General features: G+C 35.9%; 3 protein-coding genes across 3 annotated transcripts; all 3 read right to left on the bottom strand.

Annotated features, from left to right (window-relative positions):
- Positions 1-8,613: 8,613 nt before the first annotated feature.
- LOC140145225 (uncharacterized) lies at positions 8,614-23,873 on the bottom strand (the record flags this gene model as incomplete). The annotated part of the gene is made up of 8 exons (XM_072167000.1): positions 23,763-23,873; positions 21,109-21,555; positions 19,546-19,977; positions 17,894-18,322; positions 14,945-15,415; positions 11,179-11,583; positions 9,487-9,900; positions 8,614-8,997 (listed from the first exon to the last, which is right to left on the bottom strand). Coding segments are annotated over exons 1-8 (3,093 nt in total), but the record flags the coding sequence as incomplete, so codon positions are not given.
- A 51-nt stretch (positions 23,874-23,924) lies between these two features.
- Positions 23,925-39,011, bottom strand: LOC140145222 (uncharacterized). Its single transcript, XM_072166997.1, has 5 exons — positions 38,733-39,011; positions 37,026-37,576; positions 26,614-26,883; positions 25,618-25,693; positions 23,925-24,337 (listed from the first exon to the last, which is right to left on the bottom strand). Exons 1-5 carry the CDS (start codon positions 38,971-38,973, stop codon positions 23,925-23,927), a joined length of 1,551 nt encoding a protein of 516 aa, XP_072023098.1. The 5' UTR covers positions 38,974-39,011.
- A 23,003-nt stretch (positions 39,012-62,014) lies between these two features.
- Positions 62,015-66,207, bottom strand: LOC140145227 (kelch-like protein 15). The gene is made up of 3 exons (XM_072167001.1): positions 65,774-66,207; positions 63,921-64,187; positions 62,015-63,703 (listed from the first exon to the last, which is right to left on the bottom strand). Exons 1-3 carry the CDS (start codon positions 66,059-66,061, stop codon positions 62,741-62,743), a joined length of 1,518 nt encoding a protein of 505 aa, XP_072023102.1. The 5' UTR covers positions 66,062-66,207; the 3' UTR covers positions 62,015-62,740.
- Between the last annotated feature and the right edge of the window lie 3,065 nt (positions 66,208-69,272).

Here is a 69,272-nt window from a genome sequence, read left to right as displayed (position 1 = left end):
TTNTTTCCAATAATTTTTCATGAGGATGACTTTTTGTAATCTTTGTTTATCATAATGATTGAAATAGAACACATTTTGTGAAGCGCATCTCTTATTTTCTTGTGAAGAATGTAAAAGGAGCAGCGTTCATAACGACGGCCGTTACAAGGGGGCGCAGCACTAATTCAGCGTCCCATAGGATAACGTGTGAATTCGGCCTACTTCAAGCGCCATTTCTGGCGTCCCTGCAATACTTGGCAAAATAAATTTGGTATCAAATTAAAGCTCTGTTTCTCTAGATTCCAAAACTTTTGTCGGCATATATCGATGACCATTGACTTTTTTTCGCTATTTTGCGGTGCAAAAAAAATAGCTAAAAATATACTAAACTCACCACTCACATTTCAAAATCGGGTTTTCTCTTAATCCATACAGAGAATTGCTTTTGAGATCAATTGTCCAGTTTTTTTCTGCATGTTATCATTAAAGACACTTGTCGAATTCATATGAGCCAATATTGAGTGATTTAAAGTGAACATGTCGGTAGATATGGTCGCTACAATCTCATATTCACTATGGACTATATTAGCCGAATTTCGTTGTTACATAAAATGCGGAGTGATTTAGTGTTGCGCCCTCTTATAAGGTGTTAAAAGTTTTTAAAATCCACATTTATTACTCATTATGTAAACTAGAGCAAATTTGAAGCTCAGCACCGAAGATTTCATGTCTCTGCGACATTCCGTTCAAGAGAAATGATGTTTTAAAAATCAGGGCCGAAATGCCGAAAATCGAATATTTCGACTTTTCCTCCAATATGCGAAAGTTTTTACAAAACTCACTCAATTAGTGACAGGCGACAATTTGAGCACGTCTTTGAACCAAGTTTAATTTCTTTTCTAGATTATCAGTGTTGCTATTTTGTTTTGTAAATCATTTATTACTGAGTCTGAAGTATAAATACCCCCCGTTCCAGTGGTAACAATTACGATCTTTTTGCGTAGGCCTACTGAATATTCAGCAAAACGGCTTCATGCAGATTTACAATGTCTATTAACCTTAAAATCCATTTTTGAGCCTTTTTGATGATTTTTGGACGCATATCTAGACTTTGCAGGCGCCTACTCGGCCAATAAAGTGTTTTTTACAATAATTTTTCATGAGGATGACTTTTTGTAATCTTTGTTTATCATAATGATTGAAATAGAACACATTTTGTGAAGCGCATCTCTTATTTTGCGCGAAGGAGGTAAGAGGCCCGCGTTCATAACGACGGCCGTTACAAGGGGGCGCAGCACTAATTCAGCGTCCCATAGGATAACGTGTGAATTGCCTACTTCAAGCGCCATTTCTGGCGTCCCTGCAATACTTGGTAAAATAAATTTGGTATCAAATTAAAGCTCTGTTTCTCTAGATTCCAAAACTTTTGTCGGCATATATCGATGACCATTGACTTTTTTCGCTATTTTGCGGTGCAAAAAAAATAGCTAAAAATATACTAAACTCACCACTCACATTTCAAAATCGGGTTTTCTCTTAATCCGCCACAGAGAATTGCTTTTGAGATCAATTGTCCAGTTTTTTTCTGCATGTTATCATTAAAGACACTTGTCAATTCATATGAGCCAATATTGAGTGATTTAAAGTGAACATGTCGGTAGATATGGTCGCTACAATCTCATATTCACTATGGACTATATTAGCGAATTTCGTTGTTACATAAAATGCGGAGTGATTTAGTGTTGCGCCCTCTTATAAGGTGTTAAAAGTTTTTAAAATCCACATTTATTACTCATTATGTAAACTAGAGCAAATTTGAAGCTCAGCACCGAAGATTTCATGTCTCTGCGACATTCCGTTCAAGAGAAATGATGTTTTAAAGATCAGTGGCGAAATGCCGAAAATCGAATATTTCGACTTTTCCTCCAATATCTGAAAGTTTTTACAAAACTCACTCAATTAGTGACAGGCGACAATTTGAGCACGTCTTTGAACCAAGTTTAATTTCTTTTCTAGATTATCAGTGTTGCTATTTTGTTTTGTAAATCATTTATTACTGAGTCTGAAGTATAAATACCCCCCGTTCCAGTGGTAACAATTACGATCTTTTGCGTAGGCCTACTGAATATTCAGCAAAACGGCTTCATGCAGATTTACAATGTCTATTAACCTTAAAATCCATTTTTGAGCCTTTTTGATGATTTTTGGACGCATATCTAGACTTTGCAGGCGCCTACTCGGCCAATAAAGTGTTTTTTCCAATAATTTTTCATGAGGATGACTTTTTGTAATCTTTGTTTATCATAATGATTGAAATAGAACACATTTCATGACGCGCATCTCTTATTTTGCGCGAAGAATGTAAAAGGCACGCGTTCATAACGACGGCCGTTACAAGGGGGCGCAGCACTAATTCAGCGTCCCATAGGATAACGTGTGAATTCGGCCTACTTCAAGCGCCATTTCTGGCGTCCCTGCAATACTTGGCAAAATAAATTTGGTATCAAATTAAAGCTGTTTCTCTAGATTCCAAAACTTTTGTCGGCATATATCGATGACCATTGACTTTTTTCGCTATTTTGCGGTGCAAAAAAAATAGCTAAAAATAAACTAAACTCACCACTCACATTTCAAAATCGGGTTTTCTCTTAATCCGCCACAGAGAATTGCTTTTGAGATCAATTGTCCAGTTTTTTTCTGCATGTTATCATTAAAGACACACTTGTCGAATTCATATGAGCCAATATTGAGTGATTTAAAGTGAACATGTCGGTAGATATGGTCGCTACAATCTCATATTCACTATGGACTATATTAGCCGAATTTCGTTGTTACATAAAATGCGGAGTGATTTAGTGTTGCGCCCTCTTATAAGGTGTTAAAAGTTTTCAAAATCCACATGTGTTACTCATTATGTAAACTAGAGCAAATTTGAAGCTCAGCACCGAAGATTTCATGTCTCTGCGACATTCCGTTCAAGAGAAATGATGTTTTAAAGATCAGTGCCGAAACGCCGAAAATCGAATATTTCGACTTTTCCACCAATACGCGACAACACACAAAACTCACTCAATTAGTGACAGGCGACAATTTGAGCACGTCTTTGAACCAAGTTTAATTTCTTTTCTAGATTATCAGTGTTGCTATTTTGTTTTGTAAATCATTTATTACTGAGTCTGAAGTATAAATACCCCCCCCCCCCGTTCCAGTGGTAACAATTACGATCTTTTTGCGTAGGCCTACTGAATATTCAGCAAAACGGCTTCATGCAGATTTACAATGTCTATTAACCTTAAAATCCATTTTGAGCCTTTTGATGATTTTTGGGACGCATATCTAGACTTTGCAGGCGCCTACTCGGCCAATAAAGTGTTTTTTCAATAATTTTTCATGAGGATGACTTTTTGTAATCTTTGTTTATCATAATGATTGAAATAGAACACATTTTGTGAAGCGCATCTCTTATTTTTTTGCGCGAAGAATGTAAAAGGAACGCGTTCATAACGACGGCCGTTACAAAGGGGCGCAGCACTAATTCAGCGTCCCATAGGATAACGTGTGAATTGCCTACTTCAAGCGCCATTTCTGGCGTCCCTGCAATACTTGGCAAAATAAATTTGGTATCAAATTAAAGCTGTTTCTCTAGATTCCAAAACTTTTGTCGGCATATATCGATGACCATTGACTTTTTTCGCTATTTTATGTGCAAAAAAAATAGCTAAAATATACTAAACTCACCACTCACATTTCAAAATCGGGTTTTCTCTTAATCCGCCACAGAGAATTGCTTTTGAGATCAATTGTCCAGTTTTTTTCTGCATGTTATCATTAAAGACACTTGTCGAATTCATATGAGCCAATATTGAGTGATTTAAAGTGAACATGTCGGTAGATATGGTCGCTACAATCTCATATTCACTATGGACTATATTAGCCGAATTTCGTTGTTACATAAAATGCGGAGTGATTTAGTGTTGCGCCCTCTTATAAGGTGTTAAAAGGTTTTAAAATCCACATTTATTACTCATTATGTAAACTAGAGCAAATTTGAAGCTCAGCACCGAAGATTTCATGTCTCTGCGACATTCCGTTCAAGAGAAATGATGTTTTAAAAATCAGGGCCGAAATGCCGAAAATCGAATATTTCGACTTTTCCTCCAGTATGCGAAAGTTTTTCCCAAACTCGCTGAATTAGTGACAGGCGACAATTTGAGCACGTCTTTGAACCAAGTTTAATTTCTTTTCTAGATTATCAGTGTTGCTATTTTGTTTTGTAAATCATTTATTACTGAGTCTGAAGTATAAATCCCCCCCCCCCCCGTTCCAGTGGTAACAATTACGATCTTTTTGCGTAGGCCTACTGAATATTCAGCAAAACGGCTGCATGCAGATTTACAATGTCTATTAACCTTAAAATCCATTTTTGAGCCTTTTTGATGATTTTTGGACGCATATCTAGACTTTGCAGGCGCCTACTCGGCCAATAAAGTGTTTTTTCCAATAATTTTTCATGAGGATGACTTTTTGTAATCTTTGTTTATCATAATGATTGAAATAGAACACATTTTGTGAAGCGCATCTCTTATGTTGCGCGAAGAATGTAAAAGGAACGCGTTCATAACGACGGCCGTTACAGGGGGCGCAGCACTAATTCAGCGTCCCATAGGATAACGTGTGAATTCGGCCTACTTCAAGCGCCATTTCTGGCGTCCCTGCAATACTTGGCAAAATAAATTTGGTATCAAATTAAAGCTGTTTCTCTAGATTCCAAAACTTTTGTCGGCATATATCGATGACCATTGACTTTTTTCGCTATTTTGCGGTGCAAAAAAAAATAGCTAAAAATAAACTAAACTCACCACTCACATTTCAAAATCGGGTTTTCTCTTAATCCGCCACAGAGAATTGCTTTTGAGATCAATTGTCCAGTTTTTTTCTGCATGTTATCATTAAAGACACTTGTCGAATTCATATGAGCCAATATTGAGTGATTTAAAGTGAACATGTCGGTAGATATGGTCGCTACAATCTCATATTCACTATGGACTATATTAGCCGAATTTCGTTGTTACATAAAATGCGGAGTGATTTAGTGTTGCGCCCTCTTATAAGGTGTTAAAAGTTTTTAAAATCCACATTTATTACTCATTATGTAAACTAGAGCAAATTTGAAGCTCAGCACCGAAGATTTCATGTCTCTGCGACATTCCGTTCAAGAGAAATGATGTTTTAAAAATCAGGCCGAAATGCCGAAAATCGAATATTTCGACTTTTCCTCCAATATCTGAAAGTTTTACAAAACTCACTCAATTAGTGACAGGCGACAATTTGAGCACGTCTTTGAACCAAGTTTAATTTCTTTTCTAGATTATCAGTGTTGCTATTTTGTTTTGTAAATCATTTATTACTGAGTCTGAAGTATAAATACCCCCCCCCCCCGTTCCAGTGGTAACAATTACGATCTTTTTGCGTAGGCCTACTGAATATTCAGCAAAACGGCTTCATGCAGATTTACAATGTCTATTAACCTTAAAATCCATTTTTGAGCCTTTTTGATGATTTTTGGACGCATATCTAGACTTTGCAGGCGCCTACTCGGCCAATAAAGTGTTTTTTCCAATAATTTTTCATGAGGATGACTTTTTGTAATCTTTGTTTATCATAATGATTGAAATAGAACACATTTTGTGAAGCGCATCTCTTATTTTGGCTGCGAAGAATGTAAAAGGAGCGCGTTCATAACGACGGCCGTTACAATGGGGGGGCGTAGCACTAATTCAGCGTCCCATAGGATAACGTGTGAATTGCCTACTTCAAGCGCCATTTCTGGCGTCCCTGCAATACTTGGCAAAATAAATTTGGTATCAAATTAAAGCTCTGTTTCTCTAGATTCCAAAACTTTTGTCGGCATATATCGATGACCATTGACTTTTTTCGCTATTTTGCGGTGCAAAAAAAATAGCTAAAAATATACTAAACTCACCACTCACATTTCAAAATCGGGTTTTCTCTTAATCCGCCACAGAGAATTGCTTTTGAGATCAATTGTCCAGTTTTTTCTGCATGTTATCATTAAAGACACTTGTCGAATTCATATGAGCCAATATTGAGTGATTTAAAGTGAACATGTCGGTAGATATGGTCGCTACAATCTCATATTCACTATGGACTATATTAGCCGAATTTCGTTGTTACATAAAATGCGGAGTGATTTAGTGTTGCGCCCTCTCAATGGGAAAAAACCTCACGTACATCGACAAAATGTATTGTTCCAATTTTAATAAAAAAATTCTACTATGTTTACTTGTTGAGATAAAAATTCTTGAAGTTATTTAGCTAAAAACAGGAAGTGACCCCTTAATGACCTTTGACCCCCAAAATAAAAATACCATGCATACATCAGGTAACACTAATGCATGTATGATGGTTATATTATTCTGGTCTGTTTACATTTTGAGATAAAAATTTTTTGAGCATTTTTGATAATTTTGGTTTTTGACCGGAAGTAACTCCTTAATGACCTTTGACCCCAAAACTGTAGGCATCCTAAAGACCCTGGCTAGTAGCAATGCATGTGTGCTAATGGCGACTCTCTGCTATGTAATTTGTAAAGACAGTGATTTTTTGAATATTTTTAGACTTTGACCGGAAATGACCCCTTAATGACCTTTGACCCCTTATCTGAGCACACCCTATAGACACCGACTAAAGTCGAGTCACATGATATAACCATATTCTCATCGCATGAAATTTGTGGAAGGAGTAGCATTTTTTGTGAAATCACATTTTTGACCATTATAGCTAGGTCAAAGGTCACAGCAAGGTCAAAGTCAAATGGGAGGTTCGGCCTAGCCCAGTGGTCTTATGGGTCAAGTTTGGTTGAAATCTGTCAATCCCTTGCGGAGCTAGATGCAGTTGATTGGTTGCCAGAAGAAAGAAAGAAGAAGAACTAGATCCGCGATACCTTGTGCTCACAGAGCACGACCCTTAGCCAGTGATGTTTAGCCACCATGCGGTTTTGTTGATAACCGGAAGTGATCCCTTAATTACCTTTGACCCCACAAAATATTACATAGTGCTTAGGATGTCATAAGGAATATTCCTGGTGAATTCCAGCTTAATCGGAACTTATACATGGATTTTAATTTTTTTAAATTTATGATTGACCTTTTGACCCCTTAATGACCTTTGACCTCAATGAAAAAAAAAACCTTGTGTACAACGATAAAATGCATTGTTCCAATTTTAATTAAAAAATTCTACTATGATTAGTTGTTGAGATAAAAATTCTTGAAGTTATTTAGTTAAAAACAGGAAGTGACCCTTTAATGACCTTTGACCCCCAAAATAAAAATACCATGCATACATCAGGTAATACTGATTCATGTATGATGGTTATATTACTCTGGTCTGTTTACATTTTGAGATAAATTTTAAATTTTTTGATAATTTTGGTTTTTGACCGGAAGTAACCCCTTAATGACCTTTGACCCCAAAACTGTAGGCATCCTAAAGATCCTGGGCTCTGCTATGTAATTTGTAAAGACAGTGATTTTTTGAATATTTTTTACAAATTTTTCAGACTTTTACCGGAAGTGACCCCTTAATGACCTTTGATCCCAATTCTGTGTATAACTTTTAGACACTGGATATAGATGATGCATGTTTGTAAGTGACGTCACGATGCTATGTAATACGTGGAAGGAGAAGCATTTTTAGTGAAAATCACGTTTTTAGCCATTGACCGGAAGTGGATGACCTTTGACCGAAAATATTCATCTGACATTTGTGGCACCACCCAATGGTCCTACTGACGAACAATATGATCAACATGGCTTAAAGCATGTGGCTACGATGGCTGATTATGATGTTGACAGATGATGTTGACAGAAGAAGAAAGAAGAAAGAACGCGGTAAAAAGAAAGCCTTAGCCGTGAAACTGGCTAAGGCAAGAATTGGGAAGAGACAGAACAAGCCGACGTTCGTCGTCGGCTTGTAATCACAATTAACAATAGTTAATCAATTAATTTTATAAATAAGGATCAACCAAGTATTGATGGTCGATCGAAGGATCAAACTAATCTGGTTCTATTGCCTAAGTATACGATTCGTCTTTTGGTCAAATTCATTAATCGCACTTATAGGCGCGATCCGTCCATATCACAATTTCAATACCTATGTCGGAAAGTATGATTTATCATTAATTTTTGGTGGAAATGAAATATCGCCTGAAACATAATCACAAGCATACATGTATAATAACTCAATTTGCTCAAAATGCTTGATTCGTCACTCTGGCGTATTCATAACGATATGGAACAATTAAAAAAAAAATACTTGTTGCAACATTTGTACGCACATATGTCTTTTGTCACTGTGATTCCTTACCTTTAGTTATTTTTTCTTTGCTGTAATTTGAACATGTGTAGCTAAGTGAAGCCTAAAAGTTTGTTTCTATTCATGTATCATTATTCATTCCAATATTTGAAGTGCCCAGCATTAAGCCCAGGGTGCTATGAGTAACTCGTTATTATATTTGGTGGGTGCTTATTTTTTTCCATTGTTTGCAAAGATAAAAGTATTCTCTGCTTCTGCAAACTGGACCAGCTGGTGCAATGAATTTATAATACTTACATAATTCTCTTTATAGTATTGAAGATAAGTTTGTAGAAACTTTTCCATGCATTCTGATGTTGTTTGATCCAAGAAATCTGGATGTTTTGACAAGCAGGTGAAGTTTTCTTTCATGTACTTCTTTGCAGTATCAGAAACTTCTCGGTCAGGTCGCTGTGAAATCTCAAATGCCTTTTGTAGAGACATAGTCTTGGTTTGCAAAGCTATCACTTCCTCTAGTATAGTCTTACACTCAGGAATGTCTATCATTCCACCATCCAGGGCTTTCTGCAGTATGTCAGAAGGAATCGTATGTAACTTGAACTTCTCAAGGTAATCTATAGCAAGTTGCTTTCGATGATCTAAGTCATGATTGATCCATCTGGTAACAACTTCAAAAACCTCCTGCAAATACATCATTAACAATATTTGTATGATTTTATCAATAAGATTATGCTACGGCTTTCTGCAGTATGTAAGCTTCTGCAGATTGAAGCTGATGTGGCTTTAAATTCTCAAGGTAGTCTATAGCTAATTGCTATTGATGATCTAAGTCATGGTTGATCCACCTGGTAACAGCCTCAAAAATCTCCTGTAATTTCAATATCATATATGTATAATTATATCAAGAGTGGTTTCATGGTAGTCAGTACGAGGTAATATGGTCTCAGAAATATGTCTCAGAAATACATTAAATGAAGTGCCGTAACTTATGGATTATTCATGCACAACATACAAAAGTATTTTTTGAAAGGTAGATTAATCTAATGTGAAACACAAAGTTAACATGCAGTAACTCATTTTTGGTAGATGCATTGTTCATTGTTTGCAAAAAGAAAAGTATTCTCTCGACTTCTGAAGACTGGGCTGGTACAATAAATTTACAATACTCACATCTTTCTCTTTATGATATCCATATCTGTAGTCAAGGTAAGTTTTTAGAAACTTTTCCATGCATTCTGCCGTTGTTTGATCCAAAAAATCTGGCTGTTTTGACAAAAAGGTGAAGTTTTCTTCCATGTACTTCTTGGCATGCTTTGCAATATCAGAAACCTGTGGGTCATCAGGTCGCTGTGAAATCTCAAATGCCTTTTGTAGAGACATAGTCTTGGTTTGCATGGCTATTGCTTCCTCTAGTATTGTTTTGCACTCAGGAATATCTCTCATTCCACCATCCAGGGCTTTCTGCAGTATGTCAGAAGGAATTGTATAGCTTTGAAGCTTGAACTTCTGAAGGTAGTCTATAGCAAGTTGCTTTCGATGATCTAAGTCATGGTTGACCCATCTAGTAACAGCCTCAAAAATCTCCTGCAAATACATCATTAACAATATTCATATGATTTTATCAAGAGTGGTTTCGGGATAGCCAATAAGAGTACACTAATTGATGTTGCATAACATCACATTGAAATATTGTATACCTAATTTTTTTTACCAAACCACAAAGTCTATTCCTGTAGGGGATGTCATAGGTCAATTATAGCTAGTGTTGAGCAGATCAACCCTAGATTGGCAACTGTATTTGAAAACTTACCAAAGAGCTTAGTGCAGTTCTATTTCTCTATAATTTATACTGACCACTGAAAATGTGATTTTGTGAAAATCTATAGGTAGGGATCTGGTCCCAAAGATATATTATTTGTCCATGTTTTTAATAAGTTCTTCCGACATCTAATTATCGGGGTGGCAAAGATTTGTTGGCAGGTTAAAAGGGGCAAAGATTTATAAAGTTAATAAAGAGTAGGCACCCTTAATCACTAAAGTAACGAAAAGTTTACATAAGAAGAAGTATTGATAATGATGAAAAGAGGAGTGTCAAGTTAAATTTGCCCTAATTAAACTGTAGTGTGCTCAAACAGTATTTTGTGTGCGCTAGGTATGTATGTAGAAATGCAATGAATAAGTTTGGAAAGGTTATGAAATATTCACATTATGCAATATTTTCTGCTCACTGTGCTCACAATCACATGATTAGACAATTTCAGGTTTTAAATTGGGGTTCCCCAAAATCTGGCATGTGTAAGGGGGGGCAAAGATTTTTTAGCATTTTGAAAGGGGCAAGAAGTTTTTGGCAGATCATTTTCGAGAATTCACCACCCTGGGGTGCACATAATTATTGCACAGCATCTAGTTGGTAGGCCTACAAAATACTACATGAAACAAAAGACAAAAATACTACATGAAACAAAAGACAAAAAACATTATAATACCCATTCTATCATGTCTGTTGTCTTCTATGAAAATCACAATTGTCTTTTAGGCCTAATATATTTCATTGTATGAAAATGTATGTATAAGTATCTGAAAGTCATTCTTGTGCATAGCCCTATGCACTTGGCCTTTTTTACAGGCTTGTTTTTAGTTTCAGAAAGAAAAAAAAATTCTTTGCTGTAATTAGAACATGTGTAGTTTTAAAGTGTAGCAAGTGTGTTTCTATTCATGTATCATTATTTATTCCAAGCACTCGTGTGCTTTGAGTAACTCATTTTTTGGTAGGTGCTTATATTTGTTCATTGTGTGCTGAGAGAAAAGTAGGCTCTCTACTTCTGGGCAATAAGCTTGGTGAAATACATTAACTATACTCACATGTCTCTCTTTATGATATCTGTAACTGTAGTCAAGGTAAATTTGTAGAAACTTTTCCATACATTCTGTTGTTGTTTGATCCAAAAAGTCTGACTGTTTTGACAAATAGGTGAAGTTTTCTTCCATGTACTTCTTGGCATGCTTTGCAGTATCAGAAACCTGTGGGTCAGGTTGCTGTGAAATCTCAAATGCCTTTTGTAGAGACATAGTTTTAGTTTGTATGCCTATCACTTCTTCCAGTGCTCTTTTACACTCTGGAATATCTCGCATTCCTCCGTCAAGGGCTTTCTGCAGTATGTCAGATTGAAGCGTATGTAGCTCAAACTCTGATAGGTAATCTATAGCCAGTTGCTTTCGATGATCTAAGTCATGGTTGATCCACCTGGTAACAGCCTCAAAAATGATCTGTAAATGCAATGTTTACCATATTTGTATGCTTTTAACAAGAGTAGTTCATTAGACAAGAGCCAAGAGGTACTCCTTAATATAGTGTAATGCTACATTCAAATATTGTACACCCATTTTTGAACCAAACCATGCAAGCTATTCTTATTGGTGATATCATATAGGTCATTTATGGCCCTGCAGAGTTCATGGGGATAAAGTGAAATGTTCAACTTGAATGCAAACTTCTTGTTTGTAACAGAACATATGCATCTTATGTTGACAAAGCCTTTTCTAACTCAGTGCCTATATAGTGGAACAAAATAATTGCCCCAAAACACTTAATTCAAGTTCATGCTTAAAAGGCCTGATTTGCTCATTCAGAAAATCATAAAAATTCAGTTTTTTGCACCTTGTTTGTAGCAAAGATGTGCTTACATAGGCTGGTTGAGCCGAAAGCTGTGTATTAAAGACAAAATAGGATATTTTACATGAAAATTTATTTTTTTACTTAAGTAGAGAAATTGGCTCCACATATTTGAATGGGGCTTCAACTTTGCCAATATTGCTGGTTTCCTCCAATTTTTTTTGCCAAATTTGAAAGATACTCAATGACAATTTTAATAAAGATTTTGAATGTGATCAATCATGAAGAATCAAAATTTGCCCCTGCAGAGAAATGGGTGCTCCCAGGCCCGCTTGCAGGGACGTGCACGAAAGGACATGTTAGAATGACCGCGGGTCATCACATGTTTAGTTTGCATAAAGCATCCATTGTGTTCTTGTCGGGGTTTGGCCAATCAGGGCAGGCTTGGTTGTTTATTCGGTTGCGTTGGTATAGCCAAATCACAACACAATCAGCCATCATTGAGGACGGTCATAAATTTTTTTATTTACCCACCCACCATCCCCAAAAAATCTGGTCGTTTTTTGCTCTTCCTTACTTTGCAGGGTGCGCATAAGTTGCAAAGTATTCCAGATTGGATGTGGTTTTGTTGGTGGGAGTGCAATTTGATATTAATTATATAAAATAATGGCTTTATATGTACAATGTTAAAGAAAAATGTAATAATTCTTTTGATTTGAAATTTTTGAAGGAACTTTTCCTCAAGGAAGCTCGGGAATCTTTCGCGAGCTCCAATCACCAGCAGTAAAATATTAAATATGATAATTAAAATATGCTAAAGGCTTCAGCTATAATTTTCTCATTTGCTTCCAAAGTACCTCTCTTTCAGCTATATGGTGTAACTCACATCCAGCTTTTCAGCTTTTGCTTAAAGTATCCCGCTTTCTGATATCTTGGAGTAATTCACATTCCAGCTTTTCAGCTTTTGCTTAAAGTATCTCGCTTTCAGATATAGGGGGTATTTCACTTTCAGCTTTAGCTTAAAGTATCACGCTTTCCGATATCTTGGAGTAATTCGCATCCAGCCTTTTTTGCTTTTGCATAAATGTCAAATAATTTAATGATTACTTTTGCTGAATTGAAGCCTTTAGCCTTTGCTATTTATATTCATTAAATTGTGAATTGTGTATGTATGTTTTTGATGAATATACAAAATAAATCTTGACCGTTTTCAATGGCTGAGTAGTGTGGCAAGGAATATAACACTTTGGATGTGTTTCATTTGGTGTCTTTGTCTTGGGGTAATGACTTATCCTTCACTTTTAAGTAACTTGTACGGAACTCAAGTTTAATTTTGCAAGGCACTGAATGGGCCTTTAAACTTGTTTTCCTCTATGATTTCTTGTCTTTAGCAGGGGTAGCGTTTGTACACACCTGCATGCCATAGACATAATACTTCGGCATTGGGACACCTCAAAATGAACATCCTGCTGCCCCAATGCATCTGACAAAAATAATCTTGGATGCAGAGGATTGTGGAGCACCCGTTAGTCATGAGGGTCACTAATCATCAGGATCATTAGTCATAAGGGTCAGTCATAAGGCTCATAAGTCAAAAGGGTCAATTGTCATAAAAAATTCATCAGTCATAAGGGGGAAATAAAAAAAAGCTCGCTTGTTCATAATACAGATAAAGGTTTGCCAGTCGTAAAGAAGAAAGGTTCGTTGGTCATAATGGAAAAAAGGTTCATAATAAAGAAAAAGGTTCACTAGTCATAGAGGAAAAGGTTCACTAGTCATAATATATAGAGAAAAATGTTTGCTAGTCTTCAAGCCATATTGTAACATTTCCATACAAAATAGATTAGGATTTCTTTTCCATAAGTTTAAAGGGCAGGTCTATTGCAAAAACAAGTTTAGCTCTATTCGAAGAGAATAATTATTACATTACAAGTTGACACTTGTTGCAATTTTTTTATGTGTATTTCTCTGAAAAAAGAGAAATTGTGTGGGTAAAGTTCGAGCTTGTACATGTTCTTCCCCCGTTTGAAGCGAAATTAATTTTCAAGGCAGCAGCTGATGACATAAGTAAATAAAGCAGACACTGTATCATGCTCCCATTTACTTGTGTGATCACTTTGACAGGTTTGACATTAGCAACAATGAGTTGTATTATTATTTACCATAACAATGCTGCATAACAATATGCAGACTATTGTTCTCATTTGGGAAACAGCATCACACAGTATTGTTACTATGCGTTTGTTTTGTAATATTTCATCCAACTGAAACTATAATAACTATAGCATTGCAATATCACACTAGGGAAATCAGATACGTGAGTTTGTGGACTTAACACGGTTTATATGCTAGTCTCAGATTGAAGATGCTGAGATTCTTAAGCTCAAATTATTTTTTTATTTTTTAGCCCAAATATTTCTCATGATATTGATATACATATGAATTGTTATATCACAATTTACTAATATATAAAAAAAGAATCGGCTGATTTTATCCATATGTTTAAAAAAACATTAAATTTGTAATACTTAATTCAGAGGTTTTTTTTCTGTGAACAACAACAGTATACGTTCTGTGCATTGAGAATGTTTATAGTCCTTACTCGCAAAGCTGGCACAGTCATTTTTCTAGGTCAAATCGGTCTTGTTTGAAGGAACTCATCGCTTAAGTTGGTTTTTCGGAATATCAATTTTAAACAAAAAAGAGTCATTTTCATTGTCCTCATAATATTAGCTTGCCAATGATATGATGTTGTCCTAGCAATATATATGACCTTTAAGACAATTAATCCATATCCTAAACCATGGGGATCTAACCTACTCTGCACTGACTTGACCATATTAATATATATATATATATGTGATATGCATCATATGTTGCCATAAATTCTGAGCTGATTTAAAATAAGAGGTTAATTGAATTTTAAAAATTAAAACGTTTTGGTTTTCAGGCCACCTACAACTTATTTAACCTTAACTTGAAACTCAGATGGTTGATGAAAGGTACAGTACTCACAACTTTCTCTTTATGATATCTGTATGATTGGTGGTCATCAAAGAAATTCTTTAGGAATAGATCCATGCATTCTGTTGTGGTTTGATCCAAGAAATCTGGCTGTTTTGACAAGTAAGTGAAGTTTTCTTCCATGTACTCCTTGGCATACTTTGCCATACCAGAATCCTCTGAGTCAGAATCCTCTGAGTCAGAATCCTCTGAGTCAGAATCCTCTGAGTCAGAATCCTCTGAGTCAGGTTGCTGTGTAATCTCAAATGCCCTTTGTAGAGATGTAGTCTTGTTTTGTATGCCTAGCACGTCTTCCAGTGCTGTTTTACATTCAGGGATTTCTTTCATTCCATCATCCAGGGCTTTCTGTAGTATGTCAGATTGAAACTTATGTGGCTTAAACTTCTCAAGGTAGTCTATAGCCAGTTCCTTTCGATTTTCTAAGTCATGGTTGACCCACCTGATAACCGCTACAAAAGTCTCCTGCAAATAAAATATTAACCATATTCAATATTCATATGATTATATCAAGAGTGGTTAAAGCAATATATTTATTATATATATTTATTTACACATATTGCACATCCAATTTTGAACCAAACCATGCAATATATTCTTATTGACAATATTATATGTGAATTACGGGTCCTGCAGAGGTGAAATTAAATAAAGTTGCAGTCCACTGAACAACTTATTATGCAGTATTTTTGATTGAAACAGGACATGCACATATTAGTTAAGTTGACAAATTATTTTCTAACAAAGTTACACAAAAAATACCCACGTAAGGTTATACAATGGATTTTTCAAGGCTTGATTCCAGAGGGGCGTAAGTTAATAGTAGAAACAGCCATGCAGAAAAAAATGAACTCAATCATACTTGGTGTATCAATCTACATGCACAATGACCACGAACCTATGAAACCGTGGCATGTGAGTCATCCTATGTTGCAGGGATAATATTTTAAATTTTTTAAATATTATCCTTAGATGATATCTGTCGTGAAATAAATCAATGCTGCTATAGGCTATAATAGGCAGGCCTTGTCGTTTTGAGGCGTGCGATTGCTCTCGCTCCCCACCGCTCGCCCAAACTCGATTTCTAGTGAGCGATTTTCCACTCGCCATAGGCACTAAATATCACTCGCTGCGAATCTCCCAAAATCAGCCATCGAACCAGCCAATTCAGCATTTAATCGATTATGTGCCCTTTCCAAGCGGGGAAAGTCATAGGTTCTTGTGCGCTTAGCGCGCATTTCAACATAAATTCACAAGTGCCGTGTTAAGACCGGAACTCTACTTGATTATATCCAAATAAGTGGTATTCGTGAAAATTCGACCACTCGCATCATGCTAGCGAGTGATTAACCACTCGCCTTTAAAATCTAGACGGCAAGGCCTGAATAGGCCTAGTAGGCCTACCCTGATTATGCAATATATACAACAATAACTACAACAACAATAACAAAACCAACAACCAATATCTAATTTGTAAAAAATATTCATAGGCCTATATAGGCTGCGCCTATTGAGACTAGTACTAGTAGGCCTATTCCTGAATTATATAATATTAAAAAAAACGCAAAAACAATCAATCACTGCAGTCAGAAAGAAAGAAACGAACAAGAAAGAAGACAGAAAAAGAGAAAATTAAGAAAAGAAAATAATAGAATTGGAACACACAGGGACTCGAACCCGTACTACTTGTCCAGCTGAAAACTATTTCATAGACTAGAAGAGTACGAGTCAAGCGCGCTAATCAATTGCACCACAGAGGGGCTTACGAAAATTTATGGTCTCAAACTGACTATAATATGCAATAGTGCATATGATAAACAAGCGCATTGCCCCCGTAAAGTCGGACGCATCGATGATGAAAAACTTGCTTTTTTGCAAAAGTAGCTTCAATTTGGAATGAAAATCAAATGGTAGAGTAATCGACAGACAGTTGAGAAATGATGTAGGTAGTTAGATGTCAAAATTAACGTTCCACAATCAAGATATCAATAATGTAACAAAACAGTTTTTTCTCATGCAAGATTCTCGAAAATGTTCCCCCAAAACGGGCTTTTAAAATTTAATCGGTACTGTATTTTGTTCTGTTAAATGGCAACATTATTTCTTTTTGATCTTTGCCTGTTTTCACACCCTAAACAAGGATTTTATTCCTTGCATCAAATTTCATATCCTAAATTTCATTTCCGCGTATAATTAGTAATTGCAATTTTGCTACCCTTTTTTCCAATTTTTCATGTTTTTGACAACCTAAACACGATACACATGTATCGTGCTACCCACGAAAAACTACCCTTTTTACACATTTTTATTATCGTGGATGGTGTGCAGGCCACAATGGGAGTGACCCCCTGGGCCTGAAAATAGAATGACCAAGGTATTATTGCCATGGATAGTGCACTATCACTCCCCCTTTGAGCAATCAAGTATCCCGCTCTCTAGTACGTCTTCCATGATAAATAATAGCCTACCCTTTCATGGGCCCAACTTCACTACCACAGCTGAAAAGCTGACATTCTTCAACATGTGTCTCATACTAACATATACAAGGTATGCCATAAAAAGGTTACATGTAGAAAATGAAACACATTTTATGATGGTACAACAAATCAATGTCATTTTTTTTAGATATTATTTACTTATAATTCTTGTAATTGTTTGCTAAGTTTCAACTCAGTATCTTAAAACCAAATACACTGATTAAATTCTGATGTCATTGTAAACAAGGGGGTTCCAAGTCTCATGGGGATTTCCCCCTTTCATCATTGAGTGGTTTTCCAAATTAGATTATTCAGGGGTACATTATACTCTCTTGCAGCCTTTTTGTTCCCGAAAAAATGATTAAATATATAATTTTGATTTTGATTCATATAGCTAGGTCTAAATAAAGCAAAGAAATCAAATGCTGTTTCAGCTGGCAAAACACAATAAATTAACCATACTCACATGATAGTGGGATCTGTTGTTGGTAGAGTCCACAAAGAAAGTAGCTAGTATCGTTTCCATGCATTCTGTTGTTGTTTGATCCAAGAAATCTGGCTGCTTTGACAAGTAGATGAAGTTATCTGTCATGTACTTGTGGGCTTTGCCCATGTACAGGTGGAACCCAATGTTTGCCCTATCAGAAACTTCTGGATCAGGTTGCTGCCAAATCTCAAATGCTTTTTGTAGAGACATAGTTTTAGTTTGTATGCCTATCACTTCTTCCAGTACTCTTTTACACTCTGGAATATCTCTCATTCCTCCATCAAGGGCTTTCTGTAGTATGTCAGAATGAAGTGTATGTAGCTCAAACTCTGTAAGGTAGTTCATAGCCAGTTGCTTTCGTTGATCTAAGTCATATATGACCCATCTGGTAACAGCCTCAAAAATCTCCTGCAAATACAATGTTTACAGTATTCATTATGGTTATATCAAGACTGCAATCCTCGCAAAATCTTGCTACACCAAAACATTTTAACATCCTTCCCTGCTCCCCCATTGCAATGTTGATTTGTACAACATCATCATCATTTCTACATTATAGTCTCCCAACATTGAAAGATGGGGGATGGGGAAGAGGAGAGTGTAAGCTGAATGCACATTTTCAACTATTATACAAAGATACAACATACTTAGCTCTGGCGAGTGCATGCTTCTAACACCAATGCTAGAGAATGTGACTTTCCGCCAGGATTGTCTAAATCAGATGAATTCATCTGAGATTACATTTTCATCTATATCTTTAGAAAGAAATGTCGTATTCACATGAAATTTTCACATATTGTTACCTAAGGGACTGTACACAAACACTTGTTAAGGGGGCCTGATGCAAAAAAAAATCATCACGAAAATTTTTCGGGGCCCCCCTTTTCAGATCTCAAAAATTTCAGGGCCCCCTTTGACATAAAAATTATGGGTCAACCCCATAGAGAAGCATCTAAACTCAATTTTCCCGGGTAAATTTGTGGTAAATTTTATCAGGCCCCCCCCCCCACTTAGGAGGGTCAAAACTTTTAAGGGCCCCTTTTTGCATCAGGCCCCCCTAACAAGTGTTTGTGAATGGTCCCTTATGTACTCTATACTGAATGGAACTTGTTTCACATGGATCGGCCTATGTGTACTATTAATGTTTCAACATTATTTTAATAATGAGGAAAATTATCATAACATTACTGTATAAGTGGTAATTTTCATGAGGGTTTTATTTTTGCGGATTTCGTGAATGGAGTGCCATCTGCAAAAGACTAGGCAATCGTGAAAATAACGATTTCAAAAAAGTCTCTCTCACTCCAATTCACAAAAATAACTGTACGCAAAAATTACCAATTATTACAGTAAGTGCCAGGCATAAAACACCATGGTACTAAAGTAACTCTTTTTTGGTGGGCTTTATTTTGTTCATTGTTTGCAAACAGAAATGCCTCTCTTTAAAAAAACAGTATTTTCTGAAAACTGGGCTGGTGCAACAATACTCATGTCTTTCTCCATATGATAGCTGTAATTTTCTAGGAAGGTTTCCATGCATTCCGTTTTATCATCAGTCACACAAAATGATATATTAATGAAAAATATGTAATTTTTTTAATTTGAGGTAATGCAATAAATTCAATACTCACACAATGATCTTGTTTCTCATGACATCTGGGTTTGTCAAAGTAGGTTATTCTGTGTTTGTCAAAGTAGGTTTTTAGAAATGTATCCATGCATTCTGTTGTTGTTTGATCCAAGAAATCTTGTTGTTTTGACAAGTAGACTACATTTCCTTCCATGTATTTCTTGACAGACTTCGCAAATTTAGACAACCTTTTTTCTGGGTGTTGTAAAATCTCAAATGCTTGTTGCAGAGACATTGTTTTGTTGATCAAGGCTATCACTTCCTCCAGTACTGTTTTACACTCAGGAATGTCTTTCATTCCATCATCCAGGGCTTTCTGCAGTGCATCAGTAGAAATGATGTGTAGCTCAAACTTCTTGAAGTAAACTGTGGCTACTTGTTTACGTTGATCTAAGTCATGGTTGACCCAACTGGTAACAATCTTAAACGTCTCCTGCAAATATTGATATCATAATGGTAGTTGAGCTCGATGGCACCATTTATATTCAGGGGGGAGCATTGCTAGCAGAGATGTTCACATCAATAAGTATTTTTCTGAATGTTTATGAGTACAATGGTAATAATATTTTCATGAGGTGAACAATGAGGCAGCACCAATGGGAGAGTTCATATTTTCAGAGAATGAACAAATTTTGTCCACTAAAAATATTCAATATTTTATATAATCATCAAAGTCAATTCTTTTTCATCAACTTAATTTCATAATTCTCCAGGACAACAAATGAAATAAATAGAAAAAAATATATCTACAATGCGTTTATTTTAGAAACACACCTCCATACAGTAATGGTCAAGTCCAGGTAGTCAACCATGCGTGAAAGTCGCCACACACGTTTATTCTCCAATTAGGGACTACCCCTTAAAATGGAAAGTTTCATCAATGGTTTGAACATTGAATAGAACCTTTGAGGAACTGAGGTACAAAACCTGAAGTCATTTGACCTAATGTCTAAGTGATTCAACTAATCAAATGATAAGAATATAAACCAAAACGCTTTATGGCAATTCACAGCAGTATCCGCCAAAATGAAATTGTTTCTAAAAGTGTTTTTAGAATAAAGTTCATTTTAATGCTAATGCATTGCACAAGCCTGATTACCTTTTAGAAATAGCCAATTTGGAAGGTTTTCAATGAAATAATTTCTGTATAAAAACTGAAGCATCCTACTTATAAAAGAATATATGAATTTTAACTGTACATCATATAACAATTTAAAATTTATCAAAGCGCTGAACAAGGAGAAAAAGGATGGTTTTAAAAAAGAAACATAGAAGGAACAAGAAAGAAGCTAACAAAAAAGGCGAGATTTCAGTTTCTTTCTGGAAACTGGAATTGATGGAGACTCCCTGATGGCTTTAGGGAGTTTGTTCCATTCCCTCAGGCCAGAGACAGAGAAGGTATTTAAACCAGCTGCTCTATATGTGCCCTATAGGCTGACTAAGCAGAGTCTTATCGGAAGAAGATTTTAATCCTTCTCTTTCAGGAGCATTTCGAACTGCGTAATTCTAGCTCTTAAATAGAATTTTAGGTATATTTTGTATTGTAATAAATAAAAATACTCACATGTTGGCTCACATGATAACGTTTCTCCTTATGATGTTTGTATCTGGTGGAGGTACGGGTGGGGGTTGTATTGATTAAGTGGATTTTTAGAAATGTTTCCATGCATTCTGTTGTTGTGTGATCCAAGAAATCGGGATGTTTTGACAAGTAGATGAAGTTCTTATACATATATATCTTGGCAAACTTTGCAAAGTCAGATGACTTATTTTCTGGCCGCTGTGATATCTCAAATGCTTGTTGCAGAGACATTGTTTTGTTGGTCAAGGCTATCACTTCCTCCAGTACTGTTTTACACTCAGGAATGTCTTTCATTCCATCATCCAGGGCTTTCTGTAGTGCATCAGAAGAAAGGCAATGTAACTCAAACTTCTTGAGGCAGTCTTTAGCCACTTGTTTACGTTTATCCAAGTCATAGTTGACCCACCTGGTAACGACCTCAAAAGTCTCCTGCAAATAAAATATGTATTGCATGTTAATGGAAATAGAAAACAGGCATTTCAACTTTCAGTTTTTTAGACACTTCAGTTTTCATCATCATTGCAGGTGCATACATTAATCATGCTAATCATAAAATGAGCCCTGTGATCATTCTGTCACATGAAATAATGTATAGCTGTTCATCACAAATTGGATATGTTTTGAGAAGTGTTAAATGGAAAATAAAATGCATAAAGCTCTTTCTCAAATTGCCATCAAAACATGTGTGCATTAGACATGATACATTTGCTCATTTCAAATGTTTGGTAACTCAGCTCACTGGGCAAAAAAAGTAATCTCAGAGGAAAATGGAAAGGAAAGTTGTTCTTGACCAATGTGTGTCCAGATCCCTGCAGTTGAGAATGAATCTCACCATTATATGTGACATGTCATGTCAAAAGGAGACCCTTTTGGGCAGGTTATCAATTTTGAGGTTTTTACATATCTTAAATATAGAGATATTTTGCTCCACAATGCCGTTTTTCCCAATGAAATAGGACATTCCTAAGTAAAGATATTGAATTTGTAAGTTATGGTATTATGAAATTGGAAATTGTCATGAGATATCGGCCTTTAAAAATATTATTGACAATGACTAGAGTAGGAATTACCTTGAAAAATGTCTCAAAAAATATAAGATGCCAGTTATATTCTGGTCTGAAACTATCAGACAATATTTTTAACATTAATAACATCACAAATTCGCAACAAACCCAAATTGTGAAAAAATCACCTGGGCAGCTTTTTTGCTATTTCTCCATTTACGATTCCTGCCCAAAAGTGGATCATTTTGACATGACACGTCACATATTTTGAGTAGTTTGCAATCTCTGTTTTGATTTCTGTGTCACACACAATTACCATTTGAGCTTCGTTAGAAAGTAAACAATCCCTATGAGTGCATTTAAGGGCTCATATTGAAATACCCTACCACGCTTTCACACAGAAAGAAAGCAGGATTCCCCTCGCTAAGCGCGCGCCTCAGGAAAGCTCGGTCATAAAACGGATTATAAAGATGGATTATATTTATCAGTGATACACCCTGCCTTTTGAAGTGGTCCGTGACGAATGGGAAGAAAACAAACTGACTATGGCTCATCGCACAACCCAGGAAAGCGCGCTCCTAATTTAAGTGGCTAATTGCAGTGTTATAATCACACAGGATTTTAACAAAAGAAGGCTAGCATAGGAAAGCTGCAGGATGGCGCACACCTTCCTGTGTAAGGGAATTTCAATATGAGCCCTAAACTAACACAGACATATTAGATGCCCAAGTTCCAACAAAGCTCAAAACTCTGCTGTGACTTACAACCACTGCAACAAGAATACTGAACACTTCTTTAATCCTGAAGAAGCAGTTATCCTTGATAAAGAGGAGAGGTGGTTTGAAAGAGGAGTCAGAGAATCCATATGGGAGAGAGTGGAGGAGCCCGCCATTAACAAGAAACTCCTTTTCCAGTTGTCACCCACATGGGACCCGGCATTGCGAGACGTTCCTCACCGTTTGACATCACAACATCTGACGTCACAACATCTTCAATCAGATGCCTGATGAAGTCTGATGTTTTGGATGCAACATAACAAAATGAGTTTGCAAATTTTAGTTCCAGTATAAGACTTCATTAATTTACAAAATAATGTTTTGAACTAGATGAATAATCTACACCAAGATAAAAAAAAAAAAAAGCATAGGGTATATTACATGTATATGAAAGATGCCAATTTTCCATTAAAACGTGATGGCTGGTGTTGAAAGATACACTCACATCTTATGTCACAGTAACAATAGAAGTGAATGTTTGTGTCAGTAGTAAAGGGAGTTGATGACGTAAATTGCATTTATAAAAGTAAAAAGAATTTAATCTGATAGTAATTTGTGGTGTGATCAAGCAAAATCAGTCTGAAGTTGGGCACATTCAATTTTCAGTTTTTTACCTGATTTATAAAGCATTTGCAAAGCTACACGTTGGAGAAAATCCCATTGAAATTGAACATTTAGTTCCAAAGAAATGAACTGTTGAAGTGTTTCCAAAACAATATGCAAGTAAAGAAATTATTGTCTTTGTTAGGCTATATCTGAAAATCAATATTTGTTCCGACTGATTTCAACTTCCGACTGATTTTGCTTGATCACATCACATTTGTGTTGCTATTTTAGTTTTTATGGTACAACTCACTTCTTGTTTAGATCTATCACTGTAAGATTCTAAAGAGGCTTCCATGCATTCTGTGGTTGTTTGATCGGCGAATCCTGGCTCCAGTGACAAATAAGTGAAGTTTTTTGCCATGTAATCTTTGGCCAGTTTTGCCAATTCAGGTTCAGGCCGTTGTGATATCTCTTATGCTTGTTGCAAAGAAATGTTCTTGGAACCAGGAGCACAAAGTTGATTTCTTAATCCACTACGATATACAGTATGTTTGCCCAAATGTTTGCCCAGCTCATTATGAAGGAAATGGCTGCAACATGTTACTACTGAATCAGCTTTCAAGTGAATGGCCATATTCAGCACTTCAATGATATTGTCGCTAGTCCAATCACTTGTGTCACCGGCATAGATGCAATCAAGAATCATCTTAAATATCTCTCCATCACCATCTAGTGATATCTCAGCTTCCTGGAATCCAGATGTAAACATGGTCTTGAAGTAGCCACTGCTGGCAGCCAGGATGTTCTTATGAGCAGGGAATGACTTGGAGCCAACTTTGATGGTTACATCACAGAAGGTGTTCTCTGATCGAAATGTTTTCAGACCTTTAGAGATTTTAAATGAAAAGTATCATAAATATTGTATTTGTTTATTGTTTAATGTTTTAGAGTTGACATGAATAGATGCTGCACTGAAAGTTATTTTTTAAATGTAGATATTAGTAGACCAATAAGTTATTTAAGATAAGTTGGACTATGGTAATTTCTAGGTGAATCAGCCAGACAGGCTACTGAATTAACATGGCTGTGTACTCTAGACGTTGTTTCTTTCACGAAATTGAGCTTTTTGATATGTGTGTACTTTATTACGTTTTTTACAAATACAAGGAAAGAAAATCCAGATTTGTAAACTCAAACTGCACTATTTTATGATTTTATTTCACTATTTCACTTGTGTTCGCAATTTAAAAGGAAAGAAAATCTTTGTTGTACCTGCGGGATACACACGCATTGCGTAGTCGCCCAATTTGTTAACGCACAGATATGCAATGCATAGGCAACGCGTATCTGCATGCACAGCGCATCCTATGGAAGCACCACAGAAGCACTGATTTCACAAAAACCTAGTGGTCAAATGGCTCCGTTTTGGCTGGTAAAATGTGAGTTTTTTTCAAGTTCTTTCCCTCGTTATGTAAGGACGAAAAGCGAAACCTGTCGCATTCTCCTGTGAGATTTGATGAAAGTGCAAAATGTGACCACTTTAAAAACTTCAACAGCCATTATTTCAATGTTCATTTTCTTGGTGAAATGACGATTTAGGTACACAATAACTCAATAAATACAGCATCTATAGGTCAGCAATTATGCTTATCATAAAAAGCATGATCGACTCAAGAAATCATTTTCTCATTTATATGTTTGTTTGTTTATTTCCGATTTTGTGCAAATAGGCATTTGTGAATTTAAAAAATTCATTTTGATGCCTTATATGGTCAATATCTCAAAAAAATAAGGCCAATATCAAAAAAAATAAAAAAGTGGTTTTTGGAATGGAGCCTCAAGATTAAGAAAAAAAACCATATTTTTTTGAGGAAGTTTTTTTTGTTATGATGTACCAAAAAAATTGCCAAAAATTCACTTTTTTGAGATTTTCTTCATAATTATTGTTTTTACACCAAATCTGTATTTATATTTAGATTCATTGATGTTTTGCCTTTATAAACATGTATACTTTTATATGCCTTGCATGGCACTTTTACTATATGCATGTCTGAGAGTATACAGCTGCCTTTAAAAAATATGCAACCTTATCGACTGGATACTATCTGGGAGCTTTAACTGATGATTGATTACACATTCAAATATAAATTTATTTATTTACTGACCTGAACCGCTGTGTTGTTGGAAAGCAGTTTTGGTTGATGACAGTGCCCTTAATTTTGATATCAGCTGTGAATAATTCTGAAAGAAGGACATCAATATCAGTAAGCAATTTTCTGAATCAGGGATTTCCAAAATGTGGTTGAAACATTCCGATACAGACTTCATGTTTAATACATAAATACAATCAGTGTTGCATAGTTGCAGAATTAAGGTTGGTCTTAACCCTGGAATTATGAAAACTTTCGGGCCTCATAACTGCTAAATTGTTGGTCTAAAGTATATAAAAGTATAGGCCTACATATTTAGAATGGCAAAGACTTAATAAATTCATATGTGAGGTCAAATTTGGACCAAAATGCTAATTTGTGGCCCAAAATGCCCAAAAATGTTTTATTGGCCCACTTCTTTTTCGTTTGTGGGCCAAAAAATGTTTTTTATTACTTTTTAAAAACTAGATAAAAATATCTAGGAGCTGTTTTTTTATTTTTTGAATTTTGACCAACTTTGAGAAATTTGCACCAAAAATGGTCAAAAATGCTTAATTTTCAAAAAAATCATAAAAAGCCTGATTTTTGCCCAAATTTCAAATATTTTTGGCGAAGTTGGACAAAATGAAAAAACTATAAAAAAAAAAAACTGGCTCCTAGAGCTAACATTTTGGCCCAAATTTGACCTCACAGATGAATTTATCAATTCTTTGCCATTCTAAATATACTTTTATATACTTTAGACCAACAATTTAGCAGTTATGAGGCCTGAAAGTTTCCATAGAAATAGATATAGTGACATCAACCCATCAGAGGTATTTTAATTGTATCCAAAAGTTGTAAAAACATCAGGAATGAAGTAAAACAGTCAATTTAAGAAAGAAATTAACTTAAATTGGTCAAAAATGGTTTCTTGTGCTTGAACAATGGAACTTGGAATCATATTGAATTCAGAGGAAAAAGTGTTTGAACATGGATAACACTATATATATAAGTACCCCCGGGGAGTACCTCGCTCTTTGTCATCTTCTTTCTGCGCTTTCTTTTGACAACAACCGTATTTTCATCAAATTCAGTATCAGAATCCTTGGAGGCTAGGTTCTTGATTGCTTCCTCCAGTAATTCCTTGCACTCTGTGACATCTGACATATCCTCTTCCAAAAGACACTCCATGTCATCAGTAGACACTTCATTCAGGTGTAATTTCTTTAGCATGTCACATGCATGTTGCTTGCGAGCACCCCAGTCATACATCAACCACTCTGTAATAGCATGGAAGATCTAATGAGAGAAAAATAACAGTCCCATTTTAGCACAATGATGACAAGCTGTTAGACATTAAATAGAACACAGATCATGGAAATAAACCCAAGATCTGTGAATAGAATCAGGTAAATGTAGGGTTTTGAAGCAATCGTAATAATTTACATCAGTAATTTGCAAGCAACACTATATTTCCTGTATTTTCAAGATTTTTCTATATTTCCCTATTAAGTTGCAAAAAGCCCTAAAATCCCAACAATTTTTTTAATCAGATACAAAATATTTTTTGCTGGTCTTTTTATTGAGCATAAAAACCTTTTGGCACCATTTTGTGCTCCCTTTGTACTCCTAATTCACAAACCCCAAGAGCTTCCCCATCAGGCTTATTATTTTGTATTCATTTCTTTTAATTTCAGGTTGCATGTTTGCCCTTCAATTTCAGTAAATTCCCAGAATATCACAGGGCTTTGCCATATGAACCTACATTAGACCTTGATTTTTTATGCCTCCACCGGAGGTATTATATTTCCTGGTTGTCCATCTGTCCTTCTATCTATCTGTCTGTCTGTTTGTCTTTCGTCTGAGTTTGCGAGTGCAATTTCTCGGAACTGGTAAGGCGTATAGTGATGCAATTTGGCGAAGGGGTGGCAATTGGTGGTCTCCAAATTTTAGCAGGTTTTCGTCACAAAATATGGTAATTAATTACCTAATTTGCATAATTTATGCATATCAAGCAAAATAACCTTGTGCACAGATTATCTGGAGATCTGTAGGAGTTAGTGATGAAACTTGGTAGAGAGTAGCACAGCCTGAGGTTCTTGACCTGATTTGATTTTCAGCGCAAAATATGCGCAATTGCAAGTTCATTGTGAGGTCATTTGGGGTCATCCGGGGTCAAATCGCCATATTATTGTTGCAGGTTCATCATATTTGGTGGGAACGACCACTGTAGGGAAGACAAAAATGTCACGGTCATTTTGGGGTCATCCGAGGTCAAATCGCCATAGATTGTTGCAGGCTCATGAAATTTGGTGGGAACGACCACCCTAGCGAGACAAAAATGTCAAGGTCATTCAGTGTTATCCGGGATCAAATTGCCATAGATTGTTGCAGGTTCATGAAATTTTGTAGGGACGACCACTGAAACAAAGCAAAAATCAAGGTCATTTTGGGGTCATTAGGGGTCATCTGGTGTCAAATTGCCATAGACTGCTGCAGGTTCATGAAATTTGGTGGGAATAGTGAGGCAAGTAATGTGAAGGTCATTTTGGGGCCAAGTGAAATTGCACCGGTTAAAATGATGGGCGTCAAGGTGGAGGCATTGCGGCCGACGGTTTGCGTCGACAACCGCACAGGTTGAGAACGGCAAAATTCTAGTTGCATGTAAAATTAATCCCAATCATCCTGATACCCACACTATAACGGATTTCAGGAAAACCATCTTTTGAAAAGAAATATATATTATCCTGTTTTTCCAAATGAAATAGAGCTAAATCCTAATCCTTTATTTTAATTTAATTATTTTGCCACATTTTGGGAATAATGGCCAAAAAGATGCATTTTTAGGATGTTTTTCTTATGATGTGACAATCAAGCACAAAGACTTGTACTAAAACTAATTTCAGATTATGCATTCTAATTTTTGGAAACACAATTTTATAATATCTTTAGAATTAATGATCAAAATTAACATAAAATATAAAATTGATGAGCAAACTCGTAGCCTATACTCAAAATTGTGAATTTCCAAGTTTTTGAATGTTGTTACTGCAATTGTTTTTGGTTCATTTTCCCTCAAATTGTCAAACTATTGAAATTTGACTTTTATTGCCAGCTGGACCTAACTAAAAGAATTAGGATAATTTAGCTATGTTTCATTTGGCAAAACAGGAATTTTTTTAAATATTTTTAATATTAATGCTGTATTTTTCTGGAATTGGGTGTAGGCCCGTTTATAGATTCTATTATTATATTCATGTTACAATTCAGGTCAAATTTTGATGTTATTTTTGCCCCACAAATTCTGCAAATTTACAGAGTTTCTGGGGGCTTGCCCTTAAGCAGCCAACTGGACCCCATGCATGTTGGCTTGTGTTGGGTTGCAGTACTAACATAAAATTAAATGTGTCCTTTATATGGCATATGAGCAAAATAGTACATCTGCTAGGCTGAATCATTGTGTACTTTGTGATAAAAGCATGAGAATGTCCACACATGAAGTACATGGCCCAAAGTTTATTTTAAAGGCCCATTCAGTGATTTGCTCATCCGGACGATCGTAAAAATCATCAAAATTCAGATTTTGGTACCTTTGTAATTGGCATAGATGTGCTAACATAGCCTGCTAGTGGTTCGGTCGAAAGCCGTGTATTTTAGACAAAATAAAGCATTTGCATGATTCTGGACTTTTGATACTGACAGTACAAAAAGTCCGACTCGAGATCGAAAGAAGCTCACTCTCCACGTACCAACACGCGTTATGTATTGTTTCTACTACTTATTACATCAGTAGCTACTATTTTAAACAAAATACACAATTTTAACTGTTTTTCATATTTGAATTGACCGTTAGTTTGCCTCGGTGACCTTTAATTGCTTATTTTGTTTTCTACTACAAAAATTAAGCGTCTGTTTTAAATCAATTTAGACTCTACTTCCCCGTGTTAGAAACACTGGACTAGGAAGTTTTCCAGTCGATTGGTGGCGCACTGTATGAAAATCTCGATTTTCTCGAGTCGATCTGAGTTGAAGTAGAAAACCTTTCTAAAACTTCTTGTTTTTGACTAATTTGTCGATGTATTCAGGGAAAAGTGGTTTAATGAAATTCTGTAGACTTATTCTTTATTTCTAAGCAACTCTGACAAATTTCCATTTTTTAAATGTTCCTGTGAAATCACTGAAAGGGCCTTTAAGATGTGAAGCCATTTCAGATTTGACCCCTAGTGACCTCTAGAAGTCACGAAATGTCACACAGTGGGTAAAAATGTGAAAATGCTCCAATCTTGTCAACAGATACACCACACCAAATCAATTGTCTGATCACAGGGATTTCAAAAATGTATAGTTTGTGCTATTTACGACCTATCATTACAGAGTTGTTCTACAAAAACCCCATTTTTGGGTTAAAATGGCACATTTTGGTTGTACAGGTGGCAAATTGTCCGTTTAGCTGACACAAATCATATGAAGAATAGAAAGGACATCAAAGGTCGAGAGCATTCAACTCCCTCAGTTCATCTTTGGAGTCCTCCTGATGAGGATGTGCGTTGTACACATCAAAATATTGAGGTAACTATCTCAATTATGTTTGTGTTGAAAGACAGTTTAAATCTACTTTGCATAAAAAGAACAGTTTTGCATATCTACTGTGTTAACCTACTGAGATAGAGGTTAAAAATGTCAAATGCCATTGGCTGGCCATGGGGCCATGTTGATCGTTGACTTCCATTGCAAATAACAAGTAAAGAGTACATTTTAGATGGTAAGTACTATATTGTTTCTTGATTCTGACAAAGAATTTGCCACCAATTTTGGCAAAATCAGAGAAAGTTGAAATTTTTACCCCTGTACAACAAAAAATAGTGCTGTTTTTACCCAAAAATGAGGTTTTTGTAGAATAACAATAGATCATAGATAGCATAAACTATACATTTTTGAAATCCTAATGATCAGACAAATAATTTGGTGTATCTGTTGACAAGATTGGACCATTTTCCCATTTTTACTCTTGTGTGACCTTTCGTGACTTATAGAGGCCACTATACTAAAATGCAGCAAACCTTTTACAAGCGCGACTACCGTGATGTTGCAAATTTGGCGCCAGCAACGCGTACGGCGCACAGTTCATTCATAAATTTCCACTCAGCAACAACATGTCGTCTTAGCAGCCAATCAGAGACAAGTGCGTGCAACGCAGTATATACGCGATGTATCCTTAAAATACGCGCTCGTCTAAGGTTTTCTGCATTTTAGTATAGGGGTCAAATCTGAAATGGCTCCACATCTTAAAATAAACTTTGGGTCATGTACTTCATGTGTGGACAATCTCATACTTTTATCACAAAGGGCACAATTCGTCGGCTGTATTCCATAGTGGCGTATAGTGGCGTATAGTGATTTTTGGTCATTTTTTGAAAATTGGCACATATGTTTTTAATGATGTTCTCTTTCATTTTTCTAAGTCTCATCAGTCATAATTAGCTAATTAATTAGTAATTAATTAATTAAATGTGGCGTATAGTAAATTTTTTGTATTCCATAGTGGCGTATCGACCATACGCCACTTTTTATACACATTTTATAATTATGAAATATCGGCAAAAATGAAAAACATCGTATGTCATAGTGGCGTACACGTATCGGACCTATACGCCACTATGGAATACGAATGACGAAAAGTAACGCCATAGGGATTACACGGCAACCGAGGTGGCGTACGGTTAACGTTAGGTTAGGGTATTGCGTTTTGTTTGTTTTCCATAGTGACGTATAGTTTTATTTTCAGTTTGCCAGCAAAAGTATGTATTTATTTCTTTTGTAAAATATATAACAATAAAATCTATTTAGTTTACTTTCATTTTTCTAAGTCTCATCAGTCATAATTAGCTAATTAATTAGTAATTAATTAATTAAATGTGGCGATATAGTTACAAAGTGACATTTTTGTATTCCATAGTGGCGATCGACCATACGCCACTTTTTTATACACATTTTATAATTATGAAATATCGGCAAAAATGAAAAACATCGTATGTCATAGTGGCGTACACGTATCGGACCTATACGCCACTATGGAATACGAATGACGAATGACCGAGGTGGCGTACGGTTAACGTTAGGTTAGGGTATTGCGTTTTGTTTGTTTTCCATAGTGAAGTATAGTTTTATTTTCAGTTTGCCAGCTATATTATGTATTTATTTCTTTTGTAAATATATAACAATAAAATCTATTTAGTTTACTACAGAAATTTCACATCATTTACAAAATATAATGAATGTCTGATTTACACAACTCGATTTTAAATTGGCATTTCTTCAAACCCGATTTTCTCGAAAAGTTGTTTATTCATGGCGCCCACTATATGCCACTATGGGATACGGACGACGAATTGTCCCAAATTTGGGAGCTTAGCAACTAAACTAAAACTGTTACACACAATGAGTATTCTTTGATTTACATTGTGTTACATCTGTTGCAAATGTTTAAAACAGAGATGCCAATCCTCCGATTTTAATCGGAATTCCGATTTTTTTGTATTTTTCCCAAAAAATCAGATTTTCTAAAAAAAAAAAAAAAATTCAAAAAATATCTTTGGCCAAAAAAGCAAGTTATAGGCCCTAAATTACTTGTTATTCAAGGTTGGAAACCATAGAAATACTGCTACTTAAAAAAAGAAATTGCCAATTTTATTTTACAAAGTTGGATAAAGTTGTACATTTTGATTACTTTTGCTTCTATTGAACAGTCAGGAACACATTGAATTAGTATACATTGCTAGCTGTTCAGTAGAAGTAAAAGTAATTAAAATGTACAACTTTATCCAACTTTGTAAACATAAATTGGCAATTTTTAAGTAGCAGTATTTCTATGGTTTCAACGATAAATAACAAGTAATTTAAAGTATATAATTTGATTTTTTAAAAAAAAATATTAGATAAAAAAAAAAAAAAAAAATAGGGGGGGGGGTCAAAAATTTGATGAATCATCGTTTTTATATTACGCATTATATATATCCATTTCAGCCATGTAGGCCATGTTATTAGGCCAAAAAAATACTTTGGAGAATGTCTCTCATGTACAAAAGTATAGGAAACTGAACATTTAAAACCACTTTTTTGGGATGAAGGAAGCATTATTTCAAAAAAGTCTAAAACAGTTTTTTATGTTAGAAATGGCCTTTTGGGGTGCTAATTCTGCTAAAATTGCCTGGGCCTAGGTACCTAATTTGCATATTTTATGGTATAATTTTGAGAAAACAAGCCTTGAAGAATATTACATGTATAATAGATAGTCTTCAAGGCTTGTTATCTAGGCTTGTTTTCTCAAAATAACCTTATTTTTTAATCCATTTGAATGTAATTTTACCCTCAGAAATGGTGTCTCCTGCAGTGTAAAATGTGTACAAACCCTCTGGCTCGACCCCCTCGACCCCCACCGGGGCTTTGCCCCTGGACCCCACCAGGGGCCCTTAAGCGGGCCCCTGGAACCCCGGCTGTGGGGGCGAGAACTCGGGCGCTTCGCTCCCTTCGTTCGCAACTTTCAGATTTTTTTTCATAACCCATTGGCATCTCTGTTAAAAGGCCTATAATGCCCATAAATTTGAACCTTCCCCCCTATATTGGCCCTATATTTTTGCAAGGGGCCACTTGCAGCTTTGATATATCATCACCCTCATAACCAAAGTGCCTTTAAGTCATTATTACATGTTTCTCATTTGCAATGTTGATTTTACGAGTAATAAACCCATAATTAATCAAATTTCAGCCGCATTCTTCATTAACTTGTCGAATTCATCTCTTTTGATGTATTCCGCAAGTTAATGAAGAATGCGGCTGGAAATCTTATTAATTATTACTCAGAAAATAAAAATTGCAAATGAGAAACATGTAATTATGACTTAGGCACTTTTGTTATGAGGGTGACGATATTTAATGTGATAATTGATGTGAACATGTGGGTCTTGCAGTCTGAACTTACTTATTTACTATAATTAAATAGACAGTGATAAATCATAAGGCCACCTAAAACAAATCCTGTGTCTCAAAGCATTCACTATCTATGCTCAACGCTGCCGCGCACGCTAGTAAAATATTTTTTTTCCATGTCTTTAAAAAAAAATTAAGACTCAAAATTTGTATTTAATTTCAAGTTTCTGATTTTTTTGCAAATTATGGATATGGAAATAATAAATCCCGCATCACAGTCTCTGGCCCAAAGGACGGGTTGTCACTTTATGTATACACATACTTGACATACCACCCAACCCGTTGGCATTTGCGCAAGCGACAGAAATGCATAAATAGACTAAATCTGCGGCTGTTAATGCAACCGGTATAGTGAGACATAGAGTTGAAAGGCACTAGATTTGAGGCAAAAATGGCCAGCATGTAAGTGTATTACTGAAGTCAAAAATTTTTGGTGATGTCCTGTTTTTGCAGGAACCATCCTGCACAAACAGGACATCAAAAATCATTGCAGGACATCGTAATTGAAATTCTATTTGGACAGAACCTCTGCGTAAACAAAATAAAGATAGAAGAGCTGACGGGATTGGAGTTAAACGACAAACGCTGTTGCTTGGGGGCAGAATTCGACACCAACTTTACAGCAATTAATATTTAATAAAAGAGGACAACACAGAGAAGAAAAATAGGTTGTAGCAGGCACATTCTCCACCAAATTGTGCAAAATGCCAAATCTGTGTCGCCCATAGTCAAATTGTATTCAGACTAAAAAAAAAAAAAAAAATAACTTCTATTAATATAACTAAAGCATATGTCAGACGATTCGACTTTCAGAGCCAACCTGAGCTTTTAACCCATTGAGAGTTAGAATGATAAATGATAGCCCCTTGCAAAAACTCAAGTTGGAAGCAAAATGGTGCGTGTGACTGGTATTTTTTCTTCGACTTTTATTCCCATCTGGGAATCTAAAAGTTGTGCCAGAATAGAGCACTGTCCTATTCTGAGCCAAAAGTTGTTTGACCTTTCTATTAACTGCCCAATCAGATGCCAGAATACCACAGCCTGTGGGGAAATATTGAATGTTTGCAAGGGACTGCATGGTAATGCAAATTTCCTTTATTTGTAAACTAGTCTTCAACTAACATAAACACTTTTTATCACAGGCATAATGCTCCAAAATGATGAAGAGGAGATAATATGGAGTGGATATAAAGTAGCATAAAGACAAAGGGGTATTTTAGGTCTAGAGAGACCAAATTAATACTCAATATTACATTTCTCAACACACTCATACAGATGATGAAATGGAATTATATCCTATGATTTTCTAAACAATTACATAAGTTTGTGTTTTCAATATCACATGTAATATGACTAGTTTAATCTTGGAATTTTATAATTTCCCAATTTGTTTGCAATTTTGAAAAGAGAAAAGGAAAGAGTGTCCCTTAACAGAGTCCCACAGTCAAGTATGTCAACTATAGGTCAAAAGAGTTGTGCATAAAAGTTGTGTGTGTGTGACTTGAAAAGCTTCAGTTTATTCAAGTTCATCTGATTTCTGTCAAAATGAAAGTCAAATGCAAAGTCAAATGCAAAGTCGAATGGTGTGACAACAGCATTATACTTGCAGTTTCGCACAAGTGTAAGTGCTAGGGCAAAAAGTGGCTCAATTTATTTGAAAGAAACAATGGTAGCTACCAGATTGCACAACAAGTAGAACAAGTGGCTAATTTATTTAAAGTTTTCAGTGTCGAATGAATTGGTGCATCGTTGTTGGTGCATCGTGGTATGATATTAGGCCTACATGCAGATCCAGAGCAAGTTTGCATTTGTTAGGTAGTCAATGGTCAGGTCAAATTTGAAGTTGCTCCGATCGGACTGTAAATTTGGGAAAACAATCTCAGGCACTTGGGGAGTATGAAACCGCAAAGGTCATCTGTGGTCAAAGGTCAGATCAAATTCAAAGTTGCACCGATTGGGCTGTAACTTAGGGAAAATGATCCCCGACACTTGGGAAGATGAAACTGCAAAGGTCATCTGAGGTCAAAGGTCAGGTCAAAGTTAATGTGCTCCAATTGGGCTGTAACTTGCAGAAAATGATCCATGACACTTACGGAGTATGAAACCCTAAACTTCATCCGAGGTTAAAGGTCAGGTCAAATGTAAAGTTGCCCAATTAAGCTGTAACTTGGGGAATATGTAGTATTTCTCAGTCTGACTGAATCTTATTGCACCAAACACTCATCAATTGCGCAAAGAGTGCCAACTGCATTGAAGTTGAGGCTGCAATAAATAGCTTTAAATCAACTTTGAAGTTGCAGCAGCAAGAAATGCTGTTGTTCTCTTGTATTGCATATGTGGTACATAAAACAATGGTTTTAAAGTAAAAAAAAATCAGGTCTATTAATGGCAAAAAGTCCTTCAAGTTGCAACAGATACGTTACCTTAAAAAAATAACAAAAAATACTATTGAAAAATCATGCATGCATTGTTTTGTGTTCTGAAACTATTAAAGTTTTTGATTCTGTATGATTTTTATGAATTCTTCACGGTTGATTCCTGACACCAAACTTGAACACTTTATTGGAGAATGTACCAGCAATGACTTAAAGCCTTAATGTACGATCTTTTTAAATTTTTAGATTTTTCTTTTTTTCTTCTAAAATGATATGCAATCATTATGAAAGTTCCCAATACATTTGGACCTTGAAAAACATTGGGAATTTGCAAAGAAACAACATCATAAACTTCACCTCTATCACTCAAACATCTCGCACTATTTGGATTAGGACAGCGAGTGCGGCCTCAGAGTTAGTCTCCTACGCAGCTAGTTTGGTTACGCTCCCTCCACACGTGGAGGGAGCGTAACCAAACTGGCCGCGTAGGAGACTACGGTTTGCGATCGTGGCCGACATAAAGTCATAATCTTAAAAAATTATGACTTTATGTCGGACCAACAGAAAAATCGTCCCGCTTTTACGACAAATAGGGACGAATTTGACAGTTTGCTCATAGATTTAAGTTAGAACATGTGTAAGTATTACAAATATGCCAAAAAATTGGTTTTGAAAAAAATAAAGGTAAATTCTGAAAAAAGATCGTACATTATGACTTTAATTTGTCTACTGTTCCAACATTCACAACATTGAATACTTTTTGCATAAAATGCTTGTCCGAAATAATGTCCTTACACATAAAAAATAAATTATAAAAAATAATAAAAAAATGCATTCCGCATTAGGTTTTCAATTTCTCACAAGCTTTGAGACGCAGGATTTAATTAAAATGGCCTAATGGCTTCTAAATATACTTATTATTGATGTGCACTTGTGTGCTTAAATATGGGGAGGGGGTTCAATGTGTGTAACATGTATATGTAAAACTAAATATATTTTTATTAGTTTTTATTCCATTCCATCATAGTATTTTCTTCTTAGTATTCTTTTCTGGTGATCATCATAATCGTGTAACCATACCTGTTTGTCACTCTTATGCTTCTTGATGTTATCCAAAAATATGTCAAGACACTCATGACTTGTCTCATCAACAAACGCTGGCTTCTCAGCTAAATCTATAAAATTCTGCTTGATGTACCCATTGGCAGCCTGGGTGATGTCACACAGTTCCGGTTCTGGCCGCATAGAAATCTTGAAAGCTTCTTGCATTGAGATGGATTTGTCATTAAACATGCAGGCTATCAAACGTTTGCATTCTTGCAAAGCATGTGGAGCCAGATCCAAATAGCAGGCCATGTTGAGAACATCACTGGCATTTTCTTCTATCAGGTGCCAAGGCTTCATTTGACCAACATAGATGTAATAAAGCAGCACTTTAAATATATTGCTTTCTCCTTCCACCATGACCTCTGCTGCCCCAGATTCCTGGAATCCAGATGTAAACATGGTGTTGAAGTAGCCACTGCTTGCAGCCAGGATGTTCTTGTGAGCTTGAAACTCCTGTGATCCAACTTTGATGACAACATCACAGAGGATTTTCTCAGATCGAAGCTCTCCAATACCTGAATAATCTGATTAACAAAATAATATATGATAATAATAATCAAAAGATAGAACATGTTCAGTCAGGACACAATTACACACAAAATTCATAGTTCTAGTCCAATAAAACAGCACTTACTGTGACCATTTCAAAATCTATCAGATGTTATCTTTCTTTCTTTTTCAACACTGATGTTGTTGTGATGACCTGTTTACGACTAGTTGCTCAGCAATGCGGTTGCCTGTTGGCTTCTTTTTCAGAAGATCGTCAAATTATAATATGACAATCTTCTGAAGAAGAAGCCAATGGCAACTGCATGAGTTCTTGAACAGCGTGTTTATACTGAGCACCTCGCATTACCGCGAATTCACCTTCACCCGCATTTCAATCCTCTCGCATTCACTGGGTCGTTTCTACTGCGCTGTTAATGCAGGGTAACAATTCACTACCCACATATTTAGTGGGGAAGGCGGAAGTCCAGCAAATAGTTTTGTGACCTTTCAAGGTCAAATTTTGAATGCTCACACTGTATTGTGATAGGCTAACTTCCGCTGTCACCCGCAAAATCGTCACCCGTACTGTTTCTACTGCGGACGTTACAGCGTATTAACCACCTCAATAGGTGGTTGACGGATTCACTCGCATTACCGCGCATTAACCTTCACCCGATCTGTTTCTGCTGGGGCCGTTACCGCGTATTCCCCGCATCACCCCGAATTCACTCGAATTAACCCGCAACCGTCTGCTCAGTAGAAACACGCTGGAAGTCAACAATTAATTTGTTGCAGACACAGATACTGTCAAAAGTTGGGAAAATCTGAAAAAATCTGGTGACAAGTTTGGCGACAGTACATGCAGGTCTATTAATAACAACACAAGATATATGGATCAAAGTCGAGGGTAGCTCAAACAAGGGCTTCCACTACAATGAGCTTTGGGGTCTTTTAGCACATTAAAATCATAAGGGGCTTCATATTTTTCAACCCTGGCAGCTACATGTATGTAAACATTATATTACGTGATACATACAGGTGAGTAAATCTGTCATGGTCAAAGTTTGTAAAGCACTCCCCCTACATTGTGATCACTGAGCTAGTTCTACTGTTTTACACATTGTTGTAGGGTGTTGGATCCTGATGTTGGCTGGGGTATTTTCATCATTATAGTTATTATTTTATACTGACCTGTATTAAACAGGGATCTTGTAACTTCTTTACATACATCGTTTACTTCTACTTGGTCAGATTCATCAGCACTGCTCTCTGAGTCTGAGGTCTCGATATCTTTTTTATATGCATGTAATCTATATAGATTTGAGCTTAACCCATAGTCATAAGCATCATAGTAGCGGAAGTCATGCCTATAATCATCGTAATCATCAAAGTTGTCATACAAGGGCTCATTATCGGACACATAGAAGGCCATATCCTGGTGTGACAAAAGGAATTGAAGACAAGGTGAAATTTAATTATAATTGGAATAGACAAGCTGTGAAACAATTCTCTCTTGCTTTTCATGTCTTTGTCTGTTTATCTCTATATCTCTCTCTTTCTCTCTCTCTCCCTCTTTCATGATAGCTTTCTGTCTGCAATTCGCAAAACTTTCTTCACATGAGGGGTGCTGTTGGAAGTGCTATTGAGACTGCACCGTCATTGTCAGATGGTATGCTTGGCAGGGTTAGGGTTAATTAACTAATATATAGGAGGGGAATTGAGGTGTTTCCATAACACCCAGGCGATGGATAATGAAATGAAGGAAGGATGAAAGAAAGAAGATGAAGAGAAAAGTTGTTTTCTCGGGTGAGGTTTTGAACTTCAGACTCTTCAGGTGCTAGACACATGACCAGGGATAGTACGCCATGGCGTGTACCTTAGTTGGTCAAGCTTTTCTTTTTGGCCCCCACACATATGTGAGGCTTATGTTATCATCCATTCTTTGTTTGGCTGTCCGGGCGGAAGCAAATTCATTCATCCACTGTCCAGCTCCAATGCAATAACCGATCAACTTCATTATTATGTCTTCAGAATCTTGCATCCTATACCTTTGTACATAACCTGGCTGTCTGATAAATTTGTGTATCGGTCTCTTTTGGTGTGATTTTTTTTTGTAAATGTGACAAGCCAAATCACATTTTTGACCAAAAATCAAATTTTTGACCAAAAATCACATTTTTGACCAAAAATCACATTTTCACCAAAAAATACATTTTTGACCAAAAACACATTTTTGACCAAAAATCATATTTTTGACAAAAAATCACATTTTTGTCCAAAAATCACATTTTGGACCAAAAATCATGTTTTTTTTACTAAAAATCATGTTATTGACCAAAAAAAGATTCTGAAGACATAATAATGATAAAATTGGAAGGATAATTTCGCATGATACCTGAATTTATCAGTCTCGCTAGAGTTTTCAAATATCACGCTCGACTTTGTCTCGCATGATATTTGAAAACTCTAGCTCGACCGATAAATTCAGGTATCACACTCAATCCGTCCAATTTTATATCAAACTTGGTACGGTGATAGGATATGGTAGCCTGATGTGCTGTATAGTTTTGTGTCATGTTATTTGCATATTTATGAATATTAATGAGCATATTCGCATATTTTGCCTAAATTTTCATTAATCCACTCTGCAGCTTGAACGCAACAACCGATCAACTTCAAACTGTGTTTGGTGATTGGTCATGGTAGCTTGATGTGCTGTATAGTTTTATGTTGTGTTATTTGCATATTTATGAATATTAATGAGCTTATTTGCATATTTTGCCTAATTTTCATTAATCCACTCTGCAGCTTAAACGTAATAACCTATCAACTTTAAACTTGGTTTGGTGATTGGTCATGGTAGCTTGATGTGCTGTTTTGTGTCCTGTTATTTGTGTATTTATGAATATTAATGAGCTTATTATTTGTATTACAAACATTTGATGTTTACACACCTTTGTGTGGGGCCACCTTAATTACAAACCGCATAATTCTAGTTTGGTAAATTAGGTTTAGTGTCTCGGTTTTCGAATACTTTAATTTTGTTTGAGATGATTTAGGGGTTGTTGTGTTGTTATAGCAACAAGCCCAGATTCGTGCCTATTCAGCTGTCACCTTAGTGGGGTGCAGCCAATCAGGTCTTTATTTCCACTTCTTTGTTGTGTCCATACCTTTCTTAGTGAGGCGCTTGCATTTGCTCCTCCGATCATACTGCACCAAAAATCCCACCCACCCTCCCAGTAGCTGGAAGGGTAAATCAGTTAGCTCAAATTTGTCAAGGATGCTATAATAAAAGTTTATGTCAAATTATGCTACTCTAAGCTTTGTCTGGAGTTTCTTCAAATCCTGAAGAATATTGTCAGTAGATTATCTCTACTTTTTACTACACTTTGTGATGGCTTAAGGGCTGGGGTATGAACGTTTGGACAGTCAGTGCGGCAAATCTCCAAAAAGGCCATGTATGCCAAAACGGGGTGTACACCCCGAACGGGGTGTATACGCGCTACGCTTGTTGCCGGGCGCTTGAAGGGCCCTGGAACTTGCACTGATTGACTCAACTCTGACAAGCAGGCGTACGGGCATCTAAATCAGCTGGCATCGATTTATATCACCGTCTTGTTCCAAATCAGAATTTTCCGCAGAATTCAAAAATATATTTCTTACTCGCTAAAGCGCTGGCCATGGGGTGAAATTTTCACTTTTTTACCAAAAACCTCCATTTTAAAAGGGAAATCCTCAAAATCAGTATTTTGATCATTTCATCAGTATTTGGTGAGCTATTGATGACTTTTTGGCGTCAAATTAAAGCTATGTAACAGTTCTTGACAATTAATGTGTAATCATTTTCATATGAAGTCATCTAAATGTTGATAAAAGACAAAATTTGGGCAAAAATCACGTTTTTTTACCATTTTTTTAAATTAATGTTCGGTGTTTCAAATGTTTTGAAATCTTTAATGTGACTTAAAACATAATTCTGTTATTATTTAGAGAGATAATATTCTTCTCATTACAAATATGTCTTTTTTTCACGAAAGTAGTAAATTATGGTGAGAAATCCATTTTGTTTACCAAAAACCCACATTTTAAATGGAAATTTCTAAAAAACAATGTTTTGGTCATTTCATCAGTATTTAGTGAGCTATTGATGTTTTCCTGGTGTCAAATTAAAGCTATGTAACTGTTCATGACCATGAATTTGTTATCTTTTTCACATGAAGTGTTTTTAGTGTTAAAAATACCAAATTTGGGCAAAATCATGCTTTTTTACCAATTTTTATTAAATTTTATTTTTTTAGATATTTTGAAATCTTATAATAATGTATGTCAGCCTAAGCGTCAATACATTTCTGATTGTAAATATGTCTCTTTTCTCATGAAATTAGTGAATTTAAAGGTGAAAATGCATTTTTTTTACCATAAACCTCCATTTTAAAATGAAAACTCTAAAAATCACTATTTTGACCATTTTATTAGTATTATAATGAGTTACTGATATTTTTTTGGTATCAAATTAATTCTATGCAACTGTTCATGACAATTCAATTTGTAATCTTTTTCATATGAAGTACTTTTAGTGTTTAAAAACATTAAATTTGGGCAAAAATCATGCTTTTTACCAATTTTTATTCATTTTTTTTGTTTAATTTGGTATTTAATTGGGGGACGTTTCCAGGGTCCTGGCCACACACTACCGTACCTATCAGGAACCCCCATCCACCCCGCTAATTTGAAGAAACTATGGGCCAAATGCTTGAATAGATTTTGACCGAAATTGACCAGATGTCCCAGGTCCCATATCACGTGCGGGGAGGGGGGGGGCAGGGGTTATACTTGAATTTTGGCCATGCTCGATTCGAAAATAGAGATATATCGAGACTCTCACAAAGCGATCAAATTCATTATAGCCTATTATATAGCCCCGCTAGGGATATAATATTCGCCTCCTCTAAGTCTCCAAAGGGGTAGTCCTGATTTTCTGATTACATGCCCATGAGATTGAGATCCCATGTACCGGTATCTTACTTTTTTGGAATTTTTGATAAAAAATATATACACCAACATTTGACGAAAAGTCACGTTATAATGTCATGTTTAGGATTACACTCTACATAAAATGATGTCTGTGTGTGTGTGGGGGGGGGTCCCCCTTTGAAATGTTAGTAAATTTGTCAAAGCCCCTTATTGAAGCTATTTGGTGCACCATTTTGAATCTGTCATTTGCTTTAAATTGTACGGGTGTCTAAACAGACGCCAAAACGACCACTTTTATTAGCCATAGCACCCTGTTGTTAAGAAAGCGATTATCAGTAGGCCCTAATTATACAAATGGAGGTTTTTAAGGCACGATGGGCCTGCTCAATTATCTTGCAATTTAACCTTTTATCTTCTCTTTTTGCTCCCTATTCCCTCCCCCCTCACCACATTCCCTCTATTTTCTCTCCCTTTATTTTTCTGTATTTTCTCTTGGGGGGTGAAAAACGACGAGGCACATCCGTCTCTTTAACCTCAACGTACTGAGCTACCAAGCTTTCCATGCTTATTTTGCTTTTAAATATAGCCAAATAGGCCTATACGGTGAAAATTATATTTTGTACAATTTTCAGGCGAAAATCAATGTTTTGCCTAGTTATGCCAGTCTAGAAATTTCGTTTAACGTGTAGGCCTACGGCAGCACAGATATTGTGTTCCAATATCTGTGATGACAGTGATTTGCGCATCCAGAGGATCGTAAATCATCATTAGTGTCATGATATAGGCGTAATACTTGGGGATCATGGGGATAAGGTGTCTGACCAAATTCACCTCATACTTGGCCATGCATTTTTGCCCAAAAATTGTCAACTTTTTTGCGCGCTTAGCTCGAAGTTGTTAATTAGGCCCTACACATTTCATAAGTTTACTATTTTAGCTTAGTCAATACCGGTATGGCAAAAAATAATCGTGCGCTTCGTACGCATTTGTACTATATATTAACTTATCCTGTCACCAAAAGGTGCTGGATTCGCTATAGGGCCTACTTCAAGAAATCTCCCCTGTCAAAAAGAAATATTTCGTCCTACACAAAAAACTCTGACTTGACTAAAATCTTGAGGGAGTTCAGCTAGGTCTATACCATGACACCACTAATTTATATAGGCTACATGGGGTCCTGACATGGCATGAAGAGGGGGAAGCCTTGACCAAGGGGGCAGGGGGGCAGAGTGCCCCCTGACAAAAAATGAAAGAAAAAAGTGCCCATCTGACAAAAAAAAAAATAAAAGAGAAAATCAGAAGGGCAAAAAGAAAAGAAAAGGCGAGGAACCCTTTTCATCAAATTCAGCCCGAGCATGGGCCAAAATAGTGTAAGATATAAAAAATTTGCGCGCGCGCATTGTAAAGATAAAGCCCATTTCCATCCTGATAATGGACAAAAATAGTGTAAAATACACAATTTTTGCGCGCTACTCGCGCATATTGTAAAGATAAAGCCCATTTCCATCCTGATAATTGGCAAAAATAGTGTAAAATACACAATTTTTGCGCACTACTCGCGCACAATATAAGATAAAGCCCATTTCCATCCTGATACTGGACAAAAATAGTGTAAAATACCAATTTTTCGCGCGCACGTCGTCCATGTACGGTATTGTATGATGCAACTGTGCCCCCAAAAGTTTATTTTGCCCCCCCCCCCCATCAAAAAAACTGGCTACGCCCCTGGTTAGAAAGTTTGTTTGAATCAAAAAACGGATTGAAAGAGCGCAAAAAATGAACCTAGTTCACACGTAGGCGTAAATATTGATTATTTGCTCTATTGCAATTTTTTTATGACTAAACCCTGTATCCCGCGGGACCCCTGTAGGCCTATACCTTTACTGAATGGGGCTATACAATTTTGTCAATGCTGTTTCCTCGTTGTATTTTTCATTTCAGAAATACCTAAGGACAATTTTAATGACTTTTTATCCTTCATTATTATATTCTCGTTCATTAATTGGTTTAACGAGTATCATGTGACCAAAAATGGTTTTGCTATTTTGCAAAGCAGTCAAAAAGCCACTCAATTGTGTGCGTGGTTTATGCATGTATAGGCCTACGTGCATTCAATCAAAACAAAGCAAGGCCAGCCTAGCCTTGACTAGGCCTATGGCCTACATATGCCTAGGCCTATGCCTAGATATGATAAAGGCCTCGCGTTTCTAATAATGGTTCAATCAATGAACAAAGAATATATTAATGAAGGATATAAAACAAATATTTACTGCTCTAGATTCGGGATCTGGTGGAATCTATTGGTCCCCTCGGTTAACTGGAAACCGTGAGCCAACTATTTTTCCTGGTGCGGTCTCAGGAAAATAGGCCTAGTAGGCTCATGGTCTCCAGTTCACCTCTCGGGGACCAATAGATTCCACCAGATCCCTCATGAGCAGTAAATATTTGTATAATCCTTCATTTTTAGCCAATTATTACACAGTTTCGCTTTTCTTTTTTGTTTGTTTTTTGTTTTTGTTTTTGCACTTTCCGTTCTCATTCATTGAACAGGCCTAAGCCTTTAATGTTTTCATTGCTCTTTGATGACTTACCTTTTCCAATTGGAAGTTCCATTTGGGAGGGTTTGACAGAACTTTTGCCGGAAAAATATTACTCATGCCGGAAAATTTAGACCTTGGTCATCGACATTCCTTTAGGCCTATAGGTCATCCGTGGCCAAAAAGGGGTTTCCCGTTGCAAAAAAAGTTATGGAGCCATGAAGTTCTATTTAAGGTCAAATTATAATTTTGTAAATTTTAATAAGTTTATGATCTGGGTATTTATTAAATTACTGAGTCCACAATCATCATTGTCACCAAAGATTAGCAATAATAACAACAACAACTACTAGAAGTACTGCAATAACGACAACAAAAACAACACTTGAGTAAAACAACCTAAAATGTCATTTTACGTGATTTTTAGGTGATATCCAACTTCAAGGGTCCATAACTTTTTTTCCTCACGGGAAACCCCTTTTTTGACACGGATGACCTAGGGGGAAAATTTTGTAAGGAATCCAATGAGCAAGGTTTAAATTTTCCCGCGAAAGTAATATTTTTCCGGTAGCTGGTTTGTCATACCCTACCCTGAAAAGCCAAAAATGACCCACGTGTTTCATTGGTTATACACCCCATAAGACCATGTATAATGCTATTCGAGGTGTACATAGCGCCCTCTGATTTGAAAAAAACGGGGTGTACACTCCGTTCGGGGTATACACCCCGAAATGCATCATTTGCCGCACTGACAGTATTTATTTTGGGACATTAGAGCACATCAGACATATCGAATTGCATTCTGAATACGAAGAATGTCATTCTGATATCAAATAATTTTGGTTTTTGAAATTCGCAATTTAATACACATTTTATGGCAAATCATTAAAATTGATATTTTTGATATTTAACAGTACTTGAAGTAAACTTTATAAATCTGATGATTTATACTTAGCGTATGTAGGTGTGATGAAATGCCGACGATCAATTGAAAATTTTGACCTTTCGTATTGAAGATATGGATTTTTTTCCCAAAACACCAAAAAAATTAGGTCTTTTTGGGGAAAAAATCTATATCTTCAATATGAAAGGTCAAAATTTTCAATTGACCGTCGGCTTTTCCTCCCTGCTACATACGCTTTAAGAATATATCATTAGATTTATATAATTTACCGAGGACTGTTATATATCAAAATTTGAAAAATATCAAATTTTTATAATTTGTCATAAAATTTGTATTATATTGTGATTTTCAAAAATGAAAATTATTGGATATCAGAAAGACATGCTTCGTATTCAGAATGCAATTCGATAGGTCTGAGGTGCTCTCATGTCCCACAAAAAATACTATCGAAACGCAATAAACGCTCATTTTAGATCCCTTAATTAATGCTTTTTACAGAGTTTCTTCAAATCCTGAAGAATCTCGTCAGGAGATTGTCTCCACTTTCTACTACGCTTTGTGATGGCCTAATGAATGCTTTGTATGAAGTTTCTTCAAATCCAGAAGGATTTTGTCAGTAGATTGTCTCCACTTTCTTCTATGCTTTTATTTGTGATGGCCTAATGAATGCTTTGTATGGAGTTTCTTTAAATCCTGAAGAATCTATTCAGGAGATTGTCTCCACTTTCTTTTACGCTTTGTGATGGTCTAATAAATGCTTTGTATGGAGTTTCTTCAAATCCTGAAGGATTTTGTCAGTAGATTGTCTCCACTTTCTTCTATGCTTTTATTTATGATGGCCTAATGAATGCTTTGTATGGAGTTTCTTTAAATCCTGAAGAATCTCGTCAGGAGATTGTCTCCACTTTCTACTACGCTTTGTGATGGCCTAATGAATGCTTTGTATGGAGTTTCTTCAAATCCTGAAGGATCTTGTCAGTAGATTGTCTCCACTTTCTACTACGCTTTTATTTGTGATGGCCTAAATAATGAATGCTTTGTATGGAGTTTCTTCAAATCCTGAAGGATCTCGTCAGTAGATTGTCTCCACTTTCTGCTATGCTTTGTGATGGCCTAATGAATGCTTTGTATGGAGTTTCTTCAAATCCTGAAGGATCTTGTCAGTAGATTGTCTCCACTTTCTACTACGCTTTTATTTGTGATGGCCTAAATAATGAATGCTTTGTATGGAGTTTCTTTAAATCCTGAAGAATCTATTCAGGAGATTGTCTCCACTTTCTTTTACGCTTTGTGATGGTCTAATAAATGCTTTGTATGGAGTTTCTTCAAATCCTGAAGGATTTTGTCAGTAGATTGTCTCCACTTTCTTCTATGCTTTTATTTATGATGGCCTAATGAATGCTTTGTATGGAGTTTCTTTAAATCCTGAAGAATCTCGTCAGGAGATTGTCTCCACTTTCTACTACGCTTTGTGATGGCCTAATGAATGCTTTGTATGGAGTTTCTTCAAATCCTGAAGGATCTTGTCAGTAGATTGTCTCCACTTTCTACTACGCTTTTTAAGGAAATGTTTTCTTTGTATGGAGTTTCTTCAAATCCTGAAGGATCTCGTCAGTAGATTGTCTCCACTTTCTGCTATGCTTTACGATGGGTTAATGAATGCTTTGTGTGGAGTTTCTTCAAATCCTGAAGAATCTCGTCAGTTGATTATCTCTACTTTTTACTACACTTTGTGATGGCTTAATTAATGCTTTGTACAGAGTTTCTTCAAGTCCTGAAGAATCTCGTCAGGAGATTGTCTCCACTTTCTACTACGCTTTATGATGACCTAATGAATGTTTTGTATGAAGTTTCTTCAAATCCTGAAGGATTTTGTCAGTAGATTGTCTCCACTTTCTTCTATGCTTTTATTTGTGATGGCCTAATGAATGCTTTGTATGGAGTTTCTTTAAATCCTGAAGAATCTATTCAGGAGATTGTCTCCACTTTCTTTTACGCTTTGTGATGGTCTAATAAATGCTTTGTATGGAGTTTCTTCAAATCCTGAAGGATTTTGTCAGTAGATTGTCTCCACTTTCTTCTATGCTTTTATTTATGGTGGCCTAATGAATGCTTTGTATGGAGTTTCTTTAAATCCTGAAGAATCTCGTCAGGAGATTGTCTCCACTTTCTACTACGCTTTGTGATGGCCTAATGAATGCTTTGTATGGAGTTTCTTCAAATCCTGAAGGATCTTGTCAGTAGATTGTCTCCACTTTCTACTACGCTTTTATTTGTGATGGCCTAAATAATGAATGCTTTGTATGGAGTTTCTTCAAATCCTGAAGGATCTCGTCAGTAGATTGTCTCCACTTTCTGCTATGCTTTGTGATGGCCTAATGAATGCTTTGTATGGAGTTTCTTCAAATCCTGAAGGATCTTGTCAGTAGATTGTCTCCACTTTCTACTACGCTTTTATTTGTGATGGCCTAAATAATGAATGCTTTGTATGGAGTTTCTTCAAATCCTGAAGGATCTCGTCAGTAGATTGTCTCCACTTTCTGCTATGCTTTACGATGGGTTAATGAATGCTTTGTATGGAGTTTCTTCAAATCCTGAAGAATCTTGTCAGTTGATTATCTCTACTTTATAAATAAATAAATGCCTTGAATAAATAAATATCTTGAGAACCAACCGTAAGTATATTTTCAAAATACTGATTTGTGCTTGATCACAGCACTATGGTGATTTTGAGGTTTGAGAATACTGAAATGTGTTTTTCAAAGTTGGCAGCCCTGTATACATAGCTATACATGGCTATACATGGCTATGACATGGTTACATATGGCTATACATGGCCATACATAGCTATCCATGGCTATACATAGCTATCCATGGCTATACATAGCTATGCATGGCTATACATAGCTATGCATGGCTATACATAACTATGCATGGCTATACATAGCTATGCATGGTTATACATGGCTATACATAGCTATGCATGGCATTTACCATGAAAGTGTTGTAGTTTTTAAGTTTCAAGTTTTTATTTGGAAATTGCTTTTACATCAGTGGCACTCATCTATCCGATGGTGCATCCAAGACATTAAATATACAAACAAAACTGTATTAAACAAAATAAAATCAAAGGATACTCGACAAGCAAAAGGTACAAATAAATAAATGCCTGGAATGAATAAATATCTTGAGAACCGTAAGTATATTTTCAAAATGCTGATTTGTGCTTGATCACAGCACTATGGTGATTTTGAGGTTTGAGAATACTGAAATGTGTTTTTCAAAGTTGACAGCCCTGTATACATAGCTATACATGGCTATACATGGCTATGACATGGTTACATATGGCTATACTTGGCCATACATAGCTATCCATGGCTATACATAGCTATACATAGCTATTCATGGCTATACATAGCTATGCATGGCTATACATAACTATGCATGGCTATACATAGCTATGCATGGCTATACATAACTATGCATGGCTATATATAGCTATGCATGGCTATATATAGCTATGCATGGCTATACATAGCTATGCATGGCTATACATAGCTATGCATGGCTATACATAGCTATGCATGGTATTCCTGACCATAACCCATAACAAATGAGCTACAGCACCAGTGGTGCTCTTGTTAAAATACGGAATGTAATACACATTTTATGGCAAATGATTAAAAATTGATATTTTTGATATTTTACAGTACTCGAAGTAAACTTTATAAATCTGATAATTTATACTTAAAAGTGTATGTAGGTGGGATGAAAAGCCGACGATCAATTGAAAATTTTGACCTTTTCAGTATTGAAGATATGGATTTTTTTCCCAAAACACCAAAAAAAAATTAGGTCTTTTGGGGAAAAAATCCATATCTTCAATATGAAAGGTCAAAATTTTCAATTGATCATCGGCTTTTCCTCCCAGCTACATACACTTCAAGAATATGTCATTAGATTTATAAAATTTAATTCGAGGACTGTTAATATATCAAAATGTGAAAAATATCAAATTTTAATAATTTGTCATAAAATTTGTATTATATCGTGAATTTCAAAAATGAAAATTATCGAAACTGCACCCGAGAAAAAAAGTTTTCTCTTCTTCTTCTTCTTTCTTTCTTTCCTCCTCCTTTCCTTCCCCCTCACCAAAAAGTAACTGGGACGTAAGGGTTAATAACATAATATTTCCTCCTATATGTTTACCTTAACCCTAACCGTACCAAACATCAAAAAACCTCAATTCAGAAAGCGTCGGCACAAGCAGGTATCCCATGTGATGCTATTGCGTCATCATGCGAACAGTCATATGGGGATGGAAAGCTTGGCCAGGCAAGCTACTCCCCCGTGGCAAGGTAGGCCAGTGCACGGGCGTGGCACCCAAAGGGTCGGGGGTTCGAAACCGCACCTTCTTTCCTTCCCCCTCACCAAAAAGTAACTGGGACATAAGTTCAATGGTCCTCATGATGGTGAGGGCAATGCTGAGTTTATTCCTTGCTCTGTTGTGTTTTTCTGATGTCTCAAGACAATCACTTTAAGTGATTAAAACCTTTAAGTTTTAAGGTTAAAACCTTTAATTGAGTCGCAATAGACATTGAAAATCAATGCATACTTTTTTTGCTATATATACAGCTAAAATGAAGGCAAAATACCGGTATTTTTGAGATATGATCAAATATTCAATTCCCAAGAAAGAAATGTATCAAACAATTTGAATGAGATGTTTTTTTGATTTTAGATCTTGCCACAATAATACACACAACTTGGAAATTGAACATTTTAAAGTGCCAAAATGATGTTCCATCTATATCCTAATACACTCAAACTTTAGAACGTAGGCCTTTAGGTCTTTTGGGGAAAAATCCATATCTTCAATATGAAAGGTCAAAATTTCAATTGATCATCGGCTTTTCCTCCCAGCTACATACACTTCAAGAATATGTCATTAGATTTATAAAATTTAATTCGAGGACTGTTAATATATCAAAAATGTGAAAAATATCAAATTTTAATAATTTGTCATAAAATTTGTATTATATCGTGAATTTCAAAAAATGAAAATTATCGAAACTGCACCCGAGAAAAAAAGTTTTCTCTTCTTCTTCTTCTTTCTTTCTTTCCTCCTCCTTTCCTTCCCCCTCACCAAAAAGTAACTGGGACGTAAGGGTTAATAACATAATATTTCCTCCTATATGTTTACCTTAACCCTAACCGCACCAAACATCAAAAACCTCAATTCAGAAAGCGTCGGCACAAGCAGGTATCCCATGTGATGCTATTGCGTCATCATGCGAACAGTCATATGGGGATGGAAAGCTTGGCCAGGCAAGCTACTCCCCGTGGCAAGGTAGGCCAGTGCAGGCGTGGCACCCAAAGGGTCGGGGTTGAAACCGCACCTTCTTTCCTTCCCCTCACCAAAAAGTAACTGGGACATAAGTTCAATGGTCCTCATGATGGTGAGGGCAATGCTGAGTTTATTCCTTGCTCTGTTGTGTTTTTCTGATGTCTCAAGACAATCACTTTAAGTGATTAAAACCTTTAAGTTTTAAGGTTAAAACCTTTAATTGAGTCGCAATAGACATTGAAAATCAATGCATACTTTTTTTGCTATATATACAGCTAAAATGAAGGCAAAATACCGGTATTTTTGAGATATGATCAAATATTCAATTCCCAAGAAAGAAATGTATCAAACAATTTGAATGAGATGTTTTTTTGATTTTAGATCTTGCCACAATAATACACACAACTTGGAAATTGAACATTTTAAAGTGCCAAAATGATGTTCCATCTATATCCTAATACACTCAAACTTTAGAACGTAGGCCTTTAGGTCTTTTGGGGGAAAAAATCCATATCTTCAATATGAAAGGTCAAAATTTCAATTGATCATCGGCTTTTCCTCCCAGCTACATACACTTCAAGAATATGTCATTAGATTTATAAAATTTAATTCGAGGACTGTTAATATATCAAAAATGTGAAAAATATCAAATTTTAATAATTTGTCATAAAATTTGTATTATATCGTGAATTTCAAAAAATGAAAATTATCGAAACTGCACCCGAGAAAAAAAGTTTTCTTCTTCTTCTTCTTTCTTTCTTTCCTCCTCCTTTCCTTCCCCTCACCAAAAAGTAACTGGGACGTAAGGGTTAATAACCTAATATTTCCTCCTATATGGTTGCCTTAACCCTAACCGTACCATACATTACAAAACCTCAATTCAGAAAGCGTCGGCACAAGCAGGTATCCCATGTGATGCTATTGCGTCATCATGCGAACAGTCATATGGGGATGGAAAGCTTGGCCAGGCAAGCTACTCCCCCGTGGCAAGGTAGGCCAGTGCACGGGCGTGGCACCCAAAGGGTCGGGGGTTCGAAACCGCACCTTCTTTCCTTCCCCCTCACCAAAAAGTAACTGGGACATAAGTTCAATGGTCCTCATGATGGTGAGGGCAATGCTGAGTTTATTCCTTGCTCTGTTGTGTTTTTCTGATGTCTCAAGACAATCACTTTAAGTGATTAAAACCTTTAAGTTTTAAGGTTAAAACCTTTAATTGAGTCATAATAGACATTGAAAATCAATGCATACACTTTTTTTTTTGCTATATATACAGCTAAAATGAAGGCAAAATACCGGTATTTTTGAGATATGATCAAATATTCAATTCCCAAGAAAGAAATGTATCAAACAATTTGAATGAGATGTTTTTTTGAATTTAGATCTTGCCACAATAATACACACAACTTGGAAATTGAACATTTTAAAGTGCCAAAATGATGTTCCATCTATATCCTAATACACTCAAACTTTAGAACGTAGGCCTTTGGCATGTCTGTATATTCTGTATGATAAAGAGTTGGGGTGGAATACCCACATGCTGTTTGTCCACCATGTTAAATTTGTGATTGTACATATTTTTGTAAGAAATAAATCACTTTTCTTAAAAATGGGAATATAAATGCAGTTTAACTTTTCTGGTAAAAATGGGAATATAAATGCAGTTTAAGATGGCCTGATATGTTTCTCTGGCCCTTGAATGCTCAAAAGTGCAAACAGTAGCACAGTTTCCACTAGGTGCAAACTTGTTTGGAGCACTGTTTTATAACTTTGGAGAAAGAAAAAAAGAAATGACACTTCTTAAACATGTTTGCCACTGATTCTAAAAATAAAGAAAATCAAAAATATTGTTTCTTCTAAGGCAGCACACCACTAAATCCTTTCGCATTTGGTGTAACCCTTGATAGTTCCAGTAAACATAGGTTGGTAGTGGGTGTCCCTTGGGAGCAAGATGATTAGCCATCATAATTAAATTAAAATTGATCAATGTTCAGAATATCACAAAATGGGGTATCTTGATCTGGTCAAAATGTTTGGCTCCCGGAACTAATCCGCGCACGGACATGGTAAGGAGGCGTTCGTGCAAGCTGAATATAAGGGTGGTGCTGTTTAGGTCCACGTAGCTCAAAAGTTAGTCTCAACTTGTTTCAAACAACCAATTTTAAATTAAATTTCTATCTTTATATAAGACATTGGTGACACCAAAATATGAAAAATGGTTTTACATGGGGTAGAAAAATTTACTTTCATGTATGTTTATGTGTATTTCACCATTAGTGGTGTGCGCCAGTCAGCTGTATATTGCCAAAACAGTGAAAAGACATACAGCCTTTGAAAATTGTTTACTCCTATCCAAACACCTACACATACTTTATAACTGATTATGAACATGAAACCATATAAGCAAGGGCGTAAATTCGTTTTTGAAAGTGGGGGGGACACACTGACAGTGGGGGTCCAATGTGAGAAATCAATAAATGCTATAAGAAATGGCGCAAAGCGGGCATCGCATCGTGCTTGCACGACGCAGGGGGGTGTCTGAGGGGGGATGTGCCCCCATCAGAAGTAAGAAACTTTTGCAAAATGAATACCTAATTGGAGCGATTTGGTGGCTCATTTTGGCACTATTATTAGTGGGTAAAATTTTAGTTTAAAAAAGCCACAATTTTGTGAAATGACGGTCCATAAAGCCTTTTGTGGAAAAGTTTTCCCTATTATCATAGGCCTATAAATTACATAAATTGGCAAATGTGGAAAGCAGAAGCGAAAATGGCTATTTGTTTACCCACTACGCAGGGGGTGTCTGAGGGGGATGTTCCACCCTGAGAAGTTGGAAAATTTTGCAAAATGAAGGTCCAATTGAAGTCATTTTGTCAAAATTTTACTTGAGATTTGAGATTCACAATTACTAAAGCATGCATGGATTGGTGTTGAAATCAGCATTGAGTCCATCTTGGGCCTTCACGCAATGCCTAAAATAACCACAGGCCTATTATAACCGACTGTGCGGTTTTTGTAGGCACATATGGGCAGTGATGGGCATACTCAATTACATGCAATTTAACTTTTCTCTTCTTTTTTTCTCCCTTATCTCTCCTCTTTTTCTCTCTTTCTCTTCTCTCTTTTCCTTTTTTTAGGGGTGGGGACCAAAAAGTGAGGGGGACATTTGATGTTGTGTCCCCCCACTTTAAAAAGTGAGGGGGACGTGTCCCCCTGTCCCCCACCCGATTTATGCCCTTGCATATAAGCATTTATAATTTCTTCTATACTTACCTTTAAATGGCTTTCAATTTAGTAAAATCACACCTTAGTTTATATTAGCTCATATTCATGTAGTTGATGAAGTTGAAACCATAGAAGCATTTATAATTTCTACTATACTTACCTTTAAATGACTGTCAATTTAGTAAAATCACACCTTAGTTTATATTAGCTCATATTCATGTAGTTGATGAAGTTGAAACCATAGAAGCATTTATCATTTCTACTATACTTACCTTTAAATGACTGTCAATTTAGTAAAATCACACCTTAGTTCATATTAGCTCATATTCATGTAGTTGATGAAGTTGAAACCATAGAAGCATTTATAATTTCTTCTATACTTACCTTTAAATGGCTGTCAATTTAGTAAAATCACACCTTAGTTCATATTAGCTCATATTCATGTAGTTGATGAAGTTGAAAGTATTCAGTGCCAACCACACCAAATTATGAATTGCAACAGCAGTACTGTTTTTCTCAGGAGAAAAACTTTGCTCATGCAATAACATAGATCTTGTGTTCTTGGGGAAAATGTTACTCACGCAACATTAACAGCATACTAGGAAGTACATGTATATTGATGCTGGGATTTCCGTGTGAGTTACTGCAATTGGCATGAAAACACGGAAGTGTCAAATTTTGTGAAGGTTTATTTTTATTTTGTAATATTTCAAAGCATTTAATTCTGCTAGTCTGAATTGTGTACTTTACTAAATGTATTAACTAAGTGATACTCTCATGTGTATTTCAATACTTGTGCTAGCTTTGCATAATGCAAAAGCAAAAAAATATATATACCATGAAAATTTCCTCTCAACATAATCTAAATGGTATTGTCATATCATTGCACTGGTAAGCTGAACCATGTATGCCATGACCTTTGATTGCTATAGGGATGACGTTATGGATAAAAATAAAGAACTGGAATGGGCGGGGAAATTCCCACCATATGCAATGATGAATGTCTAAACTCAGCTGAATATATTATGATTTTCCCCCCAATCCTGACAAATACAGGCTGTAACAAAAATATTTATACAATGTAGAAAGTAGTATTAGGCAAACATGTCACTTAGTGATTGTATTAAATTTTACTTGGTCGTCAAGGTAATTTCTTAAGTTATTACATAAACTTTGTTTCAATAAAATTGGTGGTCTACAGGTGAAGATATGGCCATTAGTGTAAAGTAGTCCTAAAACAGCTTGGGCCACTTTTGTGTCTTTGTGTTGCAAAAATGACTGAACCATGAATCATGAACCATCTGGTCGGTGCTCTTAAGATGGGTAATTTTAAACAATGGGGCATTTGAAGTGGTATTTTAATTTATGATTTTGAAATAAATATCATATTATTCATTTACTAACGTCAATTTAGTGAAAGAAAAACATGAAAAACCTTTGCTTTTGTTCTGATATCAAGAAGTGGCCCAACTTGAGCGATTAAGTAAAATCGGGTATAGCGTTTGAACTAGACTTCTCCGTAGTCCACTTGCCCATTTTGCATACTCTGGCTATTACATTTAAGCATAAAACTCTGATTTATATTGATTTGTGTGCAACTGATAGATTTTCACATCTGTATCTGATCTTTTCAGTCACCGCACTCCCTCTGTTTGTTAGCTTCCCAAGTGGACTACTGACTTTGCCTTTGCGGTTAAGATTTTTAACACAGGACTCTATGGAGAGTTAGGCCAATTTCTGGCCTAACTAAAATTGGCCATGAATGATGTAATGCATCTTTAAATGGATCTGCCTTGTGATTGGTCGCCCATGTCTCGCTATGGTTTAAATCTTCCGGGCCCGCGCCATTACCATTAACTACACCATACACAACTATCTGTGGTATTTGCGGCGCTTTTGTGTTGACGCGAAAGTTAATCTAGCGCGTCTTGTACTATACATGCTTAGTACTTGTGGTTAATGGACTGATAAACAAGTATGCTTGACAGTGTGTTTTTAGAGAGCAAAGTCCAGGGGGCAAAGTTCTGCTTAAAATTCAAAGTCCATAGTCGGATTTTCGTGGTTCGCTATCAATAAACTGGTAGATTCCAAAATCAGAATTGTTCAGTATTAAAGTGAGCCATTATAATTATGCAAGATAATGTTGCACTCAATTACTTTTATTGTCACTAATCATCTGATATTCTTAATTCTGTATGACCATTTTACTATTGAATACTTTAATTTTAATAAACATCAGTATAATTTTGAGTTAAACGAAATGGGTTCATCATTTTAAATTAGTGATAGCGAACCTTAGGGATACCGGGATTGTTAAATTTAGAGATAGCGGACCTTATTTTAAATTAGTGATAGCGAACCTTATAGATAGCGAACCTTCAATAAATTAGTGATAGCGGACCTTATTTAAAATTAGAGATAGCGAACCTTATTTAAAATTAGTGATATCGAACCTTAGAAGTAGCGAACCTTATTCTAAATTAGTGATATCGAGCCTTAGAAGTAGCGGACCTTTTTTTAGGTATAGCGAACCCTTTTCTCTATTAGAGATAGCGGGATTCTGATCTCCATAGACTTTACACGTTAGTGATAGCGAACCTTAGAGATATCGAACCTTAGAGATAGCGGTCCTTAGAGATAGCGGGATGTCACCCCACATGAAGCTGTGGAGCAGCTGATGGGCCATGAACTGGGGATTTTAAAGGTGCTGAATATGTGTAGCTCTCAAAAATAGCCTGCCAAAGATCATTTGCCCCCTTTCAACATGAAAAAAAATTGCCCCTCCTTGACACATGCAAGATTGTGGGGAACCCCAACTGAAATTGTCTAATTATGTGACGTGAGCACAGGGAGCAGAAAATTTTGCATATTTGAATGTTTCGTCATGTTTGTACACCCCGGCTTCTACACCCTTTGTAGGGCGTAATATAGAAACTGCCCACATATCTATGCCAAAAATCGCTTGTTTCCACCTTTTAGTCTACCAACAAAAAATCTTTGCCCACCACCCCCCTTTGGCCTGCCAAAACAATTGTGCCCTCCCCCTTTTACCTGCCAAAAAATCTTTGGCCCCCATAAAACACCACTCCGGGGTATGGTACACATAATTGTTGCACCACCCCTAAAGACTGATCATACATATCCTGTCAACATTAGTGAGTGTATGTACCCCTTTCCCCCACACACACCACACATGGGCTTACTTGAAAAGTACTTCTAAAGCATTTTCCACCCTGATGGGGCAGTGACGTTGGTGTGCATTTCATTATCCGCACCTGAAAATTGCTAGTGTATTCGCTTAAAGCGCTGGTGTACACATGCACATGAAAGATGTCACATAGATGTGCACACAAAATAGCTGCCTCAACACTTTGACATCACTGCCACATGAGAATGGAAAATGCTTTTAGCTCCAGAATCGAAGCCTGTGACACTGAAGCTTGTTATTTACCCACAAGGTAGATTAAACATTAAAGATGCTGTTCAAGCATAGACCCTGGAAGGTCTGTGGTTCAAGTATGAAATGATTTCTTAATAATATGTGGTGAAATGCAGTTTAGGCATGCCCTTTACCATTACCATATAGCACACATACTTTATTAATAGGAACATACGATACATGTATAAATTAAAGCATGTATTTCTTACCAGTATATGGCAAACAAATTAAATACTTAAGCCTAATAATGACTATGAATTAGTAAAATCTCACCTTGGTTCGTACATATATTCATGTAGTGACAAAGTTGAAAGTACATGTATTTGATACCAACCATGTATCAAATTATGAATTGCAACCACAGCATAGTTTTTCTCAGAAAATGTTAAAATGTTACTCATGCAATAGCATGCATTTGGTGTACTGGGGAAATGTTACTCATGCAATAGCATACATTTGGTGTACTATAGGGGAAATGTTACTCACGCAACAGCATACTAGGAAGTACATGTATATTGATGTGCAAGAAACACAATGTAAGAGTCAAATTTTGTGTGAAGGTTTTATTTTATTTCCAAATATCATTCAAGAATTTAGTTGTATCATTAAAATGTGTGTACTATACTCAATTTATTCACTAGTGATACTCTCATGTCTATTAAATATTTATGCTAGCTTTGCATATAAATCCAAAGCACAAAAATTGTATACCATGAAAATTTGATCTCAATATAATTTAAATGGTATTGTCATATCATTGCACTGGTTAGCTGAACCATGTATGTTATGACCTTTGATTGCTACTGGGATGATGTTAGGGATAAAATAAAGAACTGGAATAGGAAGGGAAATTCCCATCTAATGCAATGGTGAATGCTAACTTGGCTGAATATATTATAATTTTCCCCCAATCCTGATAAATATGTTTCTTCACTGACATATCACCTCTTTTGATTGATTGATTTATATTTATTTATGTATTATTTTTAGTTTGTTGATTGGTTGATCATTGATTGATTGATTAATTGATTGATCAATTGATTGATCAATTGATTGATTAATTGATTGATTGATTGATTGATTGGATGGTTGATTCAATAATTTAACACTTATTTATTTTCATTCAATGTTTCATTTTTATTTGCCATGATGTTTGTACACAATTTTACAACATACCCTCTGATTTCACCCCTATACAGGTGCTCTCATTGTGTGTGCATCTTATTGTTTAATAGTGAATGGTTTCCATTAATTTCATGGATCTGTGTTTACATATTATATCCCACGCAGCAACAACAGACTGACTTATATATATCTAGATTATTATTTGAATTAATGTTTGATCTGGTGTCTAGGCCAATAGAAGTTTTATCATTGGTTCACATTTCCCGCCCACACCAATATACAATTGAGCCAGCATTTTCAATATTTTTCATTATTTCATTAATATTCCTGAAGGAAAATGTACCATAATTGTTAACACAATTGTCTCAATTCTGATCTTTATTTATCATTTTTAGCCCCACACATTATTTTAAATGTAATTTTAATGTCTTTTTTTATATTCTTTGTTTTTTAATGTGAACTCTGTAAATTGAATGATATGCATGAATAAACTCAAATCAAGTCAAATCTTATCTTATCATCCAAATGGTTGCCTGGTTGTTTGTTTGGCTGTACTGGCGGAAGCAAATAGTTTTGTATCATGTTATTTGCATGATTATGAATATTATGAGCTTATGATGCATATTCTTTGTATTCTTTGTACAAACCTTTGTTATTTACACACCTTTGTGTGGGGACCTTAATTAGGAACCACATAATTCCAGTAACAGTTTCATATCAGTTGGGGTGTAAGACAGGGTTAAATTTACCCATTCCCTCGCCATGCTTGTAGTCCTGAAGCTGATGTTTCCAACAAAATTACAAAAAGTTTAAAATGATTTTAATAGTCTGTTACTGTCAAACACTTCACATGGGTTTATTAACCTGTTGGATTCATGAATCAACTTTCAACATTGATATTTGCAATTAAGGAAAATAGTGACTGATGAAATCAAAAGGTATGAAATGGGAGCCAAGTACATGCATGTAGTTAACTTTCATTAGCCCTATCTGATGTCATTATTTGAGCAGCAGAAATGCCATGAATAAACAGTCACAATTCTGAAATGCATTGTACCTATTAATACATAGCCAGTAGGCATCGTTTGGTGGCACCCCCCCCCCCCATTGGAAAAACCCAAATGTCCACTTTAAGTTTTTGCTGAACCATGAAATGGTATCAGCCTCTATTAGTGTATGTAACTACTAGCTTACTTACTTACTAGCTTACTAGCTTACTAGCTTACTAACTGACTAACCATTTGGTCTAAAATGGACATATCTCTAAATGCCACGAAGGTATGACCCCCCAAGTGGTGTCATATGAAAGAGAAAAATATAAAGAATATAATAAAAATATTTCCAAATGTCAGAGGTCATCCAGGGGTCACAGGGGTCAAAAAGGTCATTTTAACCGAAAATGCTCGATTGAGCTTAAATTTAAATGCAATGATCCTTATGACATTCTAAACATGTTTAAAACATTTTAAAATTTATTTAAGGTCACTAAGGGGTCATAAAGGGGTCAAAGGTCAAGTTTTTCAAAAATGCTCCAATTGAGCTGAAATTTATATGCAATGATCCTTATGACATTCTAAACATTTTAAAAACATTTTCAGATTCATTTAAGGCCATTAAGGGGTCATAAAGGGGTCAAAGGTCAAGTTTTCCAAAATGCTCTGATTGAGCTAAAATTTAAACGCAATGATCCTTATGATATTCTAAACATGTTAAAAATATTTTAAAATTCATTTAAGGTCATTAAGGGGCAATAAAGGGGTCAAAGGTCAAGTTTTCAAAATGCTTCAATTGAGCTAAAATTTAAATGCAATGATCCTTGCGACATTCTTAACATGTTTTTAATAATTTAAAACTCATTTAAGGTAATTAAGGGGGTCATACAGAGGTCAAAAGTAAAGTTTTCCACGATCAAGGTATATTAAAACGGCAATTAATGAAACAGTCTTACTACTATCCAGCACAGTATTGCTGCTTGATCAGATCGTCACAGTCATCCGCCTAACTTACCTCGTGCCCTTGCAAAGGGCACAGTTGCTTTAGTTTATTTTATATTCTTTACTTTTCCTCTTTAATTAACACCACTTTGACGGTCATACCTTCGTAGCATTTCCAGATTATGTCCATTACAGGCTCCGGGTGACAGTGGTATAGGCCTACCACAATATACTGCCGAAGCCACATGGTTCAGCTATGGTGCGGTTATCGCTCTAGTTTTTGCACAAAATTGGCTGATCTCTCCCAGTGGTGGGGGCAGGAGGGCAGAGTACCCCCATAGAATTTTTTCAGGGATAAAATGGGGACAGCAAAGAGTAAAGTGTCCTTAAAATGACTAAAAATGGGACAAAAAAAATGAAAAATGGGGACTAATATTTGGCTTTGCCCCCTTACACCTAAATCCTAACTACGCTACTGATTTTGCCTCCTGAAATTAACTTATCCTCCCACTTTTTTTTTCTGATGCCGCCACTGTACATAGCTTGACTTAACCCCAAAATGCTACAGACAGGGTGCCTCCCCTTTATCAGTGGGTGGGGGCGGGCAACACAGAGGGTACCGCCAACCAAACCTCCAAAAGAGAATTGGAGCTAATTAGCTTAGCTAAAGTTTTTGTCAGAGAAGAACGGCACTTGTTTACATTTTGAGAGCGTGCAGAGCGTAACACAGAAGTGTGGTTCTGATTGGCTGAATCAATCGTCTGACAATCATAGCAACAGACCAATAATCTGATTGCCCGATTGTGCGTGAAATTGTTGGTCGGCGCAGATCGGCGCCCATAAAGTGAACACAAAGCTCTGTGTATGTCGCTCATTAACTGGGCGCTCGCGTCTATCTGAAACCCAGTGTAAGAGAAATTCAAACTCACACACTACTTTCTTGTTTTAAAAATAAGTGCAAAATGATACTATTTTCTATCATGATCAGTGTCAACTTTAATGTCAATTCCAACAACAAAACATATAATTTGTCTTTGACAATCATTTTTTCAACAACAAAAATTGCCTGTTTTCTACCTTAACTTTTTATAGGATATATCCTATGAAAAGTTAAGGTAGAAAACTGACAATTTTTTTTACTGAACTTGGTGAAATCTCTGATTTTTATGAATATAGGAACTTTTTTTTTTATCTTTTCAAGGCTGTCAGGTTGCCATCTTTATTATGAATAGGCACTTAAGCAACTACAGTCAATTTTCGAAATTCAAAAATTTGATGGTACACACTACACAGTGATGTATACTGTTTGTCAGACTCGTTTTTTGGAATATAGCAAACTTGTGCGATATGAATCAATATACCAAAAATATGAAGATAACAAATGTCACCCTAGATTTTGCACATTTTTGGGTCGAACTGTAAAGAGCAATACAGGTTGTTGTTTTTTGGCAAGGGGGGGGGGGCTTATGATAAGCATCAATGAAAGAACATGGAAACTTCCAGTACAATATAATACATGTATAATAAGGAATGGCTCTCAAACTACTATCAGCCATGCACAGTGTTAGCACCATCTCTAGCCATTTTCCAGGAAGCTGCCCTTCCAACTGTGAGGGGGATGAAGCTACCTGTGGGCTCGTAAATCTTGTAAATAATATTACCAAAAGTTCCCTGAAGCATGCTTCAATCGTTAAATATAATTGTCCTACAGGAGATCTCATTCTGGTACTGTCTGTAATGTAACACCACCAGTGTTATCTTCTAATTCTATGTGTTGGAGTTTGTGCCTGTTGTTTCCCACTTCTTTCTTTGAATCTGTGATACCCATCTTGTAAATGCATCCCAAGACATTGGCATACAGCTCTCTGTTGATTGAGAAAATATTACGCCCAGCAGATGTGTTGATGGCTGATGTGATGATAGTGTGTAAATGTGATTGGTCTTCAGTAGCTCCAATATAAACACGTGGGGGCTCATGATCAAAGTCACATTGAAGCTCTGTAACACATACCATCTGTTTCTTGTCATTGGTATCTTCATAAGTGATTCTGTAGATCTTGTCATTCTGTACAGTGAGGACATACTTTGGGGTATTGGTGGATCTTGTTGCATGCTGTTGATCATCTAGTGCAATACTCCAGTTTCCCCGTGGATTTGACTTGGTCATGTCTGGTGACAAGATCTGTAAGACATATCTGTTTGCAGAACACACCTTCTTCCCATAGACAAGTATCTTCCCCCCATAAGTGATTGCAGATGGGTCTATAACACCAACTGCTAATGGTGCAATAGATTGCCAGGACTTATTAGTCAAGCTGTAGCACTCCACATCTGTCAATGCTGAACCATGTTGGTCACCTCCTATGGCATAAATAAAATAATTTATATGAACCAGAGCAAAGTTTGCTCTTGCTGTGGTCATGGAAGCCAAGGATTTCCAGGTATGTTGAAAACTATCATACTGATAAAAACTGCTCAGCCAAGTACTGAAACCTTTGTATCTTCCCTGACTTTGCCCCATACCACCAGCTACACAGAGATGACCATTGACAACCACTATGCTGTGATGTCTGATTTTCTGTGGAAGCTTTGGAATAGAATACAATGTATCCCATCTTGTTTCTCTCCAGTATTTTATGCTCTGGTTGGCCATGTGCTTCCCTCCTATATGGATCATCATCTGTAATTTGTAAAAATGAATGCATTTTAATTGAATTGATTGACTTGTCTGTCTTAAAATGTTTTATTATATACTGTATACACATTAAACCAATACAGTTTTCCCAAAAACTCTAGGGTCAACTGGAGTCTTGTTACACCAAAACTCATGATGATCATGAAATTTCATCTGGTGTGAAAAATTAAATTTAGTGTCCCATGAATGACTAATAACTTACTGTCTTTGATGCTTGTACAGAAAACCAGTGAGGGTGTGTGATGTAAGATAGGGGGACTGTCAAGTTGTCACTGTTGGTTTGTATGGCTATCACTTCTTCTAGTGTTGTTTTACACTCAGGAATCTTTGCGATTCCATCATCCAAGGCTTTCTGCAGTGAGTCGGAGGGAAGCAATCCTAGCTTGAATCGTTTGAGGTAGATAATTGCAAACAGGTTACGTTGCTCCAAGTCGTTGTTGATCCATCCAGACACAATCTGAAACATCTCCTGTGAATAAATGTAAAGAACAATTCATTTCATTGATCAATGTGTTTAAAGGAATCCCCATGATTTGTGTAGGATGTGTGGGGGTGGGTGTGTGTGTGCTAAAAAAAATTAAACATTGCAATTGCTTGTACATTCTTTGATGGATTTTAATGGGACTTGGAAATGTCATGAGAGATATCAACATATGTCACAAGAGCAACTAGGAGGTATTTTTAAAGGAAATCTGTACCATAAACTAATCAATGGCTAATATAGTTATATACCCCTAAATTAAACATACCAGACGGTCTGTATGAATTTCGGAATATTCCTAACAAAGAAAAAGCACTTTTAATCCTTCGTTACTGCGATTCATGGAAGCCGCCATGATAGCTGCTTTCGAATCATTTCTGCCACAAGCGGTAGTGTAACCTTTTACACAGACCCACGGCGAGCGTGTGTTACTATAGCATTCACGACCCCACAGCGAATTTTAGTTTTTAGTGCTGTTTTTACTTTTCGTTCTCAAAAGACATTCTTGATTATAAATATTACTTAAAATACATTTTTTTATGTTCTTCTGTAGTTTTATGGGGAAAAATTGTCACGTTTTCTTTTGAACGAATGTTGAATCTGAACTTTGGTAGTATTCGCTTCGTGTCACCAAAGTTCACGAGGGACGAGGCTTGTGGCACGGATTTCGCTGGTTTCAAAATCGGGTACCGTTACAGCGTAATAAAAATACATCGGGTATCAATATGGCCGCCACCATGGATTGCAAACTGACCGTTGATTGTCGTAAGGAATTAAGAATTTCTCCTTTATTTGGACGTATAAGCTTGGGACTTTTACTGTTCATTGTTTTTATTATTACTGCAACTATATAGCCATTGATTAGTTTATGGTACAGATTTCCTTTAAAGGTCATTTTACAAATATATTCAAAATGTTTCAATTAGAAATTGATGAATTTTGATGACACTTGCATTTAGAGATCCTATCCTTTGGTGAATGTTAATGAAGGATGAATAAGAATTTGAAGTCAAAAGTCATTTAGGGTCAAGTGCAAAGCAGTCAAAAAGCTGATTGATGAGGGAATGAGGTACTATTGGAAGTACTATTTCTGGGCATATTCTGAGTTACATCATGATCAGTATCTTAATATTGACAGTGAAATAACAGAGAATGGGGTTACTTTTCTTATGGCAGTATTAGTATAATACATAGGTTACAACATTTTTCATGGGTAAGCTTTAGCCACTCAACTGTGTGCATGCTTGTGCATCCAATCAAAGCAAGGCTAGCCTAGGCCTAGCCTACGTGTATGCCTAGGTCTATATCTATGATAAAGGCCTTGTACTTCTAATATGTTAACCAATCAATGAACAAACAATATATTAATAAAGGATATAAAACATATATTTACTGCTCTATATTTGGGATCTAGTGGAAACTATTGGTTCCTTTGGTGAACTGGAGATTGTGGTTCTGCTATATTCCCCCGACGGGAAGATAGTAGGCCTGCGGTCTCCAGTTCACCTCTGGGACCAATGATCCCGAATATAGAGCAGTAAATATTGGTATTACATTTAATTTGTACCACTTACTTTTCTCTCTGAAGCAGATATGTTTGCAGTGTTGTCAAAGTAGTAAGTTTCCAAGAATGATCCCATACATTCAGCTGTTGTTTGAGCCATGAATTCTGGCTGCTTTGACAAGGAAATGAGGTTGTCTTCTATGTACTTATTAGCTAGCTGAACAATATCAGCCCATTCAGGGTCCTGATGTTGTGAAATCTCAAATGCTTGCTGCAGAGACATGGTCTTGGTTTTAAGGCTCTTCGAGACATACTCTTGGTTTGTACAGCTATTGCTTTCATCAGCACTTTCTGGCATACAGGAATCTCCTTCATGCCATCATCAAGGGCTTTTAGCAGTGTTTCACAGGGAAGCAAGTGTAACTTGAATTTCTTGAGGTAGACTTTTGCCACTTGTTTTCGTTGATCAAAGTTGTGGCTGACCCATCTCGTAACAGTCTCAAAGATCTCTTGTGAATGTAATACAGCCTGTAAATGATAATACCAATAATAATAATGTGATAATGGGTCTGCCTATATATTGTGTTTAAACCTAACACGCCCTGGTACTACAAAATGATGAGGCAATCACCCCAAGTGACATAGGCATGGTTTCGCGGGCCAGCGAAGCCCAAGACCAGTGGAAAAATGTCGCCGAGGCATGCGAGGGGTCTCAGGTTGGAATCCCACCCAGAGCAAATAACTTCTTTCTTTGTTTTCTCTCTTTATTCCTTCCTTCTTTCCCTTCGCATTGCCAAATAGCCCCTGGGGCGTTAGGGTTAGGATAAGATGTTCAACTTCTAATAACCTTTTCATCACCCTATTAGTCATTGGTGAATACCCCTTGCATAATTTGAAAGCAAAATGTATATTTCCCAAACCCATTTTAAATGCTACTTCTGATGCATTAAAAATGATACATGATTGCCTAGGTTATCACATTACAAACAAGAAATGCCCAATAGATAATAATAATAAATAATAATAATAAACCATGCTTATATAGCGCTTTACACCAAAGTCCCTAAGCGCTTAAACAACTTATACATAGACAAAAACATAACAAATAAACATTAGTATGCAATTTTAAATAAATAAGTTTTCAGAGATGTTTTAAACTGATTAACAGTCTGAGAGTTTTTCACATGTAATGGTAAACTGTTCCAAAGTTCAGAGGCAGCAATAGAAAATGAGCGATGACCATACTGAGTAGAAGATGATGAACTAGTTAGACGAAATTGTGTTGACGATCGAAGACTACGTGGAGGCTCTTTCTAGCCCTGAACATTTGGACATTGCTTTCATTTTTTATTTAAATGTAAAATGATAACATTATGCAAAAGTTAATTTATTATTTATTATTAAAAAGTACCATTATTTTTAAACAAAAATGCTTTGTATACCTGTAAGATTGTAGTAGTTGCTAAACTCATGATTTAATACATGTAATTATGATATAGGGTAGACGAGGTATTGTTGGTCGAAGCAACCTAAAATTGATTTTCATTATCTAGATCAATATATTATTGAAAATTAACACCTTGATGTTTTGCAAAAGTTCATTCTACAAATCGTATACTTTGCAAACTTGCTTAATTTATTGTTGTTAATGAGTTATGTACGTTTTACAAAAGTGTTGTTGTTTCAGCCCTCTTTACAACGTAACTCAAGAACCGCAGCACCTATAAAAGTATAATGTGATATTTTAATTCTTCTACACGCTCGCTATGAATTGAGCAATGCAGTTTTTGCCAAAGCTCACTACAATTCGTAAGATGCTGTGAACTACCAAATCACAACAGTTTAAAATAATTAATAACCTTAAGGGATGGGGTATGAACCTTTGGACAGTATTTATTGTGAGACATTAGAGCACATCAGACATATCGAATTGCATTCTGAATACGAAGAATGTCCTGTGTTCGCAATGTAATACACATTTTAATGGCAAATGATTAAAAATTGATATTTTTGATATTTAATAGTACTCAAAGTAAACTTTATAAATCTGACAATTTATACTTAAGTGTATGTAGGTGGGATGAAAAGCCGACGATCAATTGAAAATTTTGACCTTTCATATTGAAGATATGGATTTTTTCCCAAAACACCAAAAAAATTAGGTCTTTTTGGGAAAAAATCCATATCTTCAATATAAAAGGTCAACATTTTCAATTGATCGTCGGCTTTTCCTCCCAGCTACATACACTTTAATGATATATCATTAGATTTATAAAATTTACTTCGAGGACTGTTATATATCACAAATTTGAAAAATATCAAATTTTAATAATTTGTCATAAAATTTGTATTATATCGTGAATTTCAAAAAATTATTTGATATCAGAAAGACATTCTTCGTATTCAGAATGCAATTCAATATGTCTGATTGCTCTCATGTCCCACAAAAAATACTGTCGAAACGCTCAAAACGCTCATTCCAGATCCCTTAAAAACTTCCTTGTTGATTTATCTGCCATTTACTTTTGAAAGACAGTTATGAAATGTTTTGTTTTGGTACTCACTTCTTGTGTGCTGTGATATCCATATCGGCTTGTATCAAAGTATGTTCTCAGAATTTCTGTCACACATTCTATTGTTGTTTGATCCATGAATTCTGGTTGCTTTGACAAGTAAGCGAAGTTCTCTTCCATGTACTTGTGTGCAAAGCTTGCAATATGAGACCATTCAGGCTCTTGATGCTGTGAAATTTCATATGCTTGTTGTATAGACACAGGGTTGGTTTCTATGGCTTGTAGAGATGAAATCATGGTTTGTATAACCATCACTTCCTCTAGTACTATCTTACACTCAGGAATATCTCTCAACCCATCATCCAGGGCTTTCTGTAGTATGTCAGATTGAAGTGGAACCAAACAAAGTTTGGATCTTGACATGCTTGAGAATAAGGCATCTGCAAATTGTTTGTAATGATCCAAGTTATACTTAATCCATCCACAAACAATCTCAAACATCTTCTGTGAAGAAACATAATATATAATATCTTGTTTTACACTCACTTAGTTTCATTACTTGAACATTTGCCCTTTTTTACCCTCATATTAAAAAGGCATGCTTTATATTTAGAAAATGCTTTAATGTAAAGATTATTTTTATTGTTGATGGTCGAAGATCCATATATAGTTATAAAATTAATGTTGAATTTGGTATTATTTTCTGTTTCTTAAAAACTAAAACATGCCAATTCTGGGGCATTTTTTTCCTCCTAGAAACAAGGACCATAAAAAGGAATAAAATTGCAAAATTTTGACTCCCATGTTCTATTTTCCATTCCATGAAATTGTTTGATTTCCCTTAAGGGGGTACTACACCCCTCGATAAATTTGAGTCTATTTTTGCATTTTTCTCAAAAACTAATAACACAGGGGTAACAAAAGTTATGTATATTATTGGGGCAAGGAATCCAATTACTACACTGGAATTTCAGTGACCCAAAACAAGCAGTTTGTTATTTATGATAAGAAATAAGGTACCGCTAGGATGTATATCTCATTTCCTATCATATATCC

This window comes from Amphiura filiformis, unplaced genomic scaffold (genome assembly GCF_039555335.1).
Source record: "Amphiura filiformis unplaced genomic scaffold, Afil_fr2py scaffold_176, whole genome shotgun sequence".
NCBI classification, from domain to species: Eukaryota; Metazoa; Echinodermata; class Ophiuroidea; order Amphilepidida; family Amphiuridae; genus Amphiura; species Amphiura filiformis.
The sequence above is the reverse complement of the archived record's forward strand: the minus strand, read 5'-3'. Positions and strand labels throughout refer to the sequence as shown.

What these genes read in the sequence shown, in the direction of transcription:
- LOC140145227 (XM_072167001.1), bottom strand. Translation starts at nt 66,061, where the DNA reads ATGCCAGAAAGTGCTGATGAAAGCAATAGCTGTACAAACCAAGAGTAT. An exon ending in TATCTGCTTCAGAGAGAAAA is followed by an intron (nt 64,188 to 65,773) that starts GTAAGTGGTACA and finishes ATTTATTCACAG; the next exon opens with GAGATGTTTCAGATTGTGTC. An exon ending in CTGTACAAGCATCAAAGACA is followed by an intron (nt 63,704 to 63,920) that starts GTAAGTTATTAG and finishes TACAAATTACAG; the next exon opens with ATGATGATCCATATAGGAGG.
- LOC140145222 (XM_072166997.1), bottom strand. Translation starts at nt 38,973, where the DNA reads ATGGCCTTCTATGTGTCCGATAATGAGCCCTTGTATGACAACTTTGAT. An exon ending in AGCATAAGAGTGACAAACAG is followed by an intron (nt 26,884 to 37,025) that starts GTATGGTTACAC and finishes TTCTCTCATTAG; the next exon opens with ATCTTCCATGCTATTACAGA. An exon ending in AGAAGATGACAAAGAGCGAG is followed by an intron (nt 25,694 to 26,613) that starts GTACTCCCCGGG and finishes TCCTTCTTTCAG; the next exon opens with AATTATTCACAGCTGATATC.